Consider the following 72,089-nt stretch of genomic DNA (forward strand, 5'->3'; position numbering starts at 1 on the left):
TACCCGGGGTCCTCTTGAGACCCTTAGGGAACTTTACACTCAAGTCTGAGAAAGGCTTTGGATCAATGGCATTTGAGGTGGTTTATTCCATAACTCAGAGAGGAAGTCAAGAATTAGGCTTCCTCTGGTTGTAACTTTTCTTAGTACTTTTCTGATGTAATTCATTATTGGGTCTGTAATAATTTCTGTAATAAACAGTGGGGTTGGCTAGTGAAAAGGGGTTGGGAATTATGCATGCTTGAGGGTAGATATCATGCCTATAGGACCTAAGATCTGCATGTTTAATTCTGTAATTTAGAAATCATGCCTATAGGACTTAAGATTCTGCATGTTTAATTCTGCAAGTTAGAAATCATGCCTATAGGAACTAAAAATGGCCAAAGTAGATATCCTTCCTATAGGACCTACATCTGCATGTTTAATTCTGTAATGTAGATATCATGCCTATTGGACTTAAGATTCTGCATGTTTAATTCTGCAATTTAGAAATCATGCCTATAGGAACTAAAAATGGCCACAATAGAAATCATGTCTACAGGATCTATTGTTTTAGATTATGCATGTTTAATTCTGCATTTTAGATACCATGTTATTAGGATCTAAATGGTTAAAATCAGATATCATTAAAATCAGTACCCCTTCGTAGAAATCATGCCTATAGGGATTCCCAAAGTAAGTAACGAAAATCTGGTTCGTTTCTATTCACATTCAATGTTAGATATCATGACCATAGGGTTTAAAATCAGCAATAGTAGATACCATCGCCTGCAGAATCTGAAACTAGTCTGTTTTAAAATCAGCTTATTCTGAATCAGTTCTAAATAATCTAATTTCCTTATTTAACGAGGTCTAGGAAACATGCCTATAGGGTCTCAAACCATTCGTTTAAAAGTTGTTCTGCTTTGCCACACTTCTAAATCAGTAAGTAGATATTATGTTCCTAAGAGCTCATCCAAACACTTAGGCAAACCTTAGGTAATAACAATAAATAAAACTGAGCCCGTTTTTGATAAGTAATAATTGCTACAACCAGCAGGCAGGCCTGATTCGGACTTCTTATCTGAGTTATGTAATAAATTGGTCTGCTTCAACAACTTAAACTCCCTTTGTGATTTAATATTTTCAGCCCCTACTTGTTGTTTGAGTCATGCTATTTGATTGCCTTGTTTGAGGAGGTATATGTGAGCCTTTATGTGCTTCCCCTGTTATTGTGTTGTCCTATATGTTTTGTATGTCGCCTTAAATTTTTCACCTTTGAAACCCCAAGTCATCCTAATATCCCTCCCTTTTTGGAATAGTAGTCCTAAGTGCCTCCGGGACTGATAGGAATGGGACGGGTAATAGCATGCAATAGGGGTCGAGACCAATCCGCGCTTTAGTACCTTAACGGGGTGGGAAGGGTAGATATGGATATGATGACCGGTGCGCTAATACCACGTGTAGACCCTCTTTGAGGAGTGATTACCTGGTATTGCATTGATGTGATCCATATTTTAAATAAACCTAGGACCCCCTTCCTTTATTTCCCCTTTTCTTTTAAAAGCATTGCAACTCTTTGTTTAAAATCAGCCTTAATTGCTTTTTCAAACTTTGTTTACTTTCAAACATTTGTTTACTAAAATCCCCTCTTATTTGAGCCTTATCTGTTTATATGTCAATTGAACCAAATTCACAATCAACTGTCTGGCCGGGAACGAGTTGTCCCATACCAAATGTCATAAACCCGATTTCGCGAGAAAAAGGGGGCGCGACAATGTTCATTGATCATGTACATGTATTCTTGTATATATACTTTCTGTGTGAAATGGATTAGACTGGTAGCCTTTGACCACGATGGACAGATTGTGATATTGAGCCTATGACCACGCTGGGTAAATTGTGATATTGAGCCTTTGACCACGCCGGGCGGATATGTGGCAATGTATCATTTAGTCACCGAGGAAGGGTAGGTTGAAATAAACCTAACCCTAAAACTACATGTGCCGGTATAGGAGTGATTGAGGGGTAAATCCCCGCGCTGATATGTTGAGACTATTCCCCTTAATTGGTATGAGATTGATGTGTTGAGATTATTCCCCTTATTTGGGATGAGATGATTGCTACCGAAAGATGATGTCGGCTGACACAACATTGTGGTGAGACGACTTAGCCGATCGGGCAGAGACCAGATGCCATGCTGCGCACATGGTCGTGTTGTGTTTGGATGTCGAGCCACATACTTTGGGGTGAGACGGATTAGCCGATCAGGTAGAGATCAGACTCTGTGCTATAAGGACGGTGGTGTATTAGTACTAAAGATCTCCAAACCTAAAATATTTATTGTTCTTAAAGATTTACCCCACTCATGACTTGGTATTGTATTATTATTTTGTTTTTCTCATTGATTTCATGTTCCTCTCTTTTTGTACTGTTACAACATTTCCTGAGAGGGTGTTTAGTCTTACATACTAGTAATACTCCATGTGTACTAATGTCCTTTTTACCGGGGATGTTGCATCATTAATGGATGCGGGTGATTAAACAACAGGCGGCGTCGATCAGTGATAGCGGTACACCCTCTTCTCAGCTGACTTGGTGAGCCCCACTTCAAATCGAGGTCTTGTGTCTTTTGCTTCATGTGTATATGGTTTTAGGTATAGCTTGGGCCTTGTCGCCAGCACTATCATATTACTCTTTCGTATCAATAAGAGGAACTGTAGACATAGTGTGGGTTGTATTTTGATTTAGGTAAGTTAAACTAGAAATGTTGTACTTGTAACACATGTTTCCACTTCTAATATACGAATGTGTAATATATTTTGGAAATCGTGAGTGAAGTAACTTATGGTAATGAAATTGGTGTTGTACATGAAATCCTCTCATTGTCTAACTAATGGTATACATCTTCACTTTATTCATGGATAAGGTCGGGTAAAAGGCATCGAATAGGCTTGCTTGATTGTGATATCTTGGTTGAGTGCCGGTTGCGCTCCCCAAGGTCGGGGCGTGACAATTAACCACTATGTAACTTTAAACATGGCTTAAATAGTAATGCCGCAGTTAGGCAAGCCCACAAGTGAAACTACAATTTAATTACCCCTTTTTAACATTTTAAACAAAAGTTTTCCTTTTAAAAGAACAAAATAAATAAGATTTCATGCAACCGTACATACGCTTTTCTTAACAAAATACTAGCGTAATAAGTACATCCACTGTAGTGATAGAAATGATAAGTACAACAATACATAAATGCTAAAAGTCCCGAAAGCTCGGCATTACAAGTGCATGAGCAATCTAGAGAATGTATAAAACTAATACAACTATTGTCTGAAGGTGATAGACAGAAATAATAAACAAGGTAGAGGGAGACTCCGCTGCTGCAGATCGTAGCAAGGCAAGTAGCTCACCACTAAGTCTCCGCAGTTGATCGGCTACGCGCCCGCGTGACCATTGGTAGTACCTGTCTCAGTACGTACACATTCAGTGCAGAAGTGTAGCGTCAGTACAGAAAATAATGCGTACCCGTTAAGTACATAGTCTAACCTCGAAGATGTAGTGACGAGGAGTTGACTTAACACTTACTAGAGGTCAAATAATAATATAAATACATAAAGTAGACATGGTGAGTATACAACAAGTAGCATCAAAGCAAATAAAAGTAACTACAGTAATCCCATACATGATTCTATATCAAATCGCTAAACATATCATAATCGGTCATGAAGGCGCTAAAGCAATGGTTCCCAAACCAAATCCAGTTCCGTTTATTAAGCACGAAGCTGTCGAGGCAAACGGCCCGATCTCATAGGAATAGTGGTACTCAGTACTGCCGACGCAAATGGCCCGATCCCATAAGAATAGTGTTACCATCCTGTCGAGGCGAACAACCCGATCCCATAAGAGTAGTTTACTTCACTGCTGAGGCAAATGGCCCGATCCCATAAGAGTAGAGAAATTTACCTCGCTTGCGGAAATACATGCGAGATGAGAAGACACGAATCCATAATTTATAAAATATTTTCCAGCTATGCTAATGTAAGAGACTATGTCGATGTCTTTAATTAAATCCTCAATATCAGTCCAAATCCAAATAATTAATACACAAGATAGGCATAAAATAGCATAACTAAAGGAATGATGTGAATCTAGGTCTACTCGGACATATCATGAATATATCTACGTACGGACTCTCATCAGCTCGTGCGTATGTAGCTCCCTACAACAAGTAGCGCACAACAATTAATACACCTAAGGGGATAAGTTCCATCCTACAAGGTTAGGCAAGAGACTTACCTCAGTCCAAGTCCTCAATCCGGCTCTTCAACCTCACTAGATCTCCTCAAACGTTGTCGAAGACTCCGAAGCTAACCAAAAGTCATATAAACTAATAAATATATGCTAAAAATTTCATAATTTAGCTATTAGAGTAATTACCCAACCTAATTTGGAATATTCCGAAAATTCACCCCTCCGGGCCCACGTGCCCAGATTTCGGAAATTTTTGAGTATAAATGTTACCCATGACCTCTCGAACTCAAATATATAATCCATTCTAATTTCCACAACAAAATCCATGAACAAATCTAAATTTTACTTAAACCCTAGGTTTTTCACAAAATCCCACAAGTTTCACTGATTTCCCATGTTTAATCTACCTATAATTCGCGTATTTAAATTAAAAATGGCTGGAGTTTACTTACCTTGTGATTTTGATGATAATCCCCCCACAAAGTGCTCTCAAAATCTCCCACGACCAAGTGAAAGTGTGAAAAATTGGGCTAAGTCCTGAAATAAATGCTCACTTTTGCCCATCGATCATCGCACATGCGATCATTCGACCCCATCTACGGTCCCGCACGTGCGGTCAAAAGATCGCTCTGCGAACAGCCCCCGCCTCTGGCATTTTCGCTTCTACAAACAAGGATCCACTTCTACAAGTACGGTTCCGTGCGTCTTCTTCCCATGGCCCGTATCTGCTTTTGCGGAGAGAAACTTCGCACCTGCGCCTTCTCCCCACTTCACTTTTGTGCTCCTTTGCCCGCATCTGCGGGCCCGCAGGTGCAATAAATCCCTCGCATTTGCAAATCCATCCAGCCTCAACCCCAACCGCTTCTCTGGCCCTGGGCCTCTTCTATGGTCTCGCACATGCGGCCAAAACCACGCAGGTGCGATCACACTAGAAGCCTTAAGCTTCAGCAGTTCTTTAAATCCAAAACTCGATCCGATTCCAGTCAGATTCACACTTAACGCCCCCAAGACCCCATCGAACCCTTACAACATATCCTAAAATATGATACGAACTTTGTCGAAGCCTCAATTCACGTCAAACAAAATCAAAACTCCGTCCCAAAACCTTTCATTCAACTTTTAAACATTCAAACTTCGCCAAACACGTCCGTATTATGCTTAGACTACTCGAAATGACACCAAAATTTGCTTACAAGTCATAAATCATCATACGGACCTATTCCCAGGCTCAAAATTCCAAACGGACCTCGATAACACTAAAGTCTACTCCTAAACAAATTTAAAGAGCTAGAAAACCTTTAATAAACCAACTTTCCACAATAAGCGCCAAAATGCTCCCGGATTACCCGAAACCTGATCCCAACACACGCCCAAGTCCGAAATCATCAAACGAACCTATTGGAACCTTCAAATCCCTATTCCGAGGTCGTTTATTCAAAATGTTGACTCAAGTCAAACTTGGCCACCTCAGGCCACTATTAAGGAACTAAGTTTTCCGATTTCAACCCGAACCATTCCAAAACTAAACCAACCATCGCCGCAAGTCATATAACAGTAAAAGCACATATGGGGAGTCTTAATTAGGGAACGGGGATCTAGAAAGCAAAATAATCGGTCGGGTCGTTACATTCTCCACCTCTTAAACAAACGTTCATCCTCGAACGTGTCTAGAATCATAACTGGTGTGCTGAATAAATGCGGATATTTGCTCCTCATAACCTCCTCGCCCTCCCAAGTTGCTTCCTTGACTGGTTGACCCCTCCACTGGACCTTTACCGCAGAAATATTCTTGGACCTCAACTGGCTAACCTGTTTATCAACAATGGAAAATGGCTCCTCCTCAAAACCCAGACTCTCGTCTTGCTGAGTCGTGCTGTAATCTAACACATACGACATGTCGGCATGGTACCTCCGGAACATAGACACATGGAAGACTGGATGAACTCCCGATAGACTGGGAGGCAAAGCAAGCTCATAAGCAACCTCCCCAGCTTGCCTCAGCACCTCAAATGGGCCAATAAACCTTGGGCTCAGCTTGCCCTTCTTCCCGAACCTCATGATTCCCTTCATCAGCGAGACTTTCAAGATAACCTTCTCGCCCACCATAAATGATAAATCACGCGCCTTCTGATCCGCGTAACTCTTCTGTCTGGACTGTGCTGTGCGAAGACGCTCCTGAATTAACTTCACCTTCTCCAAGGCATCCTTCACTAAATCAGTGCCATATAACTTAGCCTCGTCGGGCTTAAACCGTCCGATGGGTGAACGACATCGCCGACCATATAAAGCCTCAAATGGAGCCATCTCGATGCTGGACTGATAACTGTTGTTGTAAGCAAACTCAGTCAAGGGCAAGAATCTATCCCACTGCCCTCCGAAGTCAATAACTCACCCTCTAAGCATATCCTCCAGAATCTGAACTGTCCGCTCCAGCTTCCTGTCGGTCTACGGATGAAAGGTTGTGCTGCGCTCTACTCAAGTACCCAACTCGCTCTGTACTGCTCTTTAGAAATGTGAAGAGAACTGAGGGCCTCTATCTGATATGATGGAAACATGCACACCATGCAATCGAACAATCTCCTAAATGTAAATATGGGCCAACCTTTCTAAAGAGTAAGTAGTCACTACCAGAATAAAGTGTACTGACTTGGTCAGCCTATCGACAATGACCCAAACAACATCAAACTTCCTCAACGTCCGCGACAACCCAGCTATGAAGTCCATAGTGATGCACTCCCACTTCCACTCTGGTATAACCATCTACTGGAGTAGGCCGCCATGCCTCTGGTTCTCATACTTAACATGCTAGCAATTTAGACATCTCGCTACATACTCAACTATGTCCTTCTTCATCCGCCACCACCAATAATGCTGCCTCAGATCGCGATACATCTTTGTAGCACCTGGATGAATAGAATACCAAGAACTATGCGCCTCCTTTAGAATTTTCTCCCTCAAGCCATCAACTTTAGGAACACATAGGCGACCCTGGAGTCACAGAACACCATCCTCACTAATAGTAACCTCCTTGGAACCACCCTGTAGTGCCGTCTCTTTGAGAACCAACAAGTGCGGATCATCGTACTTATGAGCCTTGATCCGCTCAAGTAACACATACAAGAACTTGACTGGGCTCTGAAATATCCAACCTCACAAGTCTGTTAGCTAAGGACTGAATGTCCAAAGCTAATGGTCTCTCCTCATGGTAAATGATAGTAATATAATAGTCTTTCAGTAACTCAAGCCACCTGCACTGCCTCAAATTAAGGTCCCTCTACTTAAACAAATGCTGCAAGCTGCGATGATTGGTGTAAACCTCACAGGACACCCCATAGAGATAACGCCTCCAGATTTTGAGAGCATGAACTATCGCGGCCAACTCCAAATCATGTACGGGGTAATTCTTATCGTGGCGCTTTAGTTGACTTGAAGCATACGCAATAACTCGTCCTTCCTACATCAATACACAACCCAAGCCAACGCACGAAGTGTCGCAATACACGTTATACATCCCTAAACCGGAGGGAAACACTAACACTGGTGGTGTAGTCAAAGTAGTCTTGAGCTTCTGAAAGCTTGCCTCGCAATCATCGGTTCATCTAAACGGAGCACCTTCTGGGTCATTCTAGTCAAGGGCACTGAAATAGACGAGAAGCCCTCCACGAACCAACGAGAATAACCTGCTAACCCCAAGAAACTCTTGATCTCGTTCACTGTGGTAGGACGAGGCCAACCCTGGAGTGCCTCAATTTTTCTAGGATCCACCTTAATACCCTCACCTGATACAACATGCCCCAAGAAAGCCACGGAATCCAACCAAAACTCGCACTTTGAGGACGTAGCATAAAGCCTCTGTTCCCCCAAGGTCTGAAGCACTAACCTCAAATACTGCTCGTGCTCCTCCATACTACGCGAGTAGATCAATATGTCATCAATGAAGACAATGACAAATGAGTCAAGATACGGTCTGAACACTCCGTTCATCTAATCCATAAATGCCACTGGGGCATTAGTCAAGTAGAAGTACATCACTAAAAACTCATAGTGGCCATATCTAGTCTGGAAATCCATCTTCAGAATATTCGAAGCACGAATCTTCAGCTGATGATACGCAGATCTCAAGTTGATCTTAGAGAACACTCTAGCACCCTGCAACTAGGGGTGTTCAAAATCGAATCGAAATCGAAAATCGAACCGCAAAAGGGGCTTAATGGCTTACTGGTATCAAGTTACCTGATTAACGGGTGGTGAACGGATTGAACTTTTATTATTAACGGCTTATCGATTCGGGGGCAGATTATTCAATTTTCTTATCGGATAAATCGTTAACCCGTTAAGAATTTTTATATTTATATATTTTTATCCATATATATATTAATTCCCAGCATGATCATCACCAAAATGTATGCATAAAGGGAAGGTTTAAAAAACCAAGAAGTGTTCAATACTTTACTTTGGATACAGTTAGGGCGGGGCTCCATTGTTCTTTTACGATGTCTACACAAATATTACCACTATTGTTGATGTTTGGGTGGAATACTTTGGGTTTGAAGGCAACCTACAAAATACACAAGCCAAAATAAAGTAATGTAGAAAATCCAATCACTGGAACCATGTGCCTGAGACAACTAAAGAATGACGAAATGCGCAAGTAAACTGGCTATTTGCTGGTATTTACTACTAACACGAAGGACCAAAATAGGCCTTTGTAATACATATTAATAATAGGCTGATGAACCGATAATCATCCGATAATAGCTAAGCCAATACCAATCTGCCCGATATCTTATCGGGTGGCTAGCAGATTAATACATTTAAAAATCGATAATCGATAAACCGAATCGTTAAAAATAAATAACCGCCCGATCCGCCTGATAAGTAGCCCTACCTGCAACTGGTCAAACAAATCATAAATGCATGTCAACGGGTACTTATTCTTGATGGTGACTTTGTTCAACTGACGGTAATCAATGCACATCCACATTCTCCAATCATTCTTCTTCACAAACAACATTGGTGCGCCCCAAAGCGATACACTGGGTCTAATGAACCTCTTATTAAGCAACTTTGAAGCTGCTCCTTTAACTCCCTCAACTCCTTGGGAGCCATACGATAAGGTTGAGTAGAAATAGGTTGGGTGCCTGGCACTAAATCATTGCCGAAAATGATATCCCGATCCGGCGGCATACCTGGTAGATCAGCAGGAAATATATCGAAAAACTCTCGTACCACCGGCACTGAATCTAATGCTGGTGTCTATATAGTAGTATCTCTAACAAAGGCCAAATAGGACAAATAACCCTTCTCGACCATATGTCGAGCCTTGAAGAAAGAAATAACCCGGGTGAAAGTACCAACAGACGAACCTCTCCACTCTAATCTGGGCAACTCAGGCATCGCCAAGGTAAAAGTCTTGGCATAGCAATCAAAGAATAGCCTGGTACAGGGACAACCAGTCCATGCCCAGGATAACCTCGAAATCAACCATATTGAGCAATTGGAGATCTGCTCTGGTCTCATATCCGCAGAAAGTCATCACACAAAACAGGTAGACCCAATCCAGAATAATAGAATCACCTACTGGCGTGGACAAATATATAGGAACGCTCAAGGACTCACGAGGTACGTCCAAATAAGGAGCAAATAGAGATGAAACATAGGAGTAAGTAGACCATGGATCAAATAATACCGAGCCATCCCTACGACAGATAGAAATAGTACTTGTTGACAGATAGAAATAGTACTTGTTATCACTGCATCAGAGGCGATTGCCTCTGGCCTGGCGGGGATAGCATAGAATCTAGCCGGAGCGCCACTTGACTAGCTCCACCCCTCGAGCGACCCATACCCACTTGCCCTCTGCCTCTGGCCGGGCGGCTGGGCGATGTGGTAGTTGGTGCGGTAATCATGGGCCGATGGTCCTGCTGTTCAGCCTTGCCCCGAAGTATGGGACAAAACCTCTTCACGTGGCCAAGATCCCCACACTCGAAACAACCCCTCGGAGCAGTGCGCTACTGACCTGAAGTCTGACCCTGGTGGCCTGAATACCCGCTGGAGGAACCCTGAATAGCTGGCGAATGGTAGGTACTCTTTGGAATGACACTTAAGTAAAGTCGTGTTGAGCGGGTAGTGGTGCTGACTGCATGTTCCTGCTAGACTGACCTCCCAAGAACTAACCTCTGCCCCCAGGGGGGCGCCACTGAATCCTCCAAACTACCGGGGCCACTTCTCGCTCATCGCAAACTCTCTGTTGCGGTTGCGAATACGCTTGATCCTCCGAGTTATATCCACAACCTGATGAAAAGGAGTCCCTATCTCTGCCTCACGGGCCATAAAAACCTGAATCTATGGATGCAGACCTGCAATGAACCTCCGCACCCTCTCTGCGTCCGTGGGGCGTATAATAATTGCATGGCGAGACAAGTGGGTAAATCTCACCTCATAATCGGTCACATAGATATGACCTTGACGGAGTCGCCGAACTGAACCCAAAGCTCCTCTCTCTCCGAAGGTGGTATATACTTCTCCAAGAACATATGTTTAAACTGATCTCAAGTCAAGGGAGGTGAACCTACTTGCCTGCTAAAAAGATATGCCTGCCACCGTCTGCATTCCTTGCCCTCAAGCTAAAAGGTGGTGAAGTCCACCCCATTGGACTCCAATATCCTCATGTTCTGTAGCCTGTCCTTGCACCGGCCAATGAAATATTGGGGGTGCTCTGCTGCTCACCCCCAAAGTTAGAGGGAAGTCTAGTCCATCTGTCCAGCTGCTTATGCTGGCTCTTAACTGGCTGGGCCCCGCCCTTAGGTAGTGCACTTAGGGTCTGATAAATGGCAGCGGTGTTCCCTAGAGCATGAGCAGTAGGTGTCTGTGCTCTCCCTCCCGCCTGATCAGGCAGGGTCCGCTGGAAATAAATCAGCCTGTATCATAGAGTCCATGAACCACAACATACGGCCCATGACCTCTTGGAATCCCGGTGCAGTCATGAAATGCGTTGGGGCTGGCTCAGCTGCAGGCGCCTCGTCCTGCTCCTCAATAACAGGATCCTCTACTGGATCTACTGGTGGTACAACAGAAGCAACTCTAAGACGCCCTCATCCTCTGACAGGAGTTGGTGCCCTCCCCCGGCCTTTACTTCGACCTCTAGTATTGGGAGGAGTAGCTTCTCTACCGCCTGGTACATCTGTCGAGCGCGTTCTCACCATCTGTGAGATCAATAGAAAGATACTTAGCACAATATAACCTGCACGATAGGAGATGAGGAAGGAGAAGCTTCCTAATACCCTATAGCCTCTCGAAGATAAGTACAGACATCTCTACACCATCTGCAAGACTCTACATGGCATGCTCATGACTCGTGATACCTATGTGAACCTAAAACTCTGATACCAAGCTGTCACGAGCCAAAACTAATAATTGGTCGTGATGGCACCTAACGACGCTGTTAGGCAAGCCCAAAGGTGAAACTACAATTTAATTACCTCTTTTTAACATTTTAAACAAAAGTTTTCCTTTTAAAAGAACAATATAAGATTTCATGCAATCATACATACTCTTTTATTAACAAAATACAAACATAATAAGTACATCCACTATAGTGATAGAAATGATATGTACAGTAGTACATAAACGCTAAAAGTCCTCAAAACCCTGTGCAACAAGTGCATGAGCAATCTAGAGAATATACAAAACTAATACAACTATTGTCTGAAGGTGATAGACAGAAATAATAAACAAGGTAGAGGGAGACTCCGGTGTTGCAGATCGTAGCAAGGCAAGCAGCTCACCACTAAGTGTCCGTAAATGATCGGCTACGCGCACGCGTGACCACTAGTAGTACATATCTCAATACCTCCACATTCAATGCAGAAGTGTAGCGTGAGTACGGAAAATAACGCGTACCCCGGAAGTATCTAGTCTAACCTTTAAGAAGTAGTGACAAGGGGTCAACTTGACACTTACTAGAGGTCAAATAATAATATAAATACATAAAGTAGACATGGTAAGAGTACAACATGTAGCATCGAAGCAAATAAAGTAACTACAGTAATTCCACACATGAGTCTATATGAAATCGCTAAACATATCATAACCGTTCGTGAAGGCGCTAACTCAATGGTTACCAAACCAAATACAGTTCCGATTATTAAACACGAAGCTGCTGAGGCGAACGGCCCAATCCCATAGGAATAGTGGTACTCAATATTGTCGAGGCAGCGGCCCGATCCCATAAGAATAGTGTTACCAACCCGCCGAGGCGAACATCCCGGTCCCACAAGAGTAGTGTTACCATCCTGTCGAGGCGTACGGCCCGATCCCATAAGAATAGTTTACTTCACTACCGAGGCAAACGACCCGATCCCATAAGAGTAGAGAAATTTACCTAGCTCGAAGAAACACATGTGAGACGAGAAGACACGGATCCATCGTTTTTCAAATATATCCCAACTATTCTAAAGTAAGAGACTATGTCGATGTCTTTAATTAAAATCCTCAATCTTAGTCCTAATCAAGATAACTAATACATAGGATAGGCATAAAATAGCACAATTAAAGGCATGATGTGAATCTAGTTCTACACGGAAATATCATGAATATTGCTACATATAGATTCTCGTCAAAGTCCTCAACCAGGCTCTTCAACCTCACTAGAACTCCTCCAACGACGCTGAGTACTCTGAAACTAACCAAAAGTCGTATAAACTAATAAATATATGCTCATAAGTTTACAATTTAGCTATTAGAGTAATTACCCAACCCAATTTGGAAGATTTCTAAATTTCATCCCCGGGCCCACGTGCCTGGATTCTAGAAATATTTGAGTATAAATGTTACCCAGGACCTCCCGAACTCAAATATATAATTCATTCCAATTTCCACAACCAAATCCATGATAAAATCTAAATTTTACTTAAACCCTAGGTTCTCCACAAAATCCCAAAGGTTTCATTAATTTACCATGTTTAATCTACCTATAATCCGCGTATTAAACTTAAAAATGGGTGGAGTTTACTTACCTTGTGATGTTGATGAGAATCCCCCACAAAGGTGCTCTCAAAATCGCCCAAGACCAAATGAGAGTGTGGAAAAATGGGCTAAGTCCTAAATAAGTGCTCACTTCTGCCCAGCGATCATCGCACATGCGGTCACTCGACTGCATCTGCGGGTCCAGCAGGTGTGGTCAAAAGATCGCATCTGCGAACAGCCCCCGCCTCCAGCATATTCGCTTCTGTGGACAAGGATCCGCTTTTGCGGATTTTCTCCGCTTCTGTGCATCTTCATCCCATGGCATGTATCTGTTTCTGCGGAGACAAACTTCGCGCTTGCGGAAGCTCACCTACACTTGAACCTCCGCATCTGCGGAAAACCACGCCTTTTCCCCACTTCGCTTCTGTGCTCCTCTGCCCGCATATGCGAGCCCGTAGGTGCGGTAAATCCCTCTCAATTGCAAATCCATTTAGCCTAAACCCCAACCGCTTCTTCGACCCCTGAGCCGCTTCTACGGTCTCGCACCTGCGGCCAAAACCTTGTAGGTGCGATCACACCAAAAGCCATAAGCTTTAGTAGTTCTTTAAGTGAAAAACTTGATTTGCTGTTCCTTTAACTCCCTCAACTCCTTGGGAGCCATACAATAAGGTGAAGTAGAAATAGATTGGGTGCCTGGCACCAAATCAATGCCGAATCGATATCCCGATCCAGTGGCATACCTGGTAGATCAGCAAGAAATACATCGGAAAACTCTCATACCATCGGCACTGAATCTAACGCGGGTGTCTCTGCAGTAGTATCCCTAACAAAGGCCAAATAGGCCAAACAACCCTTCTCGACCATATGTCGTGCCTTCAAGAAATAAATAACCCGGATGGAAGTACTAACAGACGAACCTCTCCACTATAATCTGGGCAACTCATGCATCGCCAAGGTAACTGTCTTGGCATATCAATCAAGAATGGCATGGTACGAGGACAACCAATCCATGACCAAGATAACCTCAAAATCAACCATATCGAGCAATAGGAGATCCGCTCTGGTCTCATATCCACAGAAAGTCACTACACAGGAATGATAGACCCGATCCACAATGACAGGATCACCCACTGGCATGGAGACATATACAGGAACACCCAAGGACTCACGAGGTATGTCCAGATAAGGAGTAATTTGAGAAAAAACATAAGAGTAAGTAGACCCTGGATCAAATAATACCGAGGCATCCCTATGGCAGACAAAAATAGTACCTATGATCACTGCATCGGAGGCGATTGCCTCTGGCCTGGCAGGTATAGCATAGAATCTAGTCGAAGGCCACCTGACTGGCATTTCCCTCTCGGGCGACCCTACCCACCTGCCCTCTACCTCTGGCCGGGCGGGCAGGCGGGCGGTGTGGTCGCTGGTGTAGTAATCATGGGCCAATGGTCTTGCTTCTCGGCCTTGCCCCGAAGTTTGGGACAAAACCTCTTCATGTGGCCAAGATCCCCGCACTCGAAACAACCCCTTGGAGCAGTGGGCTACTGACCTGAAGTTTGACCTTGATGGCCTAAATACCCACTGGAGGAGCCCTGAATAGCTGGCGAACGGTAGGTACTCTCTAGAATGACACTAAAGTAGGGTCGCGTTGGAGCACTCCGAGCAGGCAGTGGTGATGATTGCATGGGCCTTCTAGACTGACCCCTTAAGAACTGATCTCTGCCCCCAGGTGGGACGCCACTGAATCTTCCGAACTGCCGAGGCTGCTTGTCCCTCGGTGCAAACTCTCCGCTGTAGTTGCGAATATGCTCGATCCTTTGAGCTATATTCACAACCTGATGAAAGCGAGTCCCCATCTCTACCTCACAGGCCATAAAAACTTGAATCTCAGGGTGCAGACCTGCAATGAATCTCGCACCCTCTCTGCGTCTGTGGGCAATATAATAGTTGCACAACGAGACCAGTCGCTGAATCTTACCTCATAATCGGTCACAAACATATGACCCTGACGGAGTCGCTCAAACTAGCCCCGAAACTCCTCCCTCTCCGAAGATGTTATGTTCTTCTCCAAGAATAGATGTGTAAACTGATCCCAAGTCAAGGGAGGTGAACCTGCTGGCCTGCTAAGAAGGTATGCCTGCCACCATCTGCGAGCCTTGACCTCAAGCTGAAAGGTGGTGAAGTCCACCCCGTTGGACTCTAATATCCCCATGTTCCGTAGGCTATCCTTGCACATGTCAATGAAATCTTAGGGGTCCTCTGATCGCTCACCCCCAAAGTTAAGGGGAAGTCTAGTCCATCTGTCTAGCCGCTTCTGCTGATCAACAGTCACTACTGGTACAGGCTCTGGCACAACTGCTGCAACTGGCTGGGCCCCGCCTGCAGGCAGTGCACCTTGGGTCTGATAAACGGCAGCAGCGTGCCCTGGAGCCTGAGTGGTAGGGGTGTGTGATCCCCCTCCCGCCTGAGATGTGGCAGGCTCCGCAAGAAATAAACCAACCTGTATCATAGAGTCCATGAACTGCAGCATACGGCCCATGACCTCCTGAAATCCCGGTGCAGTCAAGAAATCTGTTGGGGCTGGCTCAGCTGCAGGCGCCTCATCTTGCTCCTCAATAACAGGATTCTCCACTGGATCCACTGGCGGTACAACGAGAGCAACTCTAGGATGCCCTCATCCTATGACAGGAGCTGGAGCTCTCCCCCGGCCTCTGCCTCGGCCTCTAGCAACCAGGGGAGCAGGTTCTCTACCGCCTGGTACATTTGCCACGCGCGTTCTCACCATCTATGAGATCAATAGAAAGATACTTAGCACAATATGAACTGCATGACTCTACTAGGCCTTCTTATGACTCGTGAGACCTATGTGAACCTAAAGCTCCGATACCAAGCTGTCACGACCCAAAACTAATAATCGGTCGCGATGGCACCTAATGCCGCCTTTAGGCAAGCCCACAAGTGAAACTACAATTTAATTACCCTTTTTTAATATTTTAAACAAAAGTTTTCCTCTTAAAGAACAAAATAAATAAGATTTCATGCAACCATACATACTCTTTTCTTAACAAAATACCAGTGTAATAAGTACATCCACTATAGTGATAGAAATGATAAGTACAGTAGTACATAAATCCTAAAAGTCCCCAAAACCCGGTGCCACAAATGCATGAACAATCTAGAGAATATACAAAACTAATACAACTATTGTCTGGAGGTGATAGACAGAAATAATAAATAAGGTAGAGGGAGACTCTGGTACTGCAGATCGCAGCAAGGCAAGTAGCTCACCACTAAGTCTTCGTAGATGATTGGCTACGGGCCCGCATGACCACTGATAGTACCTATCTCAGCACCTGTACATTTGATGAAGTGTAGTGTGAGTACGGAAAACACGCGAGCCCAATAAGTATCTAGTCTAACCTCGAAGAAGTAGTAACGAGGGGTCGACTTGACACTTACTAGAGGTCAAATAATAATATAAATACATAAAGTAGACATGGTGAGAGTACAACAAGTAGCATCGAAGAAAATAAAAGTAACTACAGTAATTCCACACATTAGTCTATATCAAATCACTAAACATATCATAACCGGTCGTGAAGGCGCTAACTCAATGGTTACCAAACCAAATCCAGTACCAATTATTAAGCACGAAGTTGCCGAGGCGAATGGCACGATCCTAGAGGAATAGTGGTACTCAGTACTGCCAAGGCGAACAGCCCGATCCCATAAGAATAGTGTTACCAACCTACTGAGGTGAACGACCCGATCCCATAAGAGTAGTGTTACCATCCTGTCGAGGCGAACGACCCGATCTCATAAGAGTAGTTTAATTCACTGTCGAGGCGAACAACCCGATCCCATAAGAGTAGAGAAATTTACTTCGCTCACGGAAACACATGCGAGACGAGAAGACATGGATCCATCATTTATCAAATATTTTCCAACTATGCTAAAGTAAGAGACTATGTCGATGTCTTTAATAAAATCCTCAATCAAATTCCTAATCAAGATAATTATTACACATGATAGGCATAAAACAACATAATTAAAGGCATGATGTGAATCTAGGTCTACCGGACATATCATGAATACAGCTCCGTATGGACTCTCGTCTCCTCGTGTGTACGTAGCTCCCCAAAGCAAGTAACACACAACAATTAATACATATAAGGGGATAAGTTCCCTCTTACAAGGTTAGGCAAGAGATTTACTTCGGTTCCAAGTCCTCAATCTGGCTCTTCAACCTTACTAGAACTCCTCAAACGACGGCGAGGACTCCGAAACTAACCAAAAGTCGTATAAACTAATAAATATATGCTCAAAAGTTCATAATTTAGGTATTAGAGTAATTACCCAACCCAATTTGGAAGATTCCTAAAATTTACCCCATGGCCCACGTGCCTGGATTTCGAAATTTTTTGAGTATAATGTTACCGACCTCCCGAACTCAAATATATAATTCATTCCAATTTCCACAACCAAATCCATGGTCAAATCTAAATTTTACTTAAACCCTAGGTTCCACAAAATCCCACAAGTTTCACTAATTTCCCATGTTTAATCTACCTATAATTCGCGTATTTAACTTAAAAATGGATGGAGTTTACTTACCTTGTGATGTTGATGAGAATCCATCATAAAAGTGCTTTCAAAATCGCCCAAGACCAAATCAAAGTGCAGAAAAATGGGCGAAGTCCCGAAATAAATGCTCACTTCTGCCAGCGATCATCGCACCCGCGGTCACTCAACCGCATCTGCGGTCCCGCAAGTGCGGTCAAAAGATTGCATCTGCAAACAGCCCCCGCCTCCAGCATTTTCGCTTGTGCGGACAAGGATACGCTTCTATAAGTTCGCTTCTACGGATTTTCTCTGCTTTTGCGCGTCTTCATCCCATGGCCCATATCCGCTTCTGTGGAGAAAAACTTCGCACCTGCGGAAGCGTACTTGCGCTTGAACCTCCGCATCTGCGGAAAACCACGCCTCCTCCCCACTTCCTCTGCCCGTATCTGTGAGCCCGCAGGTGCGGTAAATCCCTCGCACCTGTGAATCCATCCAACCTCAACCCCAACCGCTTCTGGGACCCCTGAGCCGCTTTTGCGGTCTCGCACATGCGCTAAAACCTCGTAGGTGCGATCACACCAGAAGCCTTAAGCTTCAGCAATCCTTTGAGTCCATAACTCGATCCGATTCCGATCCGATTCGCACGCGAGGCCCCCGAGACCCCATCGAACGATTCCAATGCATCCTAAAATATGATACGTACTTTGTCGAAGCCTTAATTCACGTCAAACAGCATCCTTTCATTCAACTTTCAACCATTCAAATTTCACCGAACGCGTCCGAATTACTCTTAAACTACTCGGAATGACACCGAAATTTGTGTACAAGTCATAAATTATCATACTGACCTATTCCCACACTCGGAAACCGAAACGGACCTCGATAACACCAAAGTATACTCCAAACCAAATTTAAAGAGCTAGAAAACCTTCAATGAACCAACTTTCCACATTAAGCGCCGAAACACTCCCGGATTACGTGAAACCCGATCCGAACACACACCCAAGTACGAAATCATCATACGAACCTATTGGAACCTTCAAATCCCAGTTCCGAGGTTGTTTACTCAAAATGTTGGCTCAAGTCAAACTTGGCCACCTTAGGCCACTATTAAGGAACTAAATATTCCGATTTCAACCCGAACCTAAATCAACCATCCCCGTAAGTCATAAAATAGTAAAAGCACATACAGAGAATCTTAATTAGGGGAATGGGGATCTAAAAGGCAAAACGACCGGTCCCGCATGAGTCGACCTCCGAATGGCTCGAAACTAGCCAAAAGCAACTCAAAAATAATAAATAATGTCATAAGAATCAAACCCAAACGATAAAAGTCGAATCTTTAATCAAATACTCAAAGTCAAGTAAAAAGTCAACCTGAGCCCACACCCCGAAACCTGACAGAACTCATAAATTCTGACAACCCATTCTAATACAAGTCCAATTCTACTAGTTTCACTCAAATCCGACTCTGAATAGATGTTCAAAACCCAATTATTCATTTTAGAAAGGTTTTGACAAAACTCCCCAATTTCTCCTTTTTAGATTCATTAATCAATTGCTAAAATCAAATATGAAATCATGTAAAATAATCAAATCCGGGTTAAAAGTACTTATCTCCAATCCATATGGTGATAACACCCTCCAATATCGCCCAAATCCAAGCTCTCAAACTCAAAATGTGATAAAATAACCCAATCCTCGAAATATAAAGCTTCTGCACAGCACTTCCGTATATGCGATCCAACATTCGCTTCTACGATAAAAATCCCGCTTCTGCGGATACCACTAAAACAATCCGACCTTTCGCACCTGCGGACATCCTTCGTCTTCTGCACGATCACAGTTGCGAGGCAAATTCCGCTTCTGCATTTAGCTCCCCAGCCTGCCTTCTCGCTTCTGCGATCCCGCAGATGCGACCAGAATTCTGCATCTACGGACAACAACCTCCAGCATTCTTGGCTTCTGCGACCACGAGCCTGCAGATGCGGCCAAACCTCTGCAGATGCAACCAAGCCTCTGCAGATGCGGAAGTACCAGAACCAAAAATTCTTTAGCAATGCAACATAGTCCACATAAATCTGAAATCGATCTGAAACACACTCGAGGGCCCCGGGACCCAATCCAAACATGCCAACAAGTCCAAAAACATAACATGGACATACTCGAGGCTTCAAATCACACAAAGTAACATCAAAACCACGAATCAAACCTTAATTCAAGCTTAATGAACTATTTCAGATTTCTAAATTTCTCACTTACGCCGAACATGTCTAAACAACTCGGAATCAACTCAAATTTTGCACACAAGTTCCAAATGACATAACGAACCTATTCCAACTCTCAAAATAATAATCCAAACAGATAACATCGAACATCTCCCGGTCAAACCTGTGAACTGTCCAAACCTTCAAATTATCAACTTTCGCCAAATAGAGCCAAAACCTTCTAGAAACATCCAAATGCAAATCCGGGCATACGCCCAAGTCCAAAATCACCATCAAGACCTAACAGAACCATCAAAATTCCCATCCGAGGTCATATACACAAAAATCAAACATGGTCGACTCTTCTAACATAAAGCTTCCAAATTGATAATCATTCTTCTAAATTAATTTCGAACCACTCAAAAATCAAAATTGACCATACACGCATGTCATAATACATCATATGAATCTACTCAAGGCCTCAAATGACCAAAAGGAATGCAAATACTCAAAACGACCGGTCAGGTCGTTACAAAAGGTCCTTAATTACCGGATCGATGCCGGCTTAAATCCAAGGGTGAACGGGTAGGTGAACACGAACAAGAAGCCTTTCCGGTAGGTGATTCACCCGCTTTAAGGAGGAAATCTTGAACGTTACCTTCATAGGCATAATCTCTCAGGACCAGAAAAATGCTTCTTTTGTAAAGCTAGCGGAAAGGTTTTAATTGCCTTTTATGGAGTAGTGCTCATGTAGCCAACATGGCCAATAAGATGGATCATATTCAGAAGAATCTCTAAAGTTATCGGTTCGTTCTGTTCCTTCTTGCCCCCACCTAAAGCTTTGGTAGCTATGTCCTTTCTAACAGGGGATGGCACCTTTACCGTCAGGATGTGGTGGTTGGAACCTCTTCGCTTTTGTCGGCGGGGGCCAATGATCCCTCTCCCACCATCGTGGGGGGTTTTCTATCCCTGATTCTTCTAGTAAAAACATATAGTTCTTCCACCATCATATTCTCTATGGCGGCGGTGGTCGCAGGCAGAGGAGCAACAGCAACAACCTCATTGGTAGAGGTTATTTCGTGAACATTAGCCGAAGCATTTGGAGAAGCCATCGGAAGTTGTGATGGGAATTTGAGGAAAAATAAGAAGTAAAGAAGTCAGAGGTTTCTTAAGAAATACAATATAGAGTTTGAAGAATTTTAGAAACGAAGTTCGAGTAAAAGGTAGTAAGGACAAAGGAAAAAGAGAGTTCTTATAGGCGTGGTCATCATAACCTTGGTAACCATTGCGGCGTCATACCCCGTTAACACCCACCACGTGTCCGGGACTTTAAATGAAACTGCTAGATGTCTTTTTAGATTCATAAATAATGACGATTGCATCATAAATCCCGCCAAAAATCCTTTCGCGACACGCTAAAGATCATACTCTTCCGCACATTTCTTGAGAATTATCTAAACAATAAGGGGGGGGGGGGGGGAAGGCTATCTGTAATGGTAAAATCTGGCGTTGACACATGGATAGATCGCATGAAGACACGATATTGCTTGGAATATGTTTATCTCGGGAATAAAATGTAACGAAACTCTATCCCCGCAGGAAGTGTCTTTGATCAGGTAACTTCTTCTCGGGGAGACGGGAGCCATGTCCTGGTGAAGCGCCTCAAAGACGGTTCTAGAGATCCATCAGTAAAGTAATAGCTCGAGATTTGACTTGGTCCTCAACCATCCCCGATATATTAAGGATCCACTCATATCTACGACACGTGATATTCCTCCCATAACCGGCGAGTATCTTGAAAGTTATTAACCACTTAGAGCTACGTCCAGAAGTGAGATGAGTATGTGAACGTTAGACTTAGTCTATAGATATTCCCACCGCCTTTTACTTGGGATTCACTTAGTTTTCTCTTAACTTACTCATTATTCAAAACTGTTATATACAGGCTAGGCTAGGAATTCAATCTCCCCATACTTTACAAGCATTGTGAACTTTAATTTACAAACATTGTGGACTATTACGAAGCTCAATAAGATTATTTTTTCTTTTGCTTATTTATTCTCATTGTTTTATTTATTGCTCATTTAGCTTAACTCTATGATTTATTCAACTAAACTTTAATTCAAATTGCTAGTAACCTTATTAAAAACATATAAATTTAACTAAACTAATTTTGGGTTGAACAATTTGCTCAAACTTTCTCTAAATTCCCGTTTGAGCAAAAAAGAGCACCTCCGGTATTGTTAACCGGAAGCTCCTGCTCGAAGACCTATCTTTTCCTTCCTCATGAACTTGGCAAAATATCCCCTCTTTCTCTCTCTAGAAATCCAAGAAAAATGGCCCATTCGTGCGTGGCCACGACTTCCTCTATCTCTAAATTCAACTTCTCCTCTGACTCCTCTACTATTCCTGAAGCTTACCCTAATACTCTCTCGTTTAAGACCCTTCAGTTCAGGTACTTAGCTGAGTTCGTATATGCTTCCTTATATAAATGTGAATAACGACAACACTTTCTCTAATGGTTTTGCTTTATTGATTTTGCCCAGGAATTTAAAGGTGAAGAATCGGGGAAAGAGTACAGTGAAGGCCGTGTACTCTGGAGCCAACTGGGATTCTGGAATTACTTCACCAACTGGGATTTGGTCTATAAGGTTCCCCCTATTTTCCTTTTATTCATATATTTTGTTGGGAATAATTTGGTTAATTTCCACCACTAATTTTCGGTTATTCTTATAATGGTTTGTTTTATTGATGGACAAGGTAAATAAGGGAAGAAAATGGGGAATTTTGGTGTATGACCCTTTTTCGGGTTGAATCAAGATAAGATATACTGAAGAACATAGGCCTGCTTGCCTGCTCTCTATCTCTCATTTAAGAAGTTATTAAGTACTATGTTAGGATCGGGAACTGGGATAATGCAGAATTAAGCAAAACATCCTTATGAAAATAAAAATAATAAATTAATAAGGAGACATAGAATTAACGTTGTTCCATTAGTGTGACCTACGTCTACAAGCAGAGATGAGCTCGCTCAATGTGACCTATGTCCACAAGCGAAGATGAATTGCTTTACTATACCAATAAGAGTACAAATACCAATAAGTGTACAAAGGAGATATAAAATTAGAGTAAATACTCTAATTAATTACAAATACTTTGAGAGAATAACCTCCTCGAAAAACTCACAAAGAAATTCACACAAGTGTTTCCTAAAATAACTTTCTCACAAAATAAGATACTCGTAAAGTGTTTCTTGCTTGGTGTGTTAAAATAAGAAGAATTGCTCTCCTTTTATAGGAGCAAAACTTGACTCCAAGTTGTGTTAAAAAAGAGAAATGTTCAAAAAAATTCTCCACCACATGAACCATTCTTAACTCCAAGCAACATTCTCATCCAAGGATATTCCAATTGGCACATGCCTATTTCCAAGAAATAGGATTGCAAGCAATATCATATTGTCTTATCTGTTACGCCAAAAGATATCCACATTACAAATCTCCGCATTACCCTAATTTTGGTGATATAGTAAATTTTGCTCCACCCTCTCTGCAGCTATCCTTATTGGCCAAATCATTCTACATAAATGTCAATCAAGTGCAAGCACACTAGAAGAGGCTTCGTGAACATGTCAACAATGATGTCTCTAGTTTTGATCTTCTGAACAATAACTTTTTCTTCGGCAATGGTTTTCCGGATGAAATGATACTTCATATCAATATACTCCGTCCTCTCATAATACATGTGATCTTTTGTCAAGTGAATGATACTTTTATTGTCACATAAAATTATAATGCCACCCTGATGTAAACTGAATTCGGCAAATATGACCCGTCATTCTTTGATTGCCTTGGTCGCTACCATATATTTTGCTTAGGTTGTAGATAAAGCTACTAGATGATGTATTCTCACTTTCCAATTGATAGCACAACCATCAATGTATAATACGTAGCCTATTAGTGATCTTCTTTTGTTAAGATCACATGCATAATCTAAGTTTACAAAACCAACCAGAGTGTTAGTATTTGATCCAAACTCCAAAAATGTGTTTGTAGTACCTCACAGGTATTTGAAAATCCATTTCACGACCACGCGTTTTTTTAGGGCAAGCCATATATTAGCTTACCATACTTACTGCTTGTGAAATGTCTGAACGTGTACAACCATTGCGTACAATGGAATAAGGTTCTTGTGCCATATGCCTTTCATCTTCGTCTGATTGCAGTGACTAAGTAGCTGACAACTTCAAATGAGCAGCAAAAGAGGTATTCACTAGCTTAACATCTTTCACACTGAGTCTCTCCAAGACCTTCACCAAATAATTCTTTTGGATGGCTCTTCAATCTCTTTGGTATTGCTGAAGGAAAAGTCCCTATTAAGAAGATAAACACTAGAGACGACTCTGCTAATATGTTCATGAAGCCTCTTCCAGTTGGCAAGCTGCTTGAACTTGATTGACTTTTATGAAGAATGATATAGTCTATAAGAGTTTTTGCGAAGAGGTTGGAGCAAATTTACAATATCAGCCAAAATTAGGCCAAGGTGAAAATTTGTAATGTCAAATGTGGCCATCTTTTGGCTTTTATAGAAGTGACATCGCTAGCCATCCTATTCTTAGCATTAGGCATGTGCCTGTTGGAATTTTCTTTGCTGACAATATTGCTGGGAGCCAAAGAATGGTTCATGCGGTGGAGAAATTATTTGGACATTTCTTTCCTTTTGTTTTTATACAACATGGAACCCGAGTTTAATTTTACTCCTATTAAAGGAGATCAATTCTTCTTATTTTGACATACCAATTAAGAGAGCAAGAAATACTTTAAGAGTGTCTTTTCATGTGATAAAGAGTATTCTGTGAGAGAATTGTTTTAGGGAAACACTTGCGGGATTTCTTTTTAAGTGTTTTTTTGAGGTTATTCTCTTGGGGTATTTGGGATTAGCAGAGGCGAATCTAGGATTTCTAGTACATGGGTGCACTACCAAAAAAGGAGGAAAAAATGTATTAAATGGGAATTGATCCCTATTCCTCTTGGTAAAATAACTCAATCTTCAACCAAGTGCATCATTCAACCTTGTTGAAGCATGTGTGCCAACAGTTAATATTATACCAATTTTAGAAAATATGTACATAAAATATCTATTTTTTCGGAAAGACCGTGGGTTCACGTGCCTCATAATTTCCCCTCTAAATTTGCCTCTGGGGATTAGTTACAATGTTTACTCTACTTTTATACTCTTGTTGGTATAGTAAATTTGCTTCTTTCCGCTTGTGTAGGTCACATTGACCGAACCATGTTAAATTTTTGGTCTCCTTGTTATCTTTATTATTATTATCATTTTTATAACGATTTATTTCTTAATTCCACACTATCCCCGTTCCCGATCCTAACATACTACATTTGACTGTTCATTTGTTTTTCATGAAGAACCTGAACTAGCAAAATATTTAATAAAAGAAAGTGATTCTCTTAAGTCAATTTCTGATTGAAATTTTAAGAGAGGATGTGTTATATTGTCTTTCGAATATCTTTAACAAATTCAGATAAAAATCTGAGATGGATATGCTTAAAGTGGTAGCAGGTTTTTCTGATTCAGGAATCATAGATTTTGTTCTTTTAACATCTGGTTGTACATACCCATTTATGTCTAGGGAAATGAAGAGCCTATATTTCATAGATGGCGAGGGAAAAAAAATCAGTCCTGTTGAGTTTTGAATCTCATAATTGTTAAGAATCTGATATTAATGACTTAATTGTGCTATAGTTCTTAAGTGTATCATAGAAAGAAGTTATTTCTTTAACATTTGCTTGTTATACGACATTTGCAGAGATGACTTGCAAGTTCCATCATCGCCCTATTTTCCTGCTTATGCCCAAGGTCAAGGACCACCTCCAATGGTGCAAGAGCGGTTTATGAGTGTGATCAGCCAGCTCTTCCAATATGTATGGATTCTTTTTCCTTATTATTTCTTCAGTTTTGACTGCAAAGTTTGATGTACTTGCTAAATTTTATTACTCTATAAGAAAATTGTACTTGCTAAAATTTAGTTTGTTGTGTTGTTGAATCTTAGAGGATCATACGATGTGGTGGGGCAGTTGATGACGATATGGCGAATATTATAGTTGCTCAGCTTCTCTATCTTGACGCTGTTGATCCAACAAAGGTATATTTTGGACCATATATTTATATCCCCCCTCCTCTTACATTGGATAGTCTTAGTTTAAGTATCGGATATTGTGGAATATATCTGAATGAGATTCTGCTCGAAGCATTCCTTCTTTATGGATATTAATGCTCTCTGTCAGTTTAATCCTTTTGTGATTTCGTTGACCACATATGTTCTGCCTACTGCTTCATTGCTTGGACAACTTTTGGAGTCCTTGTAGCTTCCGACCTGGAATACTCGGAATGACACATATAGTATGGATCTAGCCTACTAAAGCCCTAGTTGTATATGTAGCCAATGGATGAACAAATTTAAGGGAATGATGTGGAATTTCCACCTTCTCCTCTTTCTCTTGGTCTGCATCTTTTGTATATTTGAAGCTCTTTCATTATGCCTTACAAGGATTTACCCTTGATCAGCTCCGTCTCAAATGGGATAAAAAGCTTGCCTTGTAATAATAAGGAAAAAAAGAGTAAAGCGACCTTTCTATTACAATTAGCATGCTGAGATTCTCTGACTTTTACCGTGCAGCTTTGCATTGTTACAGCAAGTAATCGTGTAACTTGTCTGTAGGAGCATCCTCAATAAGATTTTATTTTTGCACTGTTTTTATTACTAAACGACTGCATTACATCCTTTTGTTTTCCTTTTATTATTGCTTCTATATTTTCCCTAAACCAACTTTTGACCTCCTTAATCTACTAAACAGGATATTGTCATGTATGTCAACTCTCCAGGAGGGTCAGTTACAGCAGGTACTTTCAAGTCTTCCCAATCAAACTCATTTGTTATTATCTACTTCTGTAACTGTTCTAACTTCTAGCTTATGTTGCATAGAGTTGGACTATGGCACCATTTTAACGTGCTGTTTTATTTCATGATTCACCAAGTTTCATCCACATTTTATTATATCAGGAATGGCCATTTTCGATACCATGCGGCATATTCGGCCTGATGTCTCCACCGTTTGTGTTGGACTTGCTGCGAGGTGCTGAGTTGATTTGCTTTACTTTTGTACTTTATGCATCTTTTTTTTAGAATATGATTTTTTCCTTCCCTATTGCTTACGATGCTTAACATAAAATGCATATTCTCCCTTATTATCCTTTAGTTTTTGGTATTGCACCTGAATTTGGTATCCTTGACCACTGCCAGAATCTTGTGGTAAAATTGGAATCAACTCTCAAACCCAATGTTACACTCCCTTTATGTATAACCTCTCACCCTTCTTTGCTGCTGCTAGTCAAAGTTAAGAGTACCAATGGACATAGTACCACTGTTTCAATGGTTAAATATGGTCATGGTATTTTGTCAGATTTAGCTCTATTACTTAAATATGGTATATAAACTTATACATCTCCAAAATAATTTAATCATAATTCATCACATAATATAAAGTCTCACATGCAATCAGCTAACTTAACAGGCGATGTAATGACTAAGGGTGTGTTGGGTAATGAAGGAAAACATTTTCCAGAAAATACTTTTTAATTTTCCATGTTTGATTGACTTAAATGTTTTGAAAAATATTTTCCTTATAAACTCATTTTCCTACAATCGGAGGAAAATGGCTTCCCTACCTAGAGGAGAGAAAATATTTTTCAAAACTCTCTTTCAGTCTTCCTCAACTCCCGCCACCCCTCCCTTGCTCGCCCTCGGACCTCAAGACTCGTAACCTAAACCTAAAGGTCAAGGGGTTGGGGTCCGGGTCGGGGTTAATGCTGGGGATCAAGGTTCTGAGTCGAGTTTCAATTCGGGATTAGGGCTGGGAACGAGATTGGAGGTTGGGGTTAGGGTCGGGTTTGGAGTCGGATCCGAGGTTATAGTCGGGATCGGGATTGAGGGTCGGGGTCGAGTGTCGAATTAAAGATTCAGGGTTGCGGTTGGGATGAGGGTTAGGGATTGGGGTCGGGATCAGTGGTCGAAGTCGGGATCAAGGTTCGAGGTCGGGGTCGATATTTGGGGTCGGGATCGGTGTTGGGGATTGATATCAAGGACAAGGGTCGATGTTTGGGGTAAGGGAGCAAGGTCGTCGTACCCCCGATCTTGATCCCGAACCCCGACCTTAAACCTGAACCCAGACCCCAAATCCTGACCTTGAACCCCAACACTGATCCCCCATCAGCAATCCTGACCTCGACCCCGACCCTGTCACCGATCCCGACCTCGACCCCGACTTCCATTACTGATTCTGACCTCGAACCCTGACCCGAAACCCCGAACCACAAACCTTGTCCCCGACCCTCATTACCGATTCCGAACCCCGTCCCTAAACCCCGACCCTCATCGCCGATCCTTACCCGACCTGACCTAGACCCTTACTCTCGACCTCGACCCTGGACGTAGACCCCCACCGCTTCCCCACCCTCACACATTTAGTCTCCCATAATGTTTGCCTAGATTATATATTTTCCAAACAATATTTTCCGCTAACTAACCAAAAACCAGAAAATAAGTAAGAAAACCACTTATTTTCCAAGAAAATATTTTTCAGAAAAATATTTTCCATGGAGAACACTTTCCTACATACCAAACACACCCTAAGTTTAAAGTAGTTTAGGTTGAAGGCAAAATGAAGTACCAAATTTAGAACATTATTTGATACTCCCTTTGTTTTAATTTATGTGAACTTATTTCCTTTTTAGTCCATACCAAAAAGAATGACTCCTTTCCATATTTGAAAATAATTTACCTTTATGCAATGATTTATAGTCACACAAAACATATGCGCCTCATTTTACACCACAAGTTCAAAAGTCTTCTCATTTTTCTTAAACTCCGCGCCCAGTCAAATAAGTTCACATAGATTGAAACGGAGGGAGTAAATCATAGAGATATTTAGGCTTACAGGTGAAGAATTTTAAAAAATAAATTAAGTAAAGTAACAAAAAGCAACAGTTACTTCACCAAAGCCAAGAAAAATTCTCAAAGATATGACCTTCAATTCAATTTCCTGATTTAACCTTCAATTCAATTTCCTGCTTTATTCTCTTTAAACCAAGATTAGCTCTAAAATTGTCTGAGCCTCAAGACCTCACCCGGTTGATTTCAGTTCCACCAGAGATCTCCTGGCATAAAATCAAATGATCTTGGTAACTTCTTTTGCTTGGTACAAAGAGGTTCTTCCAGCCCCAGTGATATTGATAACTCGAGCTCCTGTCCTCCGTTCCCTCAGCCTGCCAATATATCTTTTCATCTGGGGAAGTTGGAGAGGATGGTGGATTTGTTAATTTCAGTTAGTTCAACTATGATAAAATGCATATATTATGGTTTTGTTGATTCATCTCACTTTACTTTTGCTTGAACTTTGACTAGCTTCTAATCCTTTTATACTAGCATCAATTAGCTTGGCATCTTTTAGGGCAGTGTGGGGCAGGTGCGGGTTGTGCTCTACCCGCAAAAAAATTCAACCCACCACGCCCTACTCCGCGTAGAATTTTTCTATGATTTCAACCTGCACCGCCTCGCCCCGCATAAACCCATGCTGGCTACGTCCTGCTTAAATATTTTTTCTTCTTCTCTAATTTGTTATTTACATGAGTAGTTTACTGTGAGTGTTATGTATTTGGAAGGCTGAACTTTTAGGAATGGAAGTTTTATTTTGGTATAAACTAAAATTATAATGTGGGTCTTGAATTTAAAGAGTGTGCAGACTTTGTCTTCAGTGGAAACTTTTTACATGATCAAATTGAACTTCAGATAAAATTGTTTTTAACCTACTTTTATTTATTTAAACATACACGATCAAAGTATCAGAGAAAAAGATAATTCAGATATTTTTTACTATGTTTCGAAATAAATGCATTAATTCAAATCTTTGCGAAAATCAGAAAAGAGTTAGAAATTCAAATTGTACTCATCTATTGAGGGAATATGTTGAAAAATATGTAATTTTGTTTTATTTCTTATTCAGAAAAAAATAGAGAGGAAAGTTGTACTAACAAAGTAAAATCGGATTCTATTTTATGTTCAACATAGTGTTTCCAATTAGTTATGATTAAGAACTTTTACATTTAACATATTGTTTCCAGTTAGTTCTCATTTAAAAGCTTGTAAGCATATTCTCAAATTTAGCTATTTGGTTCTTTTTTAATTTGTTTTATTAAAATTAACAAAAATAAATTAGCTTCTTACCCAATTGGTTAACTATGTAAAATATTAAGAATATTTTAAAATGAAATCCCGTTACCTAAAGCTGTGCAAACAACTTTTATTTTGAAAGAGGAAGGATAATAATTTTTTCGACATCGGGAAATATTTTTCTGAATCCATCAACATGTCGTTTTGCCATTTTGGTTTCGGTTCTGGAAACCATACTTTAACTATAATTGTTGACTAATAACAAATCCTATTCATGCCACTAGGTCAAAAGTTCGAGGCTGGTGGGTCGCCAAACCCAAAAAAATCCTAAAATGGTTGAGAATATAAAACTTAAAAGCTGTAAAAAGATTGTTTTCTCAAATGTAAGAGTTCTCTCAATTGGATCTTCCCAGAGCCCAGACATGTCAGCGGTGAGGTGAAATTTCAGCAATTTGTTTCAACCGCAACCTGCTCCACCCCGTTTTCGATTTTAAAAATATTTGTTTGAACCCACCCCGTCCCGTTGCCATCCCTATTTAAACAATAACTAGCATACAAAGTGTAAGCACAGTCCATGTAAGCTATGGGTAAGTTGGTGCAATTTGCTGGTTGTTTTGGACTTATTCTGATGGGAGAGGATGTGGGGCTGGGTAAATAAGAAGTGGGGTGAGTGGCAATGGCTAGAACTGAATATTAGGCTATTTACTCATCATATATGCCAGCTTCTCCTTCCTCTGATGCCAGCAATTAGAGAGTAGACGTTCAAATAGCTGCATCTGTGCTTAAAAATTTTCTTTCTGACCATAAATGACGTTAAAAGGAAGTACTAATACCTTGGGACAATTTGAACTTTGGGATGCTAGTCAAGAAATGTAATAGGAAGAATTCAAGAGTTGGACTTGGGTATCACCGGGCACATGTAGTGCTTGATAATGTTCATTTTTTATTGGGTCGACCGCATCTTATTTGTAAACAAGGATGGCCTTATGGAAATTGCACGAGACTTAGTTTATATTACAAGTTTGTAGCAAATGCACTTGGAATCAGTTAGATTGATTGAGTATTTAAAGTTGAGACTTTAAATTAGTTTCTACTTTCTACAAATAACTGCTAGTTGAAATTTTCCCTGTTTGCGGAAATGTTGCTGTTAATACCATCACAATTGTTTTATTTAGTTTTAGAGTTTTAAAAAAGTTGTCTTAATTAGTTTATCAACTTTGCAGTATGGGGGCTTTTCTTCTTAGCGCTGGCACCAAAGGTAAATTGAATTTCTCACTCATGGATAAAGAGTCTTTTTTCATGCTGAGTATCACTGTTCTGAACTTGTGACATTATTTTCCCATGAAGGTAAGAGATATAGCCTGCCAAACTCGAGGATAATGATTCACCAACCTCTTGGTGGTGCGCAAGGTGGGCAAACTGATATAGACATTCAGGTAAACATACTCTCTCTCATTCAACACTATCCTGTTTCAGAATGTTGCCTCTAGATGGCAACATTTCTGAGACATATTTGGTTATAAGGTCCTGGGTCTGACTTCTCTCCATCCTCTAAAAGGAAAAAAATTCCCCTCCGTTTCTCTCTCTTTTTTCATACTTCCTCTTTTCCAATAACATGCAATATCAGTTTCCTAAGTTGGAACTTCACGACATCTTCAGAAAAAGTTGTGGAATGCACTTATGTGACTGACGAGTTCGAATCTCCAAAGAGTTAATTTTATCTACAATTTTAGTCATCTAATATCTAACGAAGTTCAGTGATTCCTCAACACCCATGCCGACACAACGAAGGTACTTAAATGAGTACACAGAATCACTGATTGGCCATGGGGAAACCAATAAGCAGTAAGAGAGGGAGGGGTGTGTGTGTGTGTGTGTGTGTGTGTGTGTGGAAAACTCAAGACTATGGAAAAAATAGATACTTGGGCTAGTTATAATGCTATATACTTGAAGCTATTACATTACAATATTGTTTTCAGGATCAAAATCAATAGCTTTTTTAATGCTCTGTTAACCATGTCGACCAAATCCATGGATAATATGCTATTACTGTATGGTGAGCTATACAATGGTGAAGCTATGACATAAAGAGGCTATGGATAATATTAACTCATAGGCAAAGCTCAAGCTTTTAGTGCTTAAGCTTTGGTCTGCACCAACTTTTACAATTCATGTGTTTCCATTCGTGGATCCCAAATTCTTCCTAAGTATTAGTTTGCTTGAGTATTGAACTTTTATTCTGGATTATTAGGAGGGCGTTAATTCCATTATCGTGTTTTATAACTTGCCTTTTAGACTTGAAAATGGGCGTTCTCAAAATTTTATTGCAAAAGGTCCTTTTAACGATGTAATCTCTGTACCATATACTAACAAAAGGTAAATTCATGTACAACAATTGACGATAGAAAATTGACGGAAGTTTTGAGTTTTTAATTCATTTTGAAAATGTTCGAACAGCTGGTAACATGGACAACTTTTGGTGCTGAAATGATTCCATAAAGTTTATGAACCCAAACCTTGTGGATTTTGCCATTCAATCCCATTGGAAGCTTAAGTTTCCAGCTTGTGGGTGCAAGTTGATCAAGGCTCATCTCATTTTGTTCTCGCACTCTGGTGCAATAAACTCATTTCAGCTTCTCATCAATGAGCAAGCAACTTGAGATATTCTTGCCCATCAACTCATTTCGCGGGGCGGGGCGGGGCGGGTTTAAATTTCGCGGGTTCAGACCCGCACCCGCACCCGCACCCGCACCGCTCCGCACCGTCTGCCATTCCTATACATGGATTACACATGCAAATAAATGCCTTGTATTATATTATTAGCTTAGCATATGATTAGATGGGCAAAAATGGAACACTTGCACCTAAACTAATGCTTGTACTGATTTCCAGGCTAATGAGATGTTGCATCACAAAGCAAATCTGAATGGGTACCTTGCCTACCATACTGGTCAAAGCCTTGAGAAGATCAACCAAGATACCGATCGTGATTTTTTCATGAGTGCAAAGGAAGCTAAAGAGTATGGGCTCATTGATGGAGTCATCTTGAACCCCATGAAAGCCCTTCAACCAATTGCAGCAGCTGCTGAACAATAGTACGTAGTTGAATTTTATCTCAATGCTCCTTGCACGTAGGCGATTTTACAGGCAGACATGGTTAGAGAGATCACCATTGATGGGTAAGTTCTACATTGAGCCTTTATTGCAGCTGTGAAAATAGTATACGAATTTCACTAGTTTATTCAAGCAAGATTTTTGGGAAATGTGAAACGCTTCAGAACTCCTGTTCATGCCTTTTTTTCTATCTTTTCCTTTGTTGTTTCTACGTCTGTGTGTTTAATTTCAAGTTGTATCTGTTTTCATAGCTCTTCCTAACATTGGTCACGATCTGTCTGCGTGGTGTGTTTATAATAGACATTCGTTCACGTGCTTTGATGCTTGAAGATTACAAGAGTAGCTTGTTTCCTGGCCTAACTCGACCACGGACGTTTTAAAGGAAAAAAAAAGAAAAATAAAAACAAGGACCTGAGAGCGTCAAAGCAACTACTAGAAGTAATATTAAATAAGTTGTACATTTTAAACGATGCAGTACAAATTTATTTATTTATTATTATTATTATTTTTTGTGTGGAAGTAATGGACAAAGGCTATTTACCTAAACGAGATAACAACCTCTCTACTCCTTCGGGGTAGGATTCGTTGTTGTGTTGTTGTTGAGGCAAGTGGGCGCAGTGCACTAGCCGATTCTTGGGCTGCTAATTAAGTTTTAGTTGGGGTTTGTGAATTATTTAAAGCTTAGCTAGTTACATAGAAAAAGAACAACTCGCTTCTCTTCTTCTCTTTCTCGCTCCTCTTTTGCCATATTTTCTTCTCAACATCGCTTAAACCTTTTTCTACAAATAGCAATTTCTGCCAAAGAACTTAGGGAATCTTACGGATATGTCAAATACAAGTCTAAATTTATCAATCTCTAGCCATTTATCACATGCTTACCAAAATTAGCCAAGCGTATACAAAAATTTAAAACTTGGATAAATAAAGATTCTTTCTCTCCAAGAATTACACGCAAAGATTTCCTTCTATATTTTAAGCGTGATCGACAACACTAGATGCAAGACGGAAAGAAAATTCCATGATGAGGTAGCAAATATGAAACACAGAAAAAAAAAAAATACAAGATTCTAAAAACTTAAGCAAAAAGCGACTTTTTTCAATGGGTATAGTCGAAATTCATTAAAAACATATAGATGAGTCAAAGGAAGATTAGACGTGATTTGGACTTGTTTTGAATCGAAATTCATAGTTGAATCGAGTTTAAAAATTTCTCTACGTCATATGAATCAAATATATATCTCACATACATGTATACATGGATATACAAGAGATACACGAGAGATATATTTTTGATACATAAGTGATACACAAAAGATACACAGCGAGATACACATATATCATCTACTTCCATGTTCATCTTGTGTACTTCGCATTTTGCTCAAATTTCAGTTAAAACCACCTAAAATCTCCACCAAATCGTCCGAAAATTAAGATTCACAACCTAAAGGTGTACCCAATCTATTCCAATAATATCCACTCAAAATTAATTCTAATTTCGAAAGCCCAAATTTTTTAATTCAAGTTTAAACAATGAATTTCGAAGAATCACACGCAAGGATTTCCTTTCATATTTTATGCGTGATCAGCAACGCTAAATGCAAGACGGAAAGGAAATTTCATGGATGAGGTAGCAAAGATAAAATACAAAGAAAAAAAAAGTACAAGATTCTAAAAAATTAAGCAAAGAGGTATATTTTTCAATGGGTATAGTTGAAATTCATTAAAAACATATACATGACTCAAAGGAAGACTAGAGGTGATTTAGACTAGTTTTGAGTCGGAATTCATAGTTGAAATCGAGTTTAAAAATTTCTCTACGAAATATGTATCAAATATGTATCTCACATACAAGTATAAATGGATATACAGGAGATACACAAGAGATATATTTTTGATATATAAGTGATACGCAAAAGATACATAGAGATACATAGTGAGATACGCATCATCTTCTTCCATATTTATCTTGTGTACTCCAATTTTGCTCAAATTTCAATTCAAACCACCTAAAATTTTAATTGAACTGATGTTGTTGTTAAGGAAAAATTTGCTACAAAAAATGAAAAAATTCCTGTATACATATTTGCTTAACAAAAGAATTGCAGGTTCGAAAATAAATCTTTAAACTTTGGAAATAGACATCGCACTAATCTATGATTGTGTTGAGAAATAATGGAGGAAGTCCTAATCCAGAAAAATAAAACAAAAATCGGTCTTTCCCGAAAATAAAAACAAACAAGAAACTATTAAATTTATAGGTTGGTAGTTGGTAACATGAAAATCGGGTGGAGCAAGTCAAATTACGCAAGTAAAAACAATAAAATTAAAATTTATTATTATAATATCTGAATTGCCCATTTGTAGCTTTTATATAGGAGAGTATGGTGGCAATGATAACTACTTGATCCGAAACTGTAGAGAGTTACTCTCTTCTTATCTGCCTCTCTCTCTATTCCTTGTTTTCTCATTTCTATTCTATTCTCTCTTTGATTCACCCTTTCCAGAGCAAGGTACGTACTTTTCCCATTTATGTACTCTCAGTTGTAATATTATTGCATCTTTTCCTAATTTGGTTTTGTTAGGTTCAGTGTTTGAAAACAATTTGCTTGTTTTAATTTCTTTTAGAAGAATTGGCTTCTAATAAACAGAAAAGTAGATTAATGCAGAATAAATATTAGACTTTCTTTATAGTTTTGTTATGAAAAATAGGCTACCAGATTCGGCAAAAATACAATCAAGAAACTGGATGAGCGATGAGCCTATTAGGCAGTTAAACAATCTATTGCTACTGCTGCTGATTTGCAATATCCATTTTTAAAAAAAATAACTTTTCAATTATTACGTTGCTATTCTTTCTACTATTCTAATGTTCTAAATATATCAAATTAATATTTTAACCTTTGTATAGGAAGCTGTGGAGGTCGAGTATTAGGGTTGTAGGTTCGGAGGTAGTTGAGTCTTTCCTCCTTACATTTGTAAGGTTAGTCTGGTAGGCTTTTTGTCGAAATCAGTTAGTGGCAATGTTGCGTCTTAGTAGTCTTTCGTTTTCCATAGTACCAGGTCTATGTATTGTCTATCGTTTTTGCTTTGCATCTACTTTCTCATTTTCATGATGTTATTTTTCTTATGGTTTTTATTGGTGGTACTGATATTGTCTCGTTTCGTCTTCTTGAGCCGAGGGTCTTTCGGAAACAGCCTTTCTATTCCCTCGGGGTAGGGGTAAGGTTTGCGTACACACTACCCTCCCCAGTCCCCACTAGTAGAATTTTACTGGGTCGTCGTTGTTGTTGTATCTGGTCAAGATAAAATGGGATGAATTACGTGTTTCTTTTCTTTAATCGACTAATATATTATGAATGGGATGGTGGTGCAGAATTTTGATAATTCACAAAATGGGAGGAAGAGTTCAACACATCCAGCTGGGAGGTCCAATGTTGATTAAGGAAATTGTGATAGGGTTTGTGTTTGCATGTGCAGCAGGTGGTGCTTTTAAGATGTGGCATTGGGATATGCAGAAAAGGAGTAAGAATTTCTATGACCAACTTGACAGAGGTGAGGCCACTGTTGTTGCTCAAGAGTATTAACCCCTCGGCCTTCTCCCATGTTGAAAACCAGTCAACTTGACAGAGGAATATTCTGAGATATGAATAATCATTGAGACACTGCATTTAAATATTTTTTTGTTTTCTTTATTGAATTACGTGAATTACATCTATTTAGTTCGTGTATGTCCATGTTTGGTTGTGGAACTGGCTTCGTCTGCATTGAAGGAGAAATAAGATCTACATATGACATGTCTATAGTCTTTCTTTCCCTTTTCACTCAAAGCGTGCTCTTTCACTACTGGAAATTCGGCAAAAACCGATCAAGAAAAACCGACCAAAAACCTACCGGCCAAAAACCGACCAAAGTTGGTCGGTTTTTCAAAATATTTTAATTTTTAATTTTTTTTTTACGAAACCGACCAACTTTAGTCAGTTTTCTTTGGCGCAAAAATGAGGGAAACTATTTTCGAGTCACGCAAAATTTATTTTTCAAGAAACCGACCAACTTTGGTTGGTTTTTGCAATTAAAATAAATAAAAATTAATATTAAAAAAACCGACCAACTTTGGTCGGTAATTTTAGTTTCTAATAAAACCAACCAACTTTGGTCGGTATACTAAAGCGACCACCAAAATACCGTCCAAGCGTATTTGGTCGCATTTTGGTCGGTAATTGGCCATAACCGATCAACTTTGGTCGGTTTTTTTGGTCGCTAATTACCGAATTTCTAGTAGTGTTTCATCAATGCACACGGTTGTTGCTTTCATTATCTTGTTTTTGTAGATGAGTTGGTTTGATTACTCCATATTTAAAGACTTATACTAGGCCGATGATCGTTGGATAAATGAGTAGAAAGAATGGATAATCTTTTTATTTGATCTTTTGATTAATTGTATATGTTGTGATGCCTTAATATGTTACTGTTCCCATCCTTTGGTATTAAAATGTGAAAACAAGCGCATTATGACCTGCATGTGAATTTTAATTTAAGAGGGTTCTAATATCAAAAGAAGATTCTAGTGAACCTTTGGGGCTAGTAGTTTTTCTCAGTTTTAATTTAGGTGTCATATGTTGTGCGTATGAAAAGCAAAATATGACTCTTGCTTAACGGTAATGTATTACTATTAGTGCTCTCCTCCTACTTTCCATATTTTCTGTCATATTTATACGTTAAATTGAATTATCTACCCGGCTGATATTCGATACAAATATGTGTCTACAAGTGTAATTACAAGTGATTCTTTTACCTTCATCATGATTTCATTATCCAAAATTTGATTGCTCGATTATTTACCACATTTACAATTTTGAATAGAAGTAGAGGACCAAAAATCTTAAAAGTTAATTAACTTTAAACTTGCAAGTCTAGTGGTAGATAATAAGCTGCAACTTGAATCATACTTCGAGCCTCTGCCACCCTCCAAAGAGAAAAAAGAAAAAAAGTAAAAAAGGAAAAAAGAAAAAAAGGAATTAGAGGAGAGATAAAAACATTAACTTTGAATCTTTGTAGAGTGTTTTGGACCATAGAAATTTCTCATGTATTGACCAACGTCCAAGTTAGTTCCATCTCACAAATGTTTCCCCAGAAACAACTATAGAAACGAACAACGTTTTCTTCATAGAAATTCTATTTCGGAACTTTAAGTTTAAAATGACCTCTCATTAACCAAAAAGACTTACCCTTGTCCTGTTAGCTTGTAATTTTCAAAACTTCAAAGATTAGAATTATTACAGTTACACATGCTTAAAAGGTCCAAAACAGTAAAACTTAAAGTTAGAAGTGTTACAATCAGAAATGTTACAAATACTCAAGGCATAGGGCATATAGTTTTAATTTGCCTTTCTAACCGAAGACTAAAGAACTACAGAATTGCATATTCCCTCATAATGTGTATCTCTAAAAGTTGTCAGCCTTATGTATAAAATTGTATAGTACTTCATAATTGCAACCTTTCCAACGGAATATATCAGCTCAGCTCACACTACAAGAAAGTAAGTATACGACGACATTAAATAAATATCGTATAATACTGCTTAAATGTTACAAATTCATTTATCGGCATTTAATCTACATTTGTATCAAATGTTGTAAATTTTGGGATCGGAAATTTTCCGACATTTATATAAATGTTGGTAAGAAATTTACGACATTTATTCATGACATTTTTTAAAACGTCACTTAAAATTGTTGACATTTAGAATAATGTTGGTAAAAAGATTATGAAAAATGTCGCATTATACTTTACGACATTTTGGTAAATGTCACTAAAAATTTTACAACATTTAGGTGAATCTCAAATAAATTAATGACATTTTTCAAAATTTTTCTGAAATGTCACTTTAAAATTTGCATTAAAATTTGCATACCAAATTTTCTAAAATATGAATAATAATTTTTTATTTAGTTTTTCGTTGTGAATCAAATATATATTCGATTTGTACATTCATAAATGTCAATCTTTATATACAATGTAACAAATATGAAAAAAAAATTCTTTATACGTTGGATTTAAAGAATATAGTACTGACATAATAAGGTCTCCTTACAAGTTTGAGTTCAAATTAAATGACCTGTTATATCTCAAATAAATGTAATTCTAATTAAATCATAAAAGATATAGTAGCTTACATGGAACTATGTCAAATTTACTCCTAATCTGAATAAGTTCCCTGAGATTCTACAATAAATTATGCAACAAGGATTTATGGATCCATCTTTATTCCTTGCAAAAAATTGATCTACATCATTCAGAAGTTCTGCAAAGAATCACACAAAAGGAGAATTACAACTATGTAACAAAACTGAAAAATACCATATGTGTTGCATGTTTTTACCAAACTTACCCATTTCTTTTACATGGTTCCATGTTTATTAGTTTCGTACTGAGAAAGAAATATTAGAAAGGTTACTTTGATAGTTTGTAGAATTTAATATTGAGTGTAGAGTACAAGATACAATCAACAAGACAAAGCTTATATAGCCCCAGAATGTCGTACACTTCTACAAAAATAGTATAAGAACTTTAAATTACAAGCAAAACTCTAGAGGCAACATTGATAGCACCTTTATACTAGATTTCCTTCTGTGACAATATTGTAAAAGTTCTTTTGAACTATAAGCTTCACTATTCACAAATCACAAAGATATCATCCGATATATATCCATCAATTCTCAAAATGCTAACAGACAAGTGAACATCAATAAAAAAAAGTAGCTACAATTAAGCATACTTCAACCAAAGAATGACAGAACTTTCACCAAACCAAACCAAAGCTGAAGAGCCAAAATTATAAAGAAATAAGCCAGGCCAAATTTATCTTACTTATAACTCTCATATCTTAAAAAATAATAACCAGAAAGAATTGAGTTTCACAAATTTATAAGATAATCTCAAATCTCCAAACAATAGAACAAATAAAAATAAATACAATAAATCTGATGATATAACACTGGATTTATTGCATTTGTCTAAATACTAAACCAAAGAGAAATGAAGGAATGGTGGAGATGAGTAGGAAAGGTAGTTTTCCACTAAATGTATTCTAAGCGAATTATAAAACTACCGTCCAAAATAAGTTTGCACTACAGCTCAAACAGGTTGCAGCCACACTACGAAATTTACTACATATCCAATATATCAACAACTAAACTCCCACATATTCTGCTTAATAAATAAGATCACAACACCTGGGCAATTAAACTCACAACTAGTATATAATGCTCAAACTCATCTTATTTGTGTGAACAATAGAAATTGGTGATAATGACTGCTGGTGATCTTCAACTAGTATATAATGCTCAAATTCACCTTATTTGTGTGAACAATAAAAATTGATGATAATGACTGCTGGTGATCTTCAATTGAGTTATTGAAAACCTATTACAGGAGAAGATTATTATAATTAAAAGAAAAATAAATACCAACAATAACTTAAAGAGAAAAACGTTTTTGTGAATGAGTATAAAATTATTTACCTCCTCATTATTGATCGATTTACTATTTGAGCCAATTGTAACACCCATACTCTGCTTGTCTTTCATTTTGTGACCAGTTTTGAGGTGGTTCAGGCATTGTTGTACCTCCCATTTATTGTCCTTGTTGCTCCGAAGAATTGGAAAGAGCCCACTTTGACTAGAATCTCTTGTGTCTTTTTCTTGCCATCTCAATGAAATTGCTCAAAAATTATGATTCCTGCCAAATTGAAAAAAAATTCTACTATCTAAAAATATGAAATAATATCTAACTACCAAGTCGAACAATAAGACATGTAATCTTCATCAAATACTTCAATACTTTCTAGAGTTTGTGGGCCAATTTCTGTTCCGGACACTCCTTCCCTAACCTATTCAATATCTTTTCACTTTCAAATGTAGTATCATCTAGTCCTTGCTCATGCCACACTTTCACATGGCCTTCCATATGCCAGTTGCCTGTGTATTTTCACCTAAATCGGAAAAACCTTTTGGCTTAAGTTTAATAACAATTTGACACTCCTCTGCCATTGGATGATGGATATAAAATACATGTTGAACCTGAAAAGCAAAGATGAAAGGTTGATTTGACAGCCGATGCCTTGTGTAGAGTAGATAATTAAATTCACAAGAGTAAATCCATAATCACCTGACAATTAAAATGAGATCATATTGATCCAATCCTTTTCAAATAGAACCATATTTTTCTATATGGGAAGTTCAAATAGTAGAGATATACTCTGCAAACAACCTTAAAAAGCCTAAATAACTTGGAAAGGAGAAACCTAGTAAGTGCTTCAGAACAGAAAAATACTTTCTTTTAACTATCACATTACAGAAAATAGATTTACATAGTATCGAATTAAATAGAAGATAAATAAGAACCTGTGAAAGCCTCACCAAGAGTCTGAACCCTATATCGATGTTCTTCAAATAGCTTGCCTCCCTTTCCATGTCTTCTTTGATCTCCAAGTATATATGATTAAATTACCAAAGCGTAATGCAAAATTAGGTTGTCTGAAGAATTCTAATCAATAAAAGAAACTGTAATTTCAGAATTATGAGGAGGGAAGCCGAAAATTCTTACTGCCAAAATCTTTTCTTTCTAAATCTCCGATACTCTCCATATATAGCTTTTTTCCAAACCGCAATTTGTAGTGGGAGAATATATTGCAGAGATACATATCAAATTTGACTAAAATTGGACTAAATTTGATAAAAATTGAGCCAATTTGAGAATTCCTAACATGTTAGGGTTTTGAGGTTGTCATGGCCCAAAATCTCACCTGTCGTGATGGCGCCTATCTCAATGCTAGGCAAGCCGACAACCTTAATAACCTACAATTTTAGTTAAGTTTGAAAACATAATATTTCGATTTAAAAGAAAATTTCATAAATACTGATACAAATACACTCCCAAAACCTGGTGTCACTGAGTACATAAGCATCTATGCCAGAATACAATCCACTACAATGTCTAGTAAATAAAAACTGAAATGCAGATAGAGATAATGAAGGAGAGTCAAGGCCTGCGAACGCCATGCAGCTACCTCGATAGTCTCCTAGATCTGACTCCTCAATCAGCAGCCACCGTGACCAGAAGTGCCTGGATCTGCACACGAGGTGCATGAAGTAACGTGAGTACTTCCAACTCAGTAAGTAACAATAATAAATAAGGAACTGAAGATAGTGACAAGCCACAGTTATGGTTCGTTTTCAGTAATTTCAGCAAGAAATAGACATGCTTTGAAATTCGGCAATTTAAGTCAAATAAGTTTTTATACAGTTTCAAGTTCAAGTAAACCGGATATAAGACCTTCTAAAATTTCACAAACAATGATAGACAGCAATTAAGTGCAACAACAAATGAAAGCAAGTACAGCCTCTCAGGATAACAGTCACTCAACTCATCTCAACAGCTCAATCACTCGACCCTCAGCCCTCAGTACTCTCACTCAATAGGTACCTGTGCTCACTGGGGGTGTACAGACTCCGGAGGGGCTCCTACAGCCCAAGCACTATAATCTGCACGGACAACTCACGTGCTACACAGAAACCTCACGTGCTATAATATCATATCAAGATCCGCACGGATAACTCACGTGCTACAGTATCAATATCTGCATCCGCAGGGGCAACTCACGTGCTGTACGGACAACTCACGTGCTATAATATCAATATCTCACTGTCAGGCCCTCGGCCTGACTCAGTCATAAACCTCTCTAGTCTCTCGGGCTCTCAGAAATTAGAGGAATCATCCCAAATAGGAATGACATGATGTATTAATAATAAATAACAGAGACTGAGATACGATATGCGAGTAGAAACTGAGATTGAGTACAAATAGCATTTAGCAGGCAGTTCAACATGTAACGCGACCTTTGTGGGTCCCAACAGTACCAACACATAGCCTAAACATTGTTTCTAACATGATTTACAATCAAATTTCTATAACACATAGAGAGCATATAGCTAACAACAAGTTATTCAATTTTACAGTTTTACGGAACGGACCAAGTCATAATTCTCACGGTGCAGGCCCACACGCCCGTCACCTACCATGTGCGTCACCTCCACAATAATCATATGACACAAAAATCCGGGGTTTCATACCCTCAGGACTAGATTTATAACTGTTACTTACCTCAATTCGAGCAAAACTTTACTCCAAAATACCTTTGCCTCTCAAATCGGTCTCCAAACGTCTCGAATGTAGCCACAATAATTCAATTCAGTCAATACAAATTATAGGAATTAATTCCATATGAAATTCTACATTTTTCCATTAAAAATCGCACTCAAAATCGCCCGTGGGGCCCACGTCTCGGAACCGACAAAAGTTACAAAATATGAATGCCCATGCAACCACGACAATTGAAGCCTCATGAGTATTGGTGTGTAGTGATGCTTCACACATTAGTATTGGTGCGATATTGATGCAGGATAGCAGTGTGATTGCTTATGCATCACGACAATTGAAGCCTCATGAGAAGAATTATCTATTTCATGATTTGGAGTAGGTGGAAATTGTAAATGCACTCAAGATTTGGAGGCATTACTTGTGCAATATGTCATGTGAGGTTTGTACTGATCATTGCAATCTTTAGCACTTGTTCAAATAGAAGGATTTGAATTTAAGATAATGGATGTGGTTATAGTTTTGAATGATTATGACATCACAAATTTGTATCATCCAAGTAAGGCGAATATGGTGGCGGATGCCTTGAGTAGGAAGGCGGAAAGTATGGGTAGCTTGACATTCATTCCATTTTAGGAGAGGCCTTTGGTCATGGACATTCAGACCTTGGCCAAAAAATCCATGAGGTTAGATATTTTTTATCCTAGAAGAGTTCTTGGTTGTGTTGTTGCACAGTCGTACTTGTTTGAGCGCATAAGGCTCTCCAGTATGATTATCCCCATTTATTAGTGCTTAAGGTGGGTTGTTGGAGATGATGGTGTTATGCGACTTCAGGGTCAGCTTTGTATTCCTTATGTTGATGGATTAACATAGTTGATACTCTAGGAGGCTCACAGCTCCTGGTATTCTATTCATCCAAGTGCAACAAAGATGTATCACAATTTGAAGCAACACTATTGGTGGTAGAGAATGAAGGAGAACATTGTTGGTCATGTTTCACGGCGTTTGAATTGCCATCAAGTTAAGTATGAACATCAAAAAGCAGGTGATTTGACTCAGACGATGGTTATACCGTAGTCGAAGTAGGAGCGTATCACTATGGACTTTGTTGTAGGGTTACAATGTACCTTGAGGAAGTATAATGCTATTTGGGTCATTGTGGATAGATTGACCAAGTCCATATATTTCATACCTGTGTCGACTACATAAATTTTGGAGAGGTTAGCTCAGTTTTACATCCGAGAGGTGGTTCATTTACATGGAGTTCCTATTTCTATCATATCAGACCGTGGCACTCAATTCACATCTTACTTTTGGGAGTAGTACAACGGGAGTTGGGAAAACAAATCGAGATTAGCATAGCATTTCAGCCACAGGCGGATGATCAGTACGAGCGAACTATTCAGATTCTTGAGGACATGTTGCGAGCTTGTGTGATTGACTTTGGATGTCATTGGAATAAGCTCTTACCTTTAGCAAAGTTTTCTTACAATAACAATTATTAGTCCAACATTTAGATTGCTCCATATGAAGCTTTATATGGTAGATGGTGTCGCTCTTCTATTGGCTGGTTGGAGCCTGGTGTGGCTAGGTTGTTGGGCATAGATTTGGTATGTGATGCCTTGGAAAAGGTGAAGTTGATTCAAGAACAACTTCGGACAGCTCAGAGTAAGCAGACGAGCTATGCAGACAAGAAGGTTAGTGAAGTGACATTTATAGATAGTAAGAAGGTACTTTTGAAAGTTTCACCCATGAAGGGCATGATAAGGTTTGGGAAGAAGGACAAGTTGAGTTAGAGGTTTATTGGACCATTTAAGGTGTTGAGAGAGTTGGTGAGATTGCTTATAGTTTGCTCTGCCTCCTAGCCTATCGGGGGTGCATTCTATATTTTATGTTTCTATGTTTCAGAGGAATAATAAATATAAGTCGCATGTTTTGGACTTCAGCATAGTGCATCTAGATGAGATTTTGGCTTATGAAGACGAGTCGATAGTTATTTTGGACATGCAGGTTTAAAAGTTGAGGTCAAAGGAAATTGTTTTGATGAGGGTGCTTTAGAAAGGGAAATCGAGCGAGGAGGCTACTTGGGAGACAAAATCAGATACTCGAAGTAGATAGTCACATCTTTTTAGCAGCCCACGTACATTTCCAAATCTATTTGAGGATGAACATTTGTTTAAGAGGTGAAAAATATAACGACTTAACCCGTCATTTTGAGTTCTAGAATACCATTTCACAAGTTTCAGACTTTCCATAGGATTATTTGATGATTTATGACCTATGGGTATGGGTGATTTAGTTTCCAAGGGGTTTGGGAGTGATTTGGAATACTTAGTTCCTAAGGTGAGCTTAAGATTGGAAGAGTTGCACAAAGTCAATATTATGGGTAAATGATCCCAGATTTGTATTTTGATGGTTCCACTAGGTTCATACGATGATTTTAGACTTGTACATATATTTGGTTCGAGTCTCTAGTGGCTCGGAGTTGATTTAATGCTTCTAATTGAAAGTTCATATTTTAAACTTAAGAAATTTTGAGATTTTTTGTTTGATGTTTGATTATTGGTTTTGATATTTTTGCGGTCGTTCAAGCCATTGGAAAATTTTGTATGGGGTATGCGAACTTTTAAGGAAGATTGGACAGGATCTAGGAGGCTCGGATGAGTTTCGAAGTGGTTTCGAATTATTTTGGGCTAAGTTAAAAATTTTGTGAAGTCTGTTGCAGCCGCACATGCGATGTTGAGGACACAAATGTGGAGGTCGCACTTGCGGTCAAGGGTGTGCATTTGTGAAGGAGGGCCAGGGCAGGCGAGGTCACATTTGTGGTGCAAGGTCTCGCACCTGCGAGGTTGCACCTGCAAAGATTTCTAGCAGATCCTTTTAATTCGATATTTTTCTCATTTTCTCTATTTTTTTGAGATCTAGACTTCAAGATGAGGCGATTATTTAGGAGATCTTCTCTCCAAGCATGAGAGTAAGTAATTCTTACTTGAATTTTATTATATATCTTGATTTTCCATGGATTTCCGTATATGAATCAAGGTTTTAAAGTGAGAAATTTAGGATTTTTGTCTACAATTTAAGAGAGTATATTTTGGGGTTTTTAATACCAATTTGAACTCGAATTTGGAAACTAATCACATATTTGGATTCATGGAATTATGGGCCAAGAGGATTTGATCATGGGCTTGGGGTTTTGACCATGTGGGCTTGGGTTGACTTTTTATTAAATTTTGAGATATGATTAGAGATTGAAGATTTATTATTTGGAATTGATTTTTATGACTTTATTTTACCTTGTTAAGTATTTTTTGGATAGATTTGGGACGTTTGGATGATAGTTTCAAAGGAAAAGCAGTATTTGAGGGTTGAAGCTATCCTGGAAGGAGGTTTGTCTCTTGTCTAACCTTGTGTTAAGAGACACTACTAGAAATTCGGCTTTCTTTGGCGCAAAAATGTTAGAAACTATTTTTGAGTCCCGCAAATTTATTTTTCAAGAAACCGACCAACTTTGGTCGATTTTTGCAATTAAAATAAATAAAAATAAAAATTAAAAAAACCGACCAACTTTGGTCGGTAAATTCGGACGGTCATTTTAAAAAACCGACCAACTTTGGTCGGTTATTTTCATGCGAAAATACAATTAAAGAGTATAAATAAAAGAAAAAGACAATCTTAAAATAAAATGCACCAATGGTCTAGTGGTGGAATAGTATCCTGCCACAATACACATCCCGGTTCGATTCCCAGACGGTGAATCTTTTGATTACATAATTAAAATACCGACCAACTTTGGTCGGTTTTTTTTGCAATATTTTTTTTTTGAATTTATTTTACCGACCGATTTTCCGACCACCTTTGGTCGGTATACTAAAGCGACCACCAAAATACCGTTCAAGCGTATTTGGTCGTATTTTGGTCGGTAATTGGCCATAACCGACCAAAGTTGGATGGTTTTTTTGGTCGCTAATTACCGGATTTCTAGTAGTGAGAGTTTTTTTTACAAATTGGACTTATGTGTTGCGTTCTACTTGATTTGGGGGTGACGTATATGCGAGATGATGAGCGCATATGCGAGATGATGAGTGTATATACATACATTAAGGATATACCATATTTGAGGTAGTTTTAGGCTTTTTTATGCCTTATTTGGTTGTTTGTTTTTGACTTATATGTTACTTGATTGTATGACTACGTGAGCACAATATCATGCTAGAAAAACTAAATTATGTTTTAGCTTATGATATATTATTTGAGCATGACTAGCTATCCTTGTGATTCTTGATGTACTTGATTTAGCCGTAATCATATTTTATAATGATTCCGCTATGATTAGCTATGATATCAATAGTTGAAAATAGAGACGAATAAATTTCGATCGATGTTTTTGAACACAAGGGAGGAAATTTTTCTTCTTTCCTTCTTCCAAGCTTGCTAATGTTAAATGGCTATAACGCGTAGGTATTTATAGGACTTCTTCTAGCATACATGTATATCTCAATATAATTGTGAATATTTCTTCTTCCCAGCTAGTTTATGGGAAAAAAATAATAATACATGCATCCTTAAATGGATTTCCTAATGAATGAACTAAAATTATGCATGTAAATCATGCAATAAATACACAAAGCAAAAAGTCTTTTTTTTTTTTTTCTAACATAAGGTTCAATTTTCAATAGAGGACAAGAATATTATTGTAACAAGAAAACTCTCTTACTTCTTTTAATGCATTCATATGGATAGAGGTAAGAGCAAAATTCACCAAAACAAATGCCTAGAGTTGAGACAAAGGGATAATGGGACACGTTCAGCATGAGAACCAAAATGGAAATTAAGGGCTACAACTCCAAGTAGGACACAAATGAAACATAAATCAAATCACCAACATATCATATAAGTCTCTTCAGGAAAGTTGCTCCTCTAGTGACAATTCTTCAATCATGTTCATCCTATTGATAGGATTGAACGAATGAATCTCAGCACAAGCGCATTTGCTCGGAAGCACAATGGACCCAAATCCTTGATCAAGTGGCTGATGCACAGCAGGCTGCAGCGGCAACTTACGAGCCATAACCACAGAGTTAATAACCTCGTCTGTTGGATGGTAGATAGATAAAACCTCGAAGCCTTTGAGATCACGAGAATTGACGACAGGATAGAGAAAAGCGCGTGTACCATGTGCACTTCTTAGCATCAGTGTTGCTCCGGGAGCCATATACTTGGCCAAATGATTAATAACCTTAATCTTTTCTTCCTTGTCCATCCCCACGAGGGCCGCTAAGAAGACAACATTATATTCCTTCAAGGCATACGTTACATCCATGATATCTATCGAGTGAAAAGTCATCCTCTCGGACAAGTCAGGGTCGGATGTCACGAGGCGGGACGCCATGGAATTGGCCGCAGAGTCAATATCATAATTGTCAAAGTAGGTATTCTTAAGGTGTTTGGTAGCTAAAACGAGAGAAGTGAGAGGGAGAGGCCCTGATCCCACAAAGGCGATTCGGGGCGGGTTTATGGCGGTTTGTCTGGTGAGGATGTTGAACTCAAGCAAGCTTAGTTTGATGTAATTTTCGAAATATGGGAAAATGTTAAGATGGTGAAGAGGGTTTTCATAGGATCCAAGAATCTTGGAATAATGACTTTCAAGAAGTCCTTCAGCTTCACCACAGAGCTTGATGAGATGAGACCTAATTTCTTGAATCTTTTGACAGAGCTTAGAAACATCAATGGGATTTGGTCGCATGCACGTATTCACAAGCTCTGTGAACAACATGTTGACATCCTTGGACGGATTCAGGGTTTCCAATTTGGAGATCTTTTCGTACAATTCGCAGACTTTTTGCACCACTGGATTGCTTTGGCAAACCATGTTGATGTTATTATAGTATTAAAATTGGAAAGATAGGGAAATTATAGTAGTGAAAAAAAGCTTGATGTTCGAAAGCCACCACTGTGATGTGAGGCCTCCAAACGTCGCTATTTATTGGGGGTTAGTGGGGCCCAAAGAGACTATGGGAGAGGGATGAGACATGCTACATTTTTCATTTTTATTGCTTCATAATTAGATCTTTAAATTGTTTATTGGCTGAAATGAAAGAATGGATCTCTGTTGCTTTGTTTTGTTGTGCATCACTTGTCAACATATCCTCATGGTGGCAAAATCACACTTTTGTATAACTGCGTGATGTGTCACTCTCAAACTTGTTGCCTTTCATTTGACCCACTTTCTTCCACTGCTTAATATTTTTTCTCTTCAAAATTCAAGTTACTCTAAATGCCTGCTTACCGTTTAATTTTCATCTAAGAACTAAATTACTGTTATTAAACATTCGATCTAGAACTTGGGGTTCACATACCTATCCCTACACTTCAAAGAAAATTGGACACTGATGTCCAACTGCTCATAGTTTGTTTTGGTGCAATAATGTGGTGCAAAAGCATTTAATATCAAACGGAGTAAGTCAATGTCAATCTATGTTGTCCAGTGAGCGAAATTGCAACTAGTAAGTTAACATTTTGAAAAGTAATCTTCATTTGTATATTTGATTTCATTTCCCCTTTCATCAATGCCAAAAGAAGAAGAAAAAAGAGCACAAAAAGTTTTTGAAAAATGCATTTTTTTCATGCACCGTTAAATAACGTATGTTTCCTGTTAAAGGTAGCATATTTGACGACATGAGAGAAGAAGAGTCGAACTGTATCCTCTGTTGGGATGTATTGTGGGGCTGCTATAAAGGTAGTATACTTGGAAAACCGATCCACCACAACCAAGATAGTTGTGAGATCTCCGACCTTGGGCAATCCGGTGATGAAATCCAGGGAAACACTTTCACAAGGTCTCTTTGGGACAGCTACTGGTTCCAAGAGTCCCACTTGTGTCAAGCGGTCCTACTTGTCCTTCTGGCATACTACACAAGTCTTTACATACTGAGCGACGTCATCAGCCATTTGAGGCTAATAATATGCACAACAAAGTAATGCCATGGTGCGGTCTTCACCGGGATGGCCGACCCACAAAGTATCGTGACATTCCGTCAGAAGAGTCCTTTGCAGATCTCCTGCTTTATGAACATAAAGTCGGTTCCCTTTCACTTTCAGAAAACCATCTTCCAGGTAGAACTGGCGAGTCTTGCCCTGTCCTACAAAATCAACCAAATACTGTGCAACAGGATCCTTGATAAGTAGATCTTGTATCTGGTCTTTGATGGTGGTGGCTACTTCGATCCCCCTTAGGGTGGCGAGTAGGCACACCGATGCTAGATCAGCTCTCCGACTGAGCGCATCAGCAATATAATTGGTCTTCCGACTTCGGTACTCCAGTTTGAAGTGGAATTTCGCTAGGAGTTCCTGCCACCTGGCTCACGACCGTTCAGCTTCGGCTGGGTCATGAAATGGCTAACAATTGTGTTGTCTGTCTTGACCACGAACGGGGTTCGCAACAGATAGTGCCTCCAAAGGCGTAAGCAATGGACGACAGCCAATAATTCTTTCACGTGGGCGACATAGCGCGCTCTGCATCCTTCAGCTTCCGGCTCTCGTATGCTATATGATGCTTTCTTGTAGCAAGACTCCGCCAAGGGCATAGTCGGAGGCATCCGTTTGTACCTTGAATGGCTTGGCCAAATCAGGGAGGGCGAAAGACGGGTCTACTAGACATAGCCGCTTTCAATGCGTTGAAGGCCTTCGCTCGCCTGGGTCCCCAATCCCAAGGCATGACCTTCTTGAGGAGTTCTGCCAATGGCACTGCGATGAGGGAGTAATTTTTCACAAATCACTGATAGAAGTTGCATAGGCCAAGGAACGCCCTCAAGGTGTGGATATCCTTAGGCGGAGACCAATCTGTGATAGCCTGAATCTTCTATTGGTCTATCTTGATCCGCCCTTCCTCGTTGGCATGTCCGAGGAAGTCAATTTGTTTTTTAGCAAAGGAGCACTTGGACAGCTTCACATATAGTTCGTGCTCCTGCAATCGGCCTAGGACCTTCCGCAAGTGCTCCAGGTGTTCTTCAAGTGTTTGGCTATATACCACACTGGCATCCAAGTAGACCACCACGAATTCGTCAATGTACTCTCAGAAGACTTGGTTCATCAGGGTAAAAAATGTTGCTGGAGCGTTAGTTAAGCCAAACGGCATAAATAAGAAGTCGTACGACCCATATCTTGTCACACAGGTCGTCTTGTGCTCATCACTCTCTGCAATCTGAACTTGCCAATAACCTGTCTTCAGGTCTATCTTCATGAACAACATCGCACCACCCAGTCTATCGAACAAGTCTGCCATTAGCTGAATAGGGTACTTGTTCTTCACGGTGATTTTGTTTAGAGCTCGATAAACCACACAGAGTCGCAGGCTGCCATCATATTTCTTTTGGAATAGCACAGGGGACCCGTATGGGATTTGGAGGGCACGATGATCCCGGTGTCTAGCATTTCCGTCAACTATCTCCGAAGCTCGGTGAGTTCGGGTTGTGACATTCTGTAAGGCGCCCGGGCGAGTGGCTTCACGCCAGGCACCAAATCAATCTCGTGGTCCACAGTGCGCCTAGGCGGGAGTCGCTTTGGCATGTCCATGGCATGACATCTTCAGACTCCAATAATAGCTCCTTCCGGGTGCAAGAACAGGATCCGAGGAGCGTTCTATATCTTTAATGCAGAGGGTTGCCAGTAACGTAGGTTCATGTCTTTTGACCCATTTCTTCAACTGCAAGACCGAGATGTTCTCAACGGCCATCTTCATGGGCATGCACGGGATAATGCAGAGCTTGGCCCTGTTTGTTCCCATCATCAGTGGCATGTCTACATACGGTACATGCATGGTGTTGGTTTGCCTTAGGAATTTCAACCCAACTATCAACTCGAACTCATCTATGATCACCACTCGCATGTTGAATTTTCCTTCGTAAGGGACAAGCTTCACAGGTACCTCTTTGGCTATTCCACCCACTGGCTGAGGAGGTGAGTTGATAGCCTTGACACGACCTCTACCTTTACCTATATCTAGACCAGGGTGCTCTACCTAAGTCGAGGCTAAGTAGTTGTGGGTAGCACCCGTGTCTATCATCGCCCGAATGGGCTTGCCATTTACCTTCATCTCGACAAATATCAAGGTCCTCTCTTGTTTAAGAGGTGTCCTCTCATCCGCATTCTTTTTCCATTTCTTGGTGATTGGACAGGGGTCCTTCTTTTTACAGATACCAGCACTGGTTTCCGCTAAGGCCTCAAAAATAGAGCCAACAATTGCATTGAAGGCACCTACTGGTTCGGTCTGGTCCGCATCATCTGTGTCATCATCAGTCCCATCATCAAAAGCTTGATGGGCGTTCATCTGTGCATGTGGGCATTCATTATTCCAATGTGGTCCGCTGCAATGACAGCATCCTGAAGGGGGCTTTCTCCCCCAATCATTGTTGTTTGACGCAACACTATTGCTGCCTGAGGAGGGAGCCTTAAATTTGGTTGCACTCCGATCTCCCCCACTTCTTCTAGGGCTACCATTGCTAGGCTGGCCCCTGTTGTATCCCGCTCGGGCAGGCGGTTGAGGCCTATCCTTCCGAGCTTCCACTTGATAGTCCTCAAGGCATTCAACTGCTTGGATCACCTTCGGTAGGGTATATACTCTTTTTTCTTTGTAGCTCCATACGGGCATAAGGTTACAACCCTTCCAAGAAGGTGAAGAGTTTGTCTTTGTCCCTCATGTCACGTATGTTCAACATGAGCGCGGTGAATTCCCGCACGTAATCCCGCACTGATTTGGTCTGGCGAAGCTCCCGTAGCTTTCTCCTTGCATTGTATTCAACATTTTCGGGGAAGAACTGTAGGCGTATGGCTGCCTTCAGTTCTGCCCATGTCTCGAGAGCATCTTCATCGGCCCTGATGGCTTCATTCTTCACCCGCTACCAGAGTTTAGCGTCACCCTGTAGATACATGGCAGCAGTTGCTACCTTCTTAGCTTCTTCTAGGCCCCCCCACGACATCGAAGTATTGTTCAATGTCAAAGATGAATTTTTCCACTTCTTTGTCATTCCGACCTCCACTGTATGGCTTTGGCTCAGGAATTTTCAGTTTTTGTGTCACGGGGGCGAGGTTCACAGCACCCCCCGATTTGATTTCCGCCTCCTCGAAGCAAGCCTTGTAAAGCAGCATTGACAACATTGAGCTGGCCTGTCAAGTTGTGTATAGTTTGTTGCATGGCAGTCACCCTGTCTACCTCTTGTGCCCTTTAGGCTAAATCCTCGGCACGCTCCTGTTAGAGGCCTTCGAATTTGCCAAAAATTTTGGCTACCTCTGTGGTTGCCGTTTGGCGGTCTCCCTTAGAGTCGCGACTGATGTATTCTATGTCAACTTCGGCCTAGAGCATTCTGCGGTCCAGGTCGTCCAACCTTTGCACTAGGCTGGTTCTTAGTTCAGGCACCGTATCCACGATGGGCCGTAATACGTCAACCGTCTCTTTAAGGGCCGCAATGCAGTCCCCATGATTCACCATGGTCAAAAATGGTGGTAATGGCAATGTGTTACCTCTTCCGATGTCGAGCCTAGGCTCTGATACCAACTATTACGAGGCGCCTTCCTGAGATTCCTTGGAGGGGCGACGTAAGGCTAGCAACTGATGTCAGTGCAGTTACTATCCACCAACTGAGGTCCCCTCCGTACGCTAGACCAGATTGTCAGTGACGTACGGGAAAACCAATGTCAAGAGCAATTGAGAGAAAATAAAAGAGAATTAAGAATGAAAGAAAGCTTGATTGCATTAAGAAAGCTATTACAGAAAAACAACAAGGTGTCGAGGGGAAGAGACACCAGTACAGAGAATTGTTTGCTTGCTAGAAAGTTTGATTGCTTGACCCCCCCTAATAGTGCTTAAAAAGAATAAACCAAAGTTACAAGACTAGACCTAACTAAGCTAGAGAAACATAATGGAAGTACATGAAATAAAACTACTCTATATTTACAATGAAAAGGACTTAGTTTTCTACAAGGTAGAAACAGGTCCGTGTCAGCAACCTTGTCTTTGGCACCACGGTCTGCGCGCGCGGCGTTGTCTGGGCACGCGGCGCTATTGGCATCTGCCTGCGGCTGGGCGCTAGTGAGGGATATCGATGGGGCGACAGAGGCACATGCGCACTTGTCACTTGGCGCAGCCAGGAATCTTCATTTGTATATTTGATTTCATTTCCCCTTTCATCAATTCCAAAAGAAGAAAGAAAAAAAAAAGAGCACAAAAAGTTTTTGAAAAATGCATTTTTTTCATGCACTGTTAAATAACGTACGTTTCCTGTTAAACCATTCCTTTGCTGGTAGATAACTACTATACTATTGCCACAGAGTGAGTTGTTTTCGTGAGACTTGGGATCAAAGTTTAAACTTTAATCTAATGTGAAAAGCATTACAAACACATATATGGTAAATGAAAACGACTGCTTTTCTATTGGGTTATATATGCTTGAGGTGAATAATGAAATAAGGCAGAATCTTTCTCAGGATTTTAGTCTAATTTTTCTTCCTTGTACGCACGTATATTTTATTATAGGAAGAGGTGCTTACTCTCTCTCCAGTTAAAGCTTCCTTAGAACATTTTCCTCCAAATGGATGTTGAATAGGCCTTTTCTTATTAAATTCTTCTTTCACGTTAAGTATGCATCGAATAACGAACAACGAAGTCGTTTCTTCTTCTTTCTTTCCATTTTAACTATTGTGTAATCATCAAAAGGCATGAAAAACAAGGAGAAAACGAAAAGAAAAAGACAAATAACTAGGAATATAATCTGTGAAAAATGGCATGGATCATGCGGAAGATCTTAGTACTGTCGTCAACCCTATAATTGGTCAATATCTTATGTATTGATAGATTTGCTATTGAATTGGATTTTGTTACTTCTTATGCTTTCACACTTGGATCGTTCATACCGTGACCTCACTTTTTTTTCCGGCATACCGTAACCATGCTGAATGAACAAATACTTACAAAGTAATATTTGCTAATGACCCAAAAAAACAGCAGCAACAACAACAACCCAGTATAATCTCACAAGTGAGATCAGGGGAGGATAGGATGTACGCAGCCTTATCCCTACCCTAGAAGGGCAGAGAGACCGTTTCCGATAGACCTCGGCTAAAAAAAAGACGGAAGAAGCATTAATAGCAAGTAATAGCAAGACAATATATTTAGAAAACAAAATCCAAGATAGCAATAGAGAATATGACAGAAGCACTAATAGCAAGTAACAACAATACAAGGTATGTAGTGATAGCAAACTAAGGGAGTACTGTGGCGAGTAATAACGGTACAAGATATGCGATAATAGCAAACTAAGGATAAAAGGGGTACCATACTAACACTAATACTATTGAACTAATGAAGACAAAGAGAAACGCTCGACTACCTACTAACCTTCTACCCTAATCCTCAGCCTCCACACCCTCCTATCAAGGGTTATGTCTCCGGCCAGCTCATGCTGCGCCATGTCCCGACTTCTTTGGCCTACATCTACCCTTCCTCTTAACACCCCCCCCAACACCCCCCCCCCAACCCAAGCCACCAAAAAAAAGCAGCAAAATATTTGTATGTACATAAAATATCAGAAAAATAAAATGCTCATATAACCCTGTAAAATCAAAATAAATTGAAATATTACAGGCAATTAACAACTGATGAAGCAGGTTATGATCATATTGGTCCATTATGGTATCGAGGTAGTTGAGAAAAAAATATCAACCACAAAATGCACTAGTGAAAAAAGGGATATTATTATTATTATTATTATTGTTGTTGTTGTTATTATTGTTATTATTATTATTATTATTATTATTATTATTATTATTATTATTATTATTATTGTTGTTGTTGTTGTTGTTGTTGTTGTTGTTGTTGTTGTTGTTGTTATTGTTATTATTATTATTATTATTATTATTATTATTATTATTATTATTATTATTGTTATTATTATTACTGTTGTTGTTGTTGTTGTTGTTGTTGATGTTATTGTTGTTGTTATTGTTATTGTTATTGTTATTGCTGCTGTTGTTGTTGTTATTATTATTGTTGTTATTGTTATTGTTATTGTTACACGGATGAGACATTAATAACTCCTCAGATAATGTTAGGCAATTACATATGATCTAAGTATTCACTCTTAAAGCGAAAAAGAAATAAATTGTTGTTTAATTTAAGGAGAAACAAAATAAACCAAATACTAGATCGAAAAAGTTAGTAAAAAAATAATGAAACAAGAGCAGAAATTTTAAATGCATTGTATGGGTCAAAATTCGACCGAGGAGATTTAGCACGAGAAAGGTAATTATCGTGAGAATTGTAACTTATCATAGGCAGTTCGGCCGAGGTCGGTCAGTGGCGAACAGAACGAAGTGTTGAGTGGCTCATCAGGTCGAGGTCGTACGCAAGATTGAAGGAACCTATTGGCGAGCTGATTAATCGGGGCTGAGGTCAGGCACTCAGGCCAGCAATAATGGTTAGTTCTGCGATAACATATTTTAGGGAAATATTCTATCGAATATTCTCTGCCTTTGTACTTTAGGTTAGGTAAGGGGTATGCCCCATATAAATAGAAAGGTAGAGAGAAACAAATGGGCATGTAATATTCTATATGATAAGAACTCTCTTGAAAATTTGACTCACAAGAAAAATACAAATATTACCTTTCCAAACAGATTCGATTTGGTGTTTATCCCACACTTTCTCGCATCAGATCCGAGAAAGCCTCTTATATTCTCTCATATTCTTGTCTTACATCATTGTCAGAGAGAAGAATCATCCACCTCATTCAACATTAGGTGAATCATTCTCTCTATTTCCATTCATTGCTATTTAGCATATTTATTGCTTATCATTATTCCCCACTCATTAATGGTAGCATCATTTATTATGCATTGTATTAAATCGATTTTAATGCACTCTCGTATTATTCGTATAAACATAATCCAGATCTAGAAGTTATTATGTTTAACTAGGATTTACCCTTTATCTTCTTATTTAATTAGTTTAACAAAAGGTCTCATACTTTTTGGTCAAACAATTTGGCGCCATCTGTGGGGATTTTCTAGTTAAAATTTTAGTTTCTTCTAGATCTAAAAAAAAACAATGCAAAAAATCCTATACTTCCTTGTGTGCACAAATCTAACATGGCAGGTAACGGAGAGGAAAAGAGGAAGGCAATAGCCGACCTCACCACCAACCTCCTTCATACCATCAACGAAGTAAATGAAACGGAGGGCGAGGAGGTAACACCAAACACCTCTCCCAGGCGAAACAGCTTGCCCCCTCCTCATGGTAGCATTACGACCTCGCACGGTGAATGGGCCACTACATCCACAAAAGAAGAGGCACCGGCGGCAATAAAAAAACTGCTCGAGGCGTGGCTGACAAATACGTTATCCAGCTTCCTCGTCGAGCCCGCTCAAAGGCCGAACGGGAAGAGGTAAGGGTTTGCGTTGCACCAGTAGCTGGCGAGCAACATGCCCCCCTTCCCGTAACAGGTATTACTCACAATATTACTGATGCAGGTAACGACACCCTCACAGCCATTCTGAGGAAAATGGAGGAGATGGAGAACGAGAACAAAATGCTCCGCAACCAAATGAAAGAGCATCAAGAAAGGGTAGACAAAATACCGGGCGCCCCAAAACTCCTTCCAAAATGGGACGCCGGTCGGTTTGTTGAGCAGCCATACAACGATGAAGCTGCACCACATGCAATACCCAAAACCTTCAAAATGCCGCAGTACGTGAAAATATACGACGGCACAACGGAACCCGAAGATCATATGACTCATTACGTCACCGCAGTAAAAGGCAATGACCTCGCCAAAGAGCAAGTATCTTCCATCTTGTTGAAGAAGTTCGGTGAAACCCTCACTGGGGTGCGTTAACTTGGTATTCACAACTGCCTGCACGCTCGATTAAAACATTCGAAGAAATGGCCGACAAGTTCGTAACAGCCCATGTCGGAGTAAAAAAGGCGGAGGCAAGGGTAGATGACATATTCGTCATCAAACAATCACCTGGAGAGGGGCTAAGGGATATCCTTTCCCGATTTAACCGAGTAAGGATGACCCTACCAAACGTATCGGAAGGAATGGCCGTGGCAGCCTTTCAGAACTGGCTGAATAGAAGTGGTTTGAGGGAGATCAAAAAGCTAAGCCGCCTCATGAAGTATCCCCCGACCACTTGGGATGAAATACACAATGCTAATTGCGCCGAAGTGCGAGCCGACGAAGTTTATCTGAATGGGCCAACCCAACGACTAACTTCGGTACAAGCCGAGTCCAGAAAGGATCGGAGGAACGACAATAGGAGGGACCTAGCAGGACCACGGCCTAATCGGGAGAGACATCAGCCCTAAGTCATAGGCACCCTTATGCCGCCCCCTCGCCATGACAAGGATATCCAGGCTGCGAACAGGAACTCACCGAAGTGAGAGAGGTATGCCCCCCTTATTATCCACTCACAATTTCTGTGTTTCCCCCTCAGAAATAGTTTACGCGCTTGAGAAGCTTGGCCCAAAAGTGTAGTGGCCGCAGAAGATGAGATCTGACCCAAGCATCAGAAAGTCAAATGCCCTCTACGAGTTCCACCAGGAGCAGGGTCACAAAACCGAGCATTGTATCGCCTTAAGACAAGAGGTCGTGAACATGCTTCACCAAGGGCACTTGAAAGAGCTGATGAATGATCGAGGGAGGGCCAACTTCGCCCATGGACGTGAACAGCACCAAGGACCACCCAAACCACCCTCCCCGGCTCGAACCGTTCAAATGGTCATCGGAGGGGACGACGACGCGTCAATCAACATCGTGAAGTTCACCACCACCACCACCCGCAAATTCAAACGGTCAATGACTCATGAACGGTATGACGAACTTGAAAAAAGTATCATATTTGATAAGTCAGATACCCACGGTTTGGTTTTTCCTCACTATGACGCCCTTATCGTTACTTTATGCATCCTAGATACTGATGTAAAATGTATTATGGTCGATGACGGGAGCAGCGCGTGCATCATCCACCCACGAGTTCTCGCCCAAATGAAGCTCGAGGATAGGATAGTGCCACGCTGCATCACACTGACGGGTCTTAACAATGCAGTTGAACGGACATCTAGAGAAATTACATTGCCCGTCCTGGCCGGCGACGTCACTTTGAAGACCATGTTCCACATCATGGACCAGGATACGACGTACAACGCCATCATAGGTCGACCTTGGATCCACGCCATGAAAGCCGTCCCCTCCTGTAGACATGTAATTTTTGACCCGCCACGTCTTCAAGCTATATTAGCAGTTTTGCATATTTTATATATTTATTTGAGTTATTTGAATTTTTCTAGGATTCTAATATACTATTTTTATTGTTATTTTATTTAGTATTTAAAAAAAAATCGAAAACACAAAAGTAGTTTCAAGTCTATTTAATTTAAGGTTAATTAGTACTTAATGTAGTAATACTATTTTCACCTATTTTTATCTATTTTTATTTTTTATATAATCTTGAAAAATACCAAAAAAAATAGTAGTTTCACAATATAATTATTTATTTTAATTAATTAGAGTTGGTTGTTTATTTTATAGCATAGATTTTACATTATTTGTTGAAAAAGAATTAAGATTGTGGGTTGGAAAGACCCAAGTTTGAATAGCCCAAAACATTGAGCCCACCACCCAAAACCCAATATCCCCTCATCTGTAAAATACACCCTAGTGCCTTCTCTTTAAAAGGCTACTTTATCAAAACCTAAAGGAAGAGGACCAAAAAATTCCTACAACTCTAAGAAGAACGACGACCTAATCCTAAAAAAAAAAAAGGCTGCCGATCTTCTTCTTGCGCACAAGAAAAGAGAATCTCACAAAAGCAGCAAGGGACAGTAAAGAAAGCGGGGAATTGGACGAAAGAAAGGGGATTAGAAAAATTGAAAAGAAATAGCAAAGAGATAGAAGGGGAATAACGAACAGAGAGGATTTTGGGGACAGAAATTTTCGGATAGAAATTGAGAGAAAAATCTGGTCAGAAAAAAAATTGAAAGAAAAAATTGGTTTCCTTTTAGTTTTTAATTTCATTCAAGAATAAAAAAAAAAATCAAAAAATTTCAGTTTCTTCTTCTGGATTTTGTCAAAATGGAGTAAAGCAAACTCTGCTTCTCCTCTCATTCTTAAAGCCAGAGTTTTAGCGAAGCTCTCTCGCATTTTCTTTTCGTCTTCTAAAGGTTAGATCTGTTCTATTTTTTCTGCTCATTATTTATATATATTCATACAAATCAGTTGTATTCTAGTTTGTGTTTTTGTCAGTGATTTGTTGAAAAACACAATCTAATTACCTTGTGAATTGATTTTTCTTATGTTTGAATTAAGAGATTTATGCGTTTTATTTACTAATTAATTGATATCATAACTTTTTCTTCCTTCTTCTAATCTCGTCTATGTGGTATTGTCTTTTTTTTGTTTTTGCTTTTTGTATATTAGGTTTCAACTATTCTACTAATTTGGATGATTTTAGTGTACTTAATGCTATGTGAATTTGTTATTGGTTATAGCCTATAAGATTTTTATTATTATTATTTGTTAATTCGATTTGATTTGCTACACTTAGATTTAGATGCCCAAAATAAATCGAGGTATGCGTTCGTGCAACTTCGGCCAAATTTTTTTATTAACTAATAAAGCGTGATTAATTATGTACACGTACGCGTGACATGATTCTTGACGCGCCAAACAAAATGAGTACACGTACGCGTGATTCGTTTCAAATTAAAAGCGGTAAAAAGTAAAATGCACATAGGTTCTTAAACGAGTAATTAAATAATTTAATTGAGCCAAGTATGATTAAAGCGACCGTGTTAAAACCACGGAACCCGAAAATGCCTAATACCTTCTCCCGGGTTAACAGAATTCCTTACCTGGATTTCTGTGTTTCACGGACTGTGAAACAGAGTCAAACTTCCTCAATTCAGGATTTTAAACCGGTGATTTGGGACACCACAAATTATCCCAAGTGGCGACTCTGAATTTGAATAAATAATCCTGTTTCGATTATTGTCACTTTAATTAGAAAAACTCCCTTATATCCCTTATTCGGGTAGAAAAAGGAGGTGTGACACCTCCAGCTTATATTAGGTCATCAAATTTCCCACCACTTGGGGGGTATTCAGCATCCGAGGAGAAGAATGCACTGCCCGGGAATGCTATCGCATCGCCATAAAATGCACACACACCCAACATTTAAAGGGTAAAGCCAAAGAAGCATAGAAATCAACAGGGTCGAGGTCGAGCGAGGACGAGAAGGATGTGATCAAAGATCCTGAAGTCGTAGAAGCTACAGGATCTACCGTAGAAGACCTCAACCCCGTCTAACTCGATGATAACGACCACAGCAAGAAAGCTTTCATCGGCCACAAGCTCCAAGAGCCAGGTAAATTCCGTTAATTCTTAAAAAGAAACATAGACCTGTTTGCCTTTTCCCATGCAGACACGCCAGGAATCCCAAAGGAGATAGCAACTCACACGCTGAACTCAACCCATTCCACCCCTCGGTAAGACAAATCAGGCGGAAATTCAACATCGCCATTAATGATGCGATCCACGAAGAGGTAGAGAAGTTGTTGGAAAACGGCTCCATCAGGGAGTCAAGATATCCTCAATGGGTCGCCAATGTGGTCATGGTGAAAAAGAAGAACGGAAAGTGGCGGATGTGCGTGGACTTCACAGATCTGAACAAAGCATGTCCAGAAGACTCATTCCCACTGCCTCATATCGACCAACTCATCGACGCAACGGCCAGGCATGAGCAATTAAGTTTCCTAGATGCCTATTTGGGTTACAACCAGATCCTCATGGAGGAAGAAGATCAGGAGAAAACCACTTTCATCACTTACCAGGGGACGTACTGCTACAGGGTTATGCCGTTCGGGTTGGAAAACGCAGGGGCGACCTATCAGAGGCTGGTGACCAAAATGTTCAAAAATCAGCTCGGCAAAACCATGGAAGTATATATAGACGACATGTTGGTCAAGTCGAAAAGAAAGGAAGACCACATCGACCATTTGAAGGAAGCCTTCGACATACTCAGGAGGTACGACATGAAATTGAACCTCGAGAAATGCACCTTCGGTGTGACCTCGGGAAAGTTCCTCGGTTTTCTAGTATCACAACGAGGCGTCAAGGTCGACCCCGACCAAATCAAGGCTATAGAGGGAATACCAAAGAACTTGACAAGAAAGAAGTAGGTGCAGAAGCTGACCAGCCGTATAGCCGCCCTATCAAGATTCATTTCACGGTCCTCTGATAGGTGTCACAAATTTTTTGGCGTACTCAAAAATAACAACGGACTCCAATTGAATTCTGAGTGCGTCGACGCCTTAAAAGAACTAAAGGCATACCTGTCTTCGTCCCTACTGCTCGGTAAGGCAGAACCTCAAGAACGTCTCCTCATCTACCTGGCCGTGTCCGATGTTTCAGTAAGTGTAGTCCTGGTCCGAGAAAATAAAGGTACACAGTCTTTAATCTACTATATTAGCAAAACTTTTGTCGACACTGAAACGAGGTACCCCCACCTCGAGAAGCTATCCCTAGCCTTGGTCGTAGCTTCACGGAAGCTTAGACCCTATTTCCAGTGCCACCCTATCTTAGTGGTCACAACCTTTCCTCTAAGGAGTATCCTGCACAAACCCGAGCTGTCGGGTAGGTTGGCCAAATGGGCCATAGAGCTGAGCAAGCACGATATAACCTATCAGCCGTGAACAACGATAAAGTCGCAAGTACTTGCCAACTTCGTCTTCGTCGTCGACTTTAGTGCAAAGATAATGCCCGAAGTCGAAAAGGAAGCCGCCAGTACTTCCCCTAAAATACACGACCTATGGATTCTATACACCGATGGCGTCTCTAACACGTCAGGATCAGGATTGGGACTCGTACTCGAGGTCCCATGTCACGACCCAAACCGATGGGCCGCGACGCGCACTCGGTGCCTTACTTAACCGAGTACCATCGTAACATATCTTTCTTATTACATCAACATGGGTAAATGGCTAGACGGGCCGTATGAGGTAACAAGAATAAAACATGAGGGAACACTCGACATAAAATGACCCAACCTGATACACTGACTTGTACATATGACGTACGGGCCTATATGGCTAAAATTATCACTCGTACACTGAACATAGGCCGACAAGGCCATAAAATCTTTCACATACATGACATATGTCTACAAGCCTCTAAGAGTACACAGACGTCATAAGGCTGGGACAGGGCCCCGACATACCAATCAATACATGTCTAAATCATACTGACCAAATAAGCAACTCCGGAGCAAATAGAGCGCACCAACATCTTCCGCTGAGGTGATAGCCTACTTTGAGGACTCACGACCGGTCTATCGGGACCTGCGGGCATGAAACGCAGCGTCCCCATGCAAAAGGGACGTCAGTACAAATAATGTACCGAGTATGTAAGGAATGAAAATCAGTAAACAATAGACATGAGAGAAATATGGAGTAAGAGACTCAACATGTATATCTGAATAGCTTTATGAATCATTTAATATTATAATGTCATGCATATGCATATAAATGGCATACCATGCATGGGTATATGCGTTCATAACATCATCAAGACTCTGAGGGCATCCCATCATATCATCTCGGCCACTGCGGGCAAATCATCAATGTATACCAGCTGATCAGGTGGTGGTGCGTATATAACGCCGTAACCTTTTCCCATATATATATATATATATATGCATGCGTATATAATGCCATCTGGTCATGGGTCAATGTAAATGAATGCAATGCATGAGAAGTACGTTAATAAAATCTTTCGGAGGGTCATAAGGCCATTATGCCTTTGATTAATATCATGAAATAAACTTTATCAACTTACGTATTTTCTGAGACCCATGAATAGATGATAGAATAATATGACACATGGGGAAATCAAGAACATAAGCATCTCTAGTATTTCTATGAATAGAGTCATTTATGGAAATTGTGCATTTGCTCGTTTCGTTTGTGTCTTATAGATCATAACAAAAGAAAGAAGGGATAGCCTTAACATACCTGAGCCGATTCTCTTGACAATCCCTTTAACACACGTCAATTGCAACAAATCATTTAACGGCAGATCGAAGTAGGGGAAAATCCATATGATATTCTTGAGAAAGATTGCACCGCACTTCCTTAGAATCGCAAAATCTCGTTGCCGTAGCGTTATAAGGTTTCATATGAGATTCTTTTCGGAGAATTCCATCTGTAATCTCTACCAAGCAATCTATTCTCTTTAATGATGTATAGGGAGGTGAATTAGAAAAGTCTTATACCTTTGTGGGTGTGGGCCCCACTAAGGTGATGACTTAGCCTCCAAGTAAGACACCTTAGCAAAATGAATTAAGAGTCATCAATTGGCAAGGTTGGCTTCCACGTTTGGGGGGGGGGGGGGTCAATTCTTATCCAATAATGTCTTAATTAATTACCAATTTTCTTAATTAACTTGATAATTTCCCACTAATCCAACAATTAACCAATTACTCACATAATTAAGAATTATCTCAAATTACTAATACTGCTCACTTTTAACACGCCTTATACACCTTACTATCATGGTCATGTAGTACCTTGTATGGCACTAGTCCATGAATACAGGGTATTATAGCTTGGACCGTATTTTATCCCCAAATTGCCAAACTTTGACGAAACTCATTTTCTTTGATTCGCTTACCCTCTCATCTTCACGAATTAATTTGTCACTTATTTGAAATAGCGTATCACTTATAATCCCAAAATAAATCTCATTCCCGAAATTACGTCGATTAACTTACGATGAAGCTTTAATGTACGAAAATGCGAAATGTAACATCTCATTTCCGAGCTTACATCAATTTACTTATGGCGTACTTCCACGTACGAAAACATGGGGTGCAACATCCCAACGGGCGAAATAATTCACTAGTCCATAAGATGCCCAGATATGACTAACAACGAAGCTGAGTACGAGGCCGTGATTATAGGTCTAAAGCTAGCACTCAAGTATGGAGCAAAGCGAGTCGTCATACGGTGCGACTCCCAACTCATCGTCAATCAAGTCACAGGGACTTTCCAAATCAAGGAACAAAGACTGCAAAGTACCAGGCCGAGATCTGCAGGCTGTTACCCGAGTTCGATGAATGCCAACTCGGCCAAATCCCACGAGCACAAAACATCAAAGTAGACGATCTTGCCAAACTGGCAGTGGCCACCAAAAGCATAACGGAGAAGGGAACATGGTCACTTCCTCCACTCATCGATTGATCAAATCGAGGTATGACTATAAACTTGACTTGGGACTGGCGCAATCGTATTATCACATATTTGCAGGACGGGGTTCACCCAGATGATAAAAAGGAAGCCAAAAAGCTTCGAATGCAGGCAGCCAGGTACAACGTCAACAACTTGTACAAAAGAACGTATGGCGGCCCCCTAGAAAAATGCATAGGCCCAAATCAGACACGGCGCATCCTCTAGGAAGGTCACGAAGGTCACTGCGGAGCTTATACCGGCAATCGAGCTCTAGTCAGATGCCTCATACGAGTAGGCTACTACTGGCCCACGATGAAAAAAGAGGCCACCGACTTCGTAAAAAAATGCGAGCAATGCCAAAAGTACGCCCCCATGATCCACCAAACGGGCGAGCACCTCCACTCAATCACCTCGCCCTGCCTTTCATCAAATGGGGAATGGACATCGTCGGGCCCCTCCCCGCAGGACGAGGTAATGTACGATTTCTTTTAGTTTTAACTGACTATTTTCCAAGTGGGTAAAAGCAGGTGCATTCGCCGAAATACGTGAGCAAGAAGTAATCACCTTCATATGAAAAAATATCGTGTGTCGTTTTGGCATGCCCCAAAGAAATCAGTTGTGACAACGGGCCTCAATTCATTGGAAAAAAAATTGCCGAGTTCTTTGAGAAATGGCATATCAAAAGAATACTCTCCACGCCATATCATCCTGCGGAAAATGGGCAAGCGGAATCCTCCAACAAGTCAATATTGTATATCATGAAAAAGAAGCTCGAAAACGCTAAGGGACTGTGGCCGGAGTTGCTGCCGGAACTGCTATGGGCATACCACACAACGTCGAAAACAAGCACAAGAGAAACACCGTACTCACTGGTCTATAGGACTGATGCCGTAATACCAGCCGAGGTCGGAGAACCAAGTTTAAGGTACTCACACGAGAGTGGGCCGAGAAACGGCGAAAGGAGTAGACAAGACCTCGACAAGGCTGAAGAACAAAGAGATATAGCTTACATAAGAAAGGTCATTCAGAAGAGGCAGAGCGATACTACAAAAAAGGCCAAAATCAGACCGCTCAAAGTCGGAGACTACGTACTCAAAGCCAAAACACAGGCAAGCAACGACCAACGGGAAGGAAAGCTAGGAACTAATTGGGATGGCCCATACGAAATCACGGCGACAGCAAGCAAAGGGTCGTTCCAACTAGAAAAAATGGAGGGGAAGCTATTACCAAACAACTGGAACATCGCCCACCTCAAGTACTTCAACTTCTAAGGAAAGATGTTCTCCAAGTCGTACGCTTTTTCCCTCACCTGAGTTACGCTTTTTCCCTCACCTGAGTTTTGTCCCAATAGGTTTTTCTCGGGGAGGTTTTTAATGAGGCGACAAAGAGGACATCTCGAAGTTTAAGGCTCGAGCAGGTTAGATTACAAGTTGGCAAGTTCATTGTTCGACCCCTCAAATACTTCTCCAGGCCGAACAATAAAGGGACTAGATAGACTAGGACTGGAATACCAGCCCGAAAAACATGTAAACTTCTCCAATATATATATGAAAGCAAAGCATACAAACACATGATGTTCGCCTGTCTCCACCAAGTTTTAACTCTGCACCAATCAATGCACTCACATTCGACCTCGTTCCAATCAACTAAGAGTCAATATTCGACCTCGCTCGAATCGACTCACATTCAACCTCGTTCGAATCAACTAAGAGTCAACATTGGACCTTGCTCGAATCGACTCATATTCGACCTCGTTCGAATCAACTAAGAGTCAATATTCGACCTCGCTCGAATCGCGCATTCGACCTTGTTCGAATCAAATAAGAGTCAATATTCAACCTCGTTCGAATCAACTAAGAGTCAACATTCAACCTCGCTCAAATCGACTCATATTCGACCTCGTTCGAGTCAACTAAGAGTCAATATTCGACCTTGCTCGAATCGACTCACATTCGACTTCGTCCGAATCAACTAAGAGTCAACATTCGACCTCGCTCGAATCGACTCACATTCGACCTCGTTCGAATCAACTAAGAGTGACCATTCGACCTCGCTCGAATCGACTCACATTCGACCTCTTTCGAACCAACTAAGTGTCAACATTCCACCTCGCTCGAATCGACTCACACTAGATCTTGTTCGAATTAACACGTTTGGCCTTGTTCGAATTAATTAAAGTGACATTCGACCTCGCTCGAATTAACTCATATTCGACCTCGTTCGAATTAATATGTTCGACCTCGTTCGAATTAGTAAAGAATCATATTCGACCACACTCGAATTCAACTCATACTCAACCTGACTTGAGTTCGATTTACAAGATTAACTTCGTTTGAATTAAGTACGACGACATGGGACTTCACCCAGATTCAATCAAAGATATACTCGACCATGTTCGAGATAGCACATACCAACACAATTATTCAAAAGCAACTATTTGAAGAAAAATAAAAAGGCTTGATAACGTACAACAAAGTAAATAGGCCCAATAATGTACACCAAAGGATTGTGATCATTCCATTCCAAAAAGTATCTTACATAGCGCTAGAAAGACGCCCACACAAAAAAGAAGACAAAAACTAAGTACAAAGTACTATTCCATGTCGTCCCCACCTTTATCGCTGCCGCCTTCACCACCCGGCCCAGCAGCTCCATCTCCACCATCGCACCGCCATCGGAATTCTCGTCATCATACCAAGCATCCAACTCAAGCCCGTCCAAATCATCTTCACCATCGCTTGTCCTCGTCATAGCAGGATCGTAACCAAAGGCGACCCGAGCTGAGCGCGCCTTAGCACGAACGTCTTCGAACTCGGCCTTAGAAGCCCTCCCTGCTGTCATTAAGCCCCTGAATATATCTAGTTGAGCCTCGGCATGAATCCACTTTTCATACAAATCCCGTGGAACATCCGAATAAGAGGAAGCACGAAATGAATACGGTTGAGCCAATAGTTGCGTGTTCACAGCCTCAAGAACGGCAATCTGCTCATTCAGGTCCGAGATTTCTTTCTCAAGACCACCAATCCGTTCATCGAACCTCACCTCCTTGAGTGCGGCCGTCTCTGCATCATTCGCCCGCTCAGATCTAAGAACACAGATGGTATCCTCTAACGCCGCCACTTTCGCCAAAGCCGCCATCCTGTCCTCCTCGGCCCTCTCCAACCCTGTCAATTTCTCGATCAACTTATCACTCAAGCTGTTAGCTCTTATCAAGCTCCACTCAAGCTCAGGCCGCAAAGACGCCACTTGAGCTTGAAGGTCAACACACTCGGCCACAACCCCTTTGCTCACCTCGAGCTCGTCCTCCTTTACTCTAAGTAATCCCTCAAGCTCACTGCATCTACCGATGACCTCACGAGCTCATCGTCCTTCTGCCCCAACTCGTCTCTAAGGGACTGGAAATTACCATCCGTGCTGAACCGGGCACGCATCTCACGGTACTTGTCACGATACCAGCGATACTTCAAAACTATTTTCTCGAAAAAAGTCTTCCGCTTCTCCTCCCGGCGGGCGCTCTTGATCTCCAAAATGAGGGTCTAAGAAACAAGAGGAAGAGCCGAAAAAAATCATTAAAAATTGGAGGGAGGGGACACAAAATACAGAAACGGCAAAAAGGAAAACACAAACTCACCCTCAGGGCCATTCCAGATATGCCTAATGACAGATTGGCATCCTTAAACGACCACAGAGTCCTGTTCTCAGTGCCAGAGCAAAGAGGGTCCAAAGAAGGAACCACGCTCTCTGTGTTAGTCAACAGATTGCAGACCAGAGGGATGACTATAGAACGGGAAGATCCATCCGTTCTCACCTCATCCCAGGTAAACCCCTCATCAAACATCCTCTCCTCTTCGGGGTCGACGTCGGAGCCGGATTCATAGTCGTCTACGGCCATACCTTTTTTCTTCTCTTCAGCAGAGGAAGGAACGTCAACCCACTCTGATGTTGATGGTTCGCTCCCCGGAACGACCTTGATCGCTTCTGTTTGCCCTTCTCCTTCAACGGAGACCTCTGATAAAGAAGCAATCTCCATATTTGAAGGGGACGCAGTCTCCACGTCCAAAACCATGCTGCCCTTGGGCGCAACCGCGACCGTCTTGGGATTGCCCATCGCTGGCTCTTCGTTCCGCACTACCTCTACTCTTCGCCTTTTTAGCGGAACTTCTTCCCCTTCACTCAGCGATGACTAATCCACCAAATGCAACAAAGGAGAAGTCGGAGTCTCCGTTAATGGGACAATCGCTCGATGATCAGGCCTACGCAGGGCCGGAGCCTGAGAAGTAGCAGCAGTCTGTGCGGACCCGCCTACAGTCACGAGAAGCTGAGATCCGGTTAAGGTACTTGACTGTCAAAAAATGGGAGTGGGAGCCTTCGCTTTCCTCGTAACTCTCCGACCTAACACAAAGAAAAACCACATTAAGAGGATGGTGTTAAGGTCGAAGTGACTGGAGATCGGGACTCCGACTTACAAGTCGAAGAAGGTTTATGCCCAAACTTCTTGTTGAACGGCGACCATTCACAGATTCCAACCGTGTGAGGCAAAATTTGAGCCACCTAGTCGCGAATATCGACGACCAACGTAGGAGGATCCTTCTCGGCTGCACAAAAGAAGAACGATCAAGTCACTAGAGAAATAACAAACGACCAGTTAACAAAAACACTTACGGGCAAAGTTCATTCCTCGGGGAATCCACTAGGGTTCTCCACCACGTGCTCGATTTTAATGTTGAAATAGTTGACCCAAAATTGACGATTTGTCTTGTCATTCATTTTCACCACCAGTCCTTTAGTCCTGCGGTGGCGGAGGTGTATCATCGTACCTAGGTGAAAGCTTGGTGCAAAAAGATGTAGCAAATGGCAGATAGAAATTCCACGATCGGCCAACTCCGCGTACTTTATCAACATAATAAAGAGTTTATAGATGTAAGGAGAGAGCTGGGCTTGACAGATACCGTAGTAGCGGCAAAATTCCTCTGCCAACGGGGGAAGGGGAAGAGAATAATTCACTTGAAATGGGTATGCGTAAAATGCGCAATACCTAGGACGGTGAATGTGGATCGAATTGTTCCCAGCTGGGACCAGGTCGATGTGAGAAGGGATGTTGTAATTGGCCTTAAACCCGGCAAGATGGACCACTCCCATCTCGGATTTTACGGGCTCAGGCTCGTCCACAGGTGATTTCGAGAAGCCCGACTTGGTCCTATCACCACGAGGAACAATTTCTTCCACCGTGGGGAAGCTTTCATCCTCCACAACAACGACCTCTCCTTCATCGTGAGCAGGCAAGGCCACTGACAACAGAATCGGGTCAAGGGTCTCCTCGGGATTGGAAGATGCACTAGCCATCTTTTATTATATCTGTATGAGGGGAATTGAAAGTGCAGGAATTGAAAGTGCAAGAATTGAAAATGCAAGAAGTGACAATGGCAAGAGTTGCAGAAAATAGGAATGTAGGGAGAAGAAGAAGAAGAACAGATACGCAGGTTCGAGAGACTGGAAAATGTAAAGTCTCATGCAAAGGGTTCCCCCCTTTATTTACAGAGAACACCAGCGCACAAATCGAGAAAAATAACTACCAAATACACTGGGATCGAAACATCAGGGACACAGGAAACGAGGAAACGCATCGGGAAGAGGCATAATGATGACACATGGAGCTGTGACATAATTTCTGAACCGATCTCTTTAAGTGTGGCTCTCAGAATGCCACGTCACCTACACGGCCGCAATTCTCACTATTCGACCTCCCCATCCGAATCTCCCCAAACTGTGACCGATGAAGTCCGCTCATCAAGGTCGACCAAAAGGCATCCTCGATAAGCGGAGGGACTAACTATATGGGTCAAAATTCGACCGAGGAGATTTAGCACGAGGAAGGTAATTATCTGAGAATTGTAACTTATCATAGGCAGTTTGGCCGAGGTCGGTCAGTGGCGAACGAAACGAAGTGTTGAGTGGCTCATCAGGGTCGAGGTTGTACACTAGATTGAAGGAACCTATTGGCGAGCTGATTAATCGTTGCCGAGGTCAGGCACTCGGGCCAGTAATAACGGCTAGTTCTGCAATAAGATATTTTAGGGGAATATTCGATCGAATATTCTCTGTCTCTGTACTTTTGGTTAGGTAAGGGGTATGTCCCACATAAATAGAAAGGTAGAGAGAAAGAAATGGGCACGTAATATTCTATATGATAAGAACTCTCTTGAAAAGTTGACTCATAAGAAAAATACAAACATTACCTTTCCAAAGAGATTCGATTTGTTGTTTATCCCACACTTTCTCGCATCAGATCCGAGAAAGCCTCTTATATTCTCTCATATTCTGGTCTTACATCATTGTTAG

General features: G+C 40.5%; 2 protein-coding genes across 2 annotated transcripts; one reads left to right on the forward strand and one right to left on the reverse strand.

The window, feature by feature from the left end:
• On the forward strand, positions 22,162-33,639 carry LOC109233030 (ATP-dependent Clp protease proteolytic subunit 5, chloroplastic-like). Its single transcript, XM_019398766.1, has 9 exons — positions 22,162-22,419; positions 22,511-22,615; positions 25,789-25,903; positions 26,032-26,124; positions 26,837-26,882; positions 27,043-27,115; positions 31,431-31,465; positions 31,555-31,643; positions 33,100-33,639. Exons 1-9 carry the CDS (start codon positions 22,301-22,303, stop codon positions 33,301-33,303), a joined length of 879 nt encoding a protein of 292 aa, XP_019254311.1. The 5' UTR covers positions 22,162-22,300; the 3' UTR covers positions 33,304-33,639.
• On the reverse strand, positions 48,167-49,428 carry LOC109233844 (nicotianamine synthase-like). The gene has a single exon (XM_019399698.1). It carries the CDS (start codon positions 49,347-49,349, stop codon positions 48,381-48,383), a length of 969 nt encoding a protein of 322 aa, XP_019255243.1. The 5' UTR covers positions 49,350-49,428; the 3' UTR covers positions 48,167-48,380.

The sequence above is a fragment of the Nicotiana attenuata genome, chromosome 10 (assembly GCF_001879085.1).
Source record: "Nicotiana attenuata strain UT chromosome 10, NIATTr2, whole genome shotgun sequence".
NCBI classification, from domain to species: Eukaryota; Viridiplantae; Streptophyta; class Magnoliopsida; order Solanales; family Solanaceae; genus Nicotiana; species Nicotiana attenuata.

Excerpts from the sequence above, each read along its gene's own strand:
- LOC109233844 (XM_019399698.1), bottom strand. The coding sequence starts at position 49,349 with ATGGTTTGCCAAAGCAATCCAGTGGTGCAAAAAGTCTGCGAATTGTAC.
- LOC109233030 (XM_019398766.1), top strand. The coding sequence starts at position 22,301 with ATGGCCCATTCGTGCGTGGCCACGACTTCCTCTATCTCTAAATTCAAC. Across the intron at positions 26,883-27,042 it reads AGGAGGGTCAGTTACAGCAG|GAATGGCCATTTTCGATACC; the intron begins GTACTTTCAAGT and ends TTATTATATCAG. Across the intron at positions 31,644-33,099 it reads AAACTGATATAGACATTCAG|GCTAATGAGATGTTGCATCA; the intron begins GTAAACATACTC and ends ACTGATTTCCAG.